Source organism: Grampus griseus (genome assembly GCF_964374135.1).
Source record: "Grampus griseus genome assembly, chromosome: 5".
Taxonomy (NCBI): domain Eukaryota; kingdom Metazoa; phylum Chordata; class Mammalia; order Artiodactyla; family Delphinidae; genus Grampus; species Grampus griseus.
This window is the reverse complement of record NC_138998.1, coordinates 14,991,381-15,063,469: the sequence shown is the minus strand read 5'-3', so window position 1 is coordinate 15,063,469 and position 72,089 is coordinate 14,991,381.

Here is a 72,089-nt window from a genome sequence, read left to right as displayed (position 1 = left end):
AATGAAACTTAAAAACTTTTGCAAAGCAAAGGAAACCATAAACAAGATGAAAAGACAATCCTCAGAATGGGAGAAAATATTTGCAAATTAAACAACTGACAAAGGATTAATTTCCTAAATACACAAGCAGCTCAGTATCAAAAAAACAAACAACCCAATCCAAAAATGGGCTGAAGACCTAAACAGACATTTCTCCAAAGAAGACATACAGATTGCCAACAGACACATGAAAGGATGCTCAACATCACTAATCATTAGAGAAATGCAAATCAAAACCACAATGAGGTATCACCTCACACCAGTCAGAATGGCCATCATCAAAAAAATCTACAAACAATAAATGCTGGTGAGGGTGTGCAGAAAAGGGAACCCTCTTGCATGGTTGGTGGGAATGTAAATTGATACAGCCACTATGGAGAACAGTATGGACATTGTTAAAAACTAAAAATAGAACTACCATATGACCCAGCAATCCCACTACTGGGCACATACCCTAAGAAAACCATAATTCAAATAGAGACATGGGGACTTCCCTGGTGACACAGTGGTTACGAATACACCTGGCAATGTGGGGACACGGATTTGAGCCCTGTTCCAGGAAGATCCCACATGCCGCAGAGCAACTAAGCCCATATGCCACAACTACTGAGCCTGTGATCTAGGGCCTGTAAGTCACAACTACTGAGCCCGTTTTCCACAACTACTGAAGCCCGTGCACCTAGAGCCTGTGCTTCGCATCAAAGAGAAGCCACCGCAATGAGAAGACCACACAGTGTAATAAAGAGTAGCCCCCAGTCGCCACAAGTTAAGAAAGCCCGCGTGCAGCAACAGAGACCCAACGCAGCCAAAAAAAAAAAAAAAAGAATGAGAGACATGTACCACAATGTTCATTGTAGCACTATTACAATAGCCAGGACACAGAAGCAATCTAAGTGTCCACAAACAGATGAATGGATAAAGAAGATGTGGCACATATATACAATGGAATATTACTCGGGCAGAAAAAGGAATGAAGTTGAGTTATTTGTAGTGAGGTGGATGGACCTAGAGTCTGTCATATAGACTGAAGTAGGTCAGAAAGAGAAAAACAAATACTGTATGCTAACACATATATATGGAATCTAAAAAAAAAATGGTTCTCATGAACCTAGGGGCAGGACAGGAATAAAGGACAGATGTAGAGAATGGACTTGAGGACACAGGGAGGGGGAAGGGTAAGCTGGGAGGAAGTGAGAGAGTAGCATTGACATATATACACTACAAAATGTAAAACAGCTAGTGGGAAGCAGCTGCATAGCACAGAGAGATAAACTCAGTACTTTGAGACCACCTAGAGGGGTGGGATAGGGAGGGTGGGAGGGAGACGCAAGAGGGAGGGGGTATGGGGACATATGTATACGTATAGCTGATTCACTTTGTTATACAGCAGAAACTAACACAGCATTGTAAAGCAATTATACTCTAATAAAGATGTTAAAAACAAAAAAAAAGTGCATTTATAAATATGATTCTTTTAGAACACATACACATTGATCTCATTTCTAAAGTGGTGGTAATTATGATACAGTTGCTGGAAATATGATATAATATGAATCCTAAAAGCATTGTTGCTCAAGGGCTCAGAAAAATTATTTAATATCCTTGATTTTCTAACTATTTTTTTCTCTTTTTTCTCTAACTCTATTTTAATGCAGAATTTTGGGGAAATAAAACACAAACATTTTACTGATAAGCTAACCATATTTTAAATATATCCCTGAAAAGTGGTATGAGAGTGAGTCATGGTAGAACTGGCAAGCTATCTTGTCATCTTATTCGCTTTTCTTGAGCAGATTCATTAATATACAAAAATTGGAATCACACCAAGGCTTTTTCCACAGGGATAATATTCTAATCATTATCTCCCTAATTTTTTGTTGTTATATGGATTCACTCTATAGCAACAGTGATGGTCGCTCAATTTAATTTTTTTTTTTTTTTTTTTTTGCAGTATGCGGGCCTATCACCGCTGTGGCCTCTCCCGTTGCGGAGCACAGGCTCTGGACGCGCAGGCTCAGTGGCCATTGCTCACGGGCCCAGCTGCTCCGTGGCATGTGGGATCTTCCCGGACCGGGGCACGAACCCGCGTCCCCTGCATTGGCAGGCAGATTCTCAACCACTGCGCCACCAGGAAAGCCCCTCAATTTCATTTTTTAGTTTATGAAATGGCTGACTTGGCAGCTTAGTCTGGAAACAGGAGAGTTTTCCTCTCTGTAAAGTTTCTTGGCATATTCAAGAATTGAACTCAAGCCTTTAACTGTATTAATACCAACCACAGCGTGATAACAGTAGGTGGCTGGAATAGGTTACCCTGAGGAGGCCAGGGCTATACTTAATGATTCCTATCAAGATTCTTCAACCAATGGAATACATAAAACTTGATACCTATCAGAATTTTTACAAAACAGTAAGCCTCGATCTTCTCATCTCCCGTATGTAAGTGTTACTTATCTTTATTAGTAATATAAAAGCAAGCTAACTTCTTCCTATTTTTTCTAGGATTTCATATCTCTTGTAGCTTAGGAGGACATTGTTTAGTTGATGAGAAAGATAAAAAATAAAACAAAAACTGAGAGCAAGAGTAATTTTGCAATGTAGCTCTCTATACTTAACCACTTCTTAAGTATTTTTTGTTTTGAGCTAGAGACGTGTTTAATTTTGGTCAGGTCAAACAAATTTAATAACTTTGATTTTTCACTGAGATCTTAAGTCTCATTAGCATAAGTAGAATGTTAGATAAAAATGTAGCTAAATCATTTGGGATCAAAGATAATCTAAGGTCTATGGTCTAAAATTATTAAAACAGGAAATTGAAGAAAATGTTAGCTATCTAGCTGAGGAAGAATTTCACTGGTTGAGAAGTAGTAAAGGAAATTATAAACAAAAAGCTCAATAGATGTGATTAAAATGTATAATTTTTCATTTAAAAGGAGACCACATATATATATTTAAAGACAAACCACCAACAAGGAAATATTTAAAACAAATAAGCAGATAAAAAGTTAACATCCTTAGTGTATGAAGTATTCTGCTATGCCTTCAGTACTATTTCAAGTACTTTACATGGTCTATCGCATAGCAATCTGTAAATATATATCAAAAGTCTTAAAAATATTAATAATTTTTGACCAAGTAATTGCATTTCTGAGGCTCTGCTCTAAGTAAATAATTCCAAATGAAGAACAAGATTTATTCTAAAAAGGTATTCATCACACCAAAAGAATAGTTAGACATGATAGCCTATATGGACAGAGCCTTTATACAGCTATGAAAATCATACTTAAGAAGGATTTTGAATTATGTGAAAAAGTTTATATGATATAAATGTCATATAGTTTGATCACAGTTATGGAAAAAAAGCATAGAAAGATTTTAGAAGGAAAAATGCAAAGTTTAAAAATACCTACCTCTAGGGACTTCCCTCCTGGCTCAGGGGTTAAGAATCCGCCTGCCAATGCAGGAGACACAGGTTCGAGCCCTGGTCCGGGAAGATCCCACATGCCGTGGAGCAACTAAGCCTGTGAGCCACAACTACTGAGCCTGTGCTCTAGAGCCCGCGAGCCACAACTACTGAGCCCACGTGCCACAACTACTGAAGCCCGCATGCCTAGAACCTGTGCTCCACAACAAGAGAAGCCACCGCAATGAGAAGCCCACGCACTGCAACGAATAGTAGCCCCTGCTTGGCGCAACTAGAGAAAGCCTGCGCACAGCAACAAAGACCCAATGCAGCCAAAAATAAATGAATAAATTTATATTAAAAAAAATAGCTACCTCTAAGTGATTTGGGGGGAAACATACTTAGAAAATTAAATATTTTAGAGAATTACATAAATTATATGACTTCCCTAAATTATACAATGTCTGCCTTGCTTTTATAATAAAAGATCCATGAAAAGTAATTTAACTCAATAACTTAATTTAGTTAAAGACTTTTGTTCAAGATTTGCACAAATATGACCTCAGAACTCTATTTTCAAATTTTTCCTAAACTGTTATAAAAAAAAAGTGGCAGCAACAACAACAAACCCATGACATTGCTACTTTTATTTTCCTCTCTTTATAGATGAATAGATGATAGAACCAAGACACAGAGAGGTTCAGAAGGCAAGATCAGTCTTCCAAGATCACAAAGCAAGCAAATGGTAGAGCTGGGATTTCCACTGAAGCCTGTACTCATCATGCTATATGTACTGCCAGTACTGGTTTGAAAGATAGTAAGACCAGAAACTAAACAGGACTTGGCAATTAGAGGACTTGTCTTCATATATCAGCTCATCTACTACTTACTAGCTGCTTGATCCTGGTTAACTTACTTGTATAAAATATCAATTTCCCAATCTAAACAATAGGCATAATAATGCTAATTTCAGAGGAATCTGGTGAATATTACATGTGAAAGGCTCTAGCCATTATAGAAGCCTGATAAATGTTAGTTGAATCTGACTATAAATTAAGTGCAATTATTGCTCTCTATCATCTTACTTGGCCATTTTACTAAAGAAGATATAAAAGTATTTTTTAAGCTAAATATTGGACATTTATATTTGAAGAGGTGATAAATGCATATGGTATCACTTAATCATCTTTAAATTATATTTACAGGTGGGGGAATCAGTATACTTTTACCCTGGCTTTGCTTTTCTTTTTTTACTTCCAGGTATTTATATTTTTATCATTTCTGTATTCAACCATAATCCTCAATTTTTTGGTTTTAGTTTCTACCGATAAAAAGAATTAATACTTGGGCTTCCCTGGTGGCACAGTGGTTAAGAACCCACCTGCCAATGCAGGGGACACGGGTTCGAGCCTTGGTCCAGGAAGATCCCACGTGCCGCGGAGCAACTAAGCCCGTGCGCCACAACTACTGAGCCCATGCTCTAGAGCCTGCAAGCCACAACTACTGAAGCCTGCACACCTAGAGCCCGTGCTCCACAATAAGAGAAGCCACAGCAATGAGAAGCCCGTGCACCACAACGAAGAGTAGCCCCCGCTCACCACAACTAGAGAAAGTTCTCACGCAGCAATGAAGACCCAATGCAGCCAAAAATAAATAAATAATTAATTAATTTTTAAAAAATGTTCTCAAGAGAAAAAAAAAAGAATTAATACTCATTGCCAGTCAGTTTGCCATGGTGGTTCCAGGCACCTCTTGGTTGGCTGAAGTTTGTCGTCTAACAGTTTAAAAAATAAATGATTTACTTTATTTTCCAGCTTTATTGAGATAGACTATAACATTGTGTTAAGTTTAAGGTATACAACAGGATGATCTGATATATGTACATATTATGATCTAACAGTCTTATGAAGAAGAATTGATGGTAAATATATTCTTTGGGTTCTTGCATTTTCAGACAATTTTTTTCTAATGGCCTTTATATTTGCACAATGGTTTGGCTAGGAATGCAATGTTTGGGTCACACTTTCTTTTGGCCTCTGAGGGAACTGCTCCAACGTTATTTAAGAGTTGAATGTTTCTTTGTAGATATCTGAAACCAGCCTGCTTCCTTTCTCATCATAGATTATATGATATTATGCCTGCAGGTTCAAAGGATTCTTTATTGTAGTATACAAAAATTTTAGTAAGATACATCTCAAAGTTTACCATTCTGTGCGCTCTCCCCCTTTTTTTGGTTTGGGATACAATATGCTCTTTCAGTCAGTAGATTCAACTCTTCTTTCTGGCAAGTTTTCTTGAAATTAACCCTAAGTATTTGTTATCTTCATTATTTCAGCCCTCTTTATTGTGAACATCAATTATGTACATATTATCCATCTTTTGCCCATCTTCCACATTCACTATTTACCTTCTAAAATATTTTGTCCATTTATATTTTATGTTATTCGCTTTTCTCAGTTCTGTTCTTTATATTACTTACTGCATTTTCACCTGCTTTCTGTATGCTTCTTGGCCTTCATTTCTATAGTATTTTTATCTTTTCTTCCTTGAGTTCTGCCAGCTCATGTTTCATCTCCTTTTGTTTTCTCACCAACCTGAGCTCTTACATATCAGTTAATGCTTTTTTTAATTTTTAAAAGATTTGTACCAATAAGTTTGACTGAATTTTTGTTTCCTGGCAATTATTTTTTCTAGTTTCCTTATCCTCTATTTTTACTATTTTTATCCTTTTATTCTTACATTATTTTTGTAATGGCTGTGTTGGTTCTTTTTTAAAATTTAATTTTTACTTTATATTGGATTATAGTTGATTTACAATGCTGTGTTAGTTTCAGGTGTACAGCAAAGTGATTCATTTATACATATACATATAGCTATTGTTTTTCAGATTCTTTTCCCATATAGGTTATTACAGAGTATTTGAGTGGAGCTCCGTGTGCTATATAGTAGGTCCTTGTTGATTATCTATTTTTATATATAGTAGTGTGTGTATGTTAATCCCAACCTCCTAATTTATCCCTCCCCAACCTTTCCCCTTTGGTAAACATAAATTAGTTTTCTAAGTATGTAACTCTATTTCTGTTTTGTAAATAAGCTCATTTGTATCATTTTTTAGATTGAACATATAAGTGATATTGGTTCTTTTTTATTTTTATTCATCTTCAAATTATGTACATTCTTCCTAGATCAGCTGTTTTCTGGAAGTTTATGTAAGGAAGGGCCAGGCCATTATTCCATAGCAGCAGAAATTTTCTGTATGCCTCAAGATCGGCATATGTGAATTCCTTGAGCATTCTTTCCCTCCTAAGATCAACGAGGATTAGCGCTGCAGGGCTGATAATAAGGCAGAGGGTCTCTGTTACAGTTGCCTCACTGCTGGTGCACGTCCTGTGCGTCTGGCGTTGTGTGGTTTATCATTCAGTCCTGCCTCCTCTGCTTCTCAGAGCTGGTTTGTGGATAGACAAGCTCTCACACCAGATCTCTCACCCTTTTCCTTATGTCATGATCAAGAGGTTGCTTGTTCTGAAATTACTTTTTTTGCGGGGGGAAGAGTGAGTTAGTTCTGACATTATTTTCTGAGAATGTGGAACATGAGGAATTTTCCTCTCACATCTTCCCTCATGCCTATTTGACCTTCACTCTTTTCGGTAGCCCTTCTGCTTATGTCCTGATTGGGGGTTTTATTTATTTTCAAGCACGGAGCTTGCATTTTGTTTCTTGTTCTACTTGCTGGTTTGGGGTGATTTCTGAGAGGGAAATAGGAAGAATCCAAATTTATTGAAACTAGAAGTCTGGCTATAAACATAAGTGATTGCTTCTTGTTTGCATTCAGAAAATAATTGTGGTAAATCATTATACATCCTGAAGATTTGGGGGAGTTTTGACTTGTTCTCGAACTGTTCCAGAAGGAAGCGGCTACACGTAACATCTATCTGCTTTTGCTTTTCACTAGTGCCTTCTACTTGTTCCTTGGATAGTAATTTCCTGGTTCGTATTCATTTATTTTCTGTCTTCTCTCACTTTCTTTTTATTCTATACGTTTAGATATAGTGCTGATTTCATGTTGATGAGTTCAAACAGAACAAATGAGAATAAAGATAAGATGGGTTGGGGAAAGCTACTGAAAATGAGGCACAAGGAAAGCAGGGGGCCTTGACTTCTGCCACTTCCAAACAAGGACAGAAGATAAATCTGAGTTTTCTTCAATGGGAGCCTTGGAGATTTGCACTCAGGTAAACTGTGCATGAATGGTCACAAAACAACTCCAATTTTGGAAGTGTAGAAACAGAAAATCTCAACATCAAGGATTGATTTTTACAAAAATGTCAAAATAATCATTGAAGGACATCAGACTGTTAGGCATTTCACATATATTTGCTATTTAGATACTCTTGGATGGGCACTACATAATGTAAACTGACCCAAACAAATTGTCTAAATCAAAACCCAGAAATGGAAGGAAATTACCTGAGTATATATATATATCTTAAATAAAACAAAAATCACACCTATTTTTAATCTTGAAATAATTATCTGAACTTCTTCATTCATCTTGAGGTGAATTTGTGGGCTATCCTGGGAAGCAGGTGATTTTGGGAAGGTCATCCTTTGCAGCCGGGGCAGACCAGGAGGAGGTGATGGCTGGAGTGTTGCTGACCTCACACGGCTGGGCAGCAAGTCCTTCCATGGAGGGAATTCTGGGTAGTGCATCTCTGTGTCCACTACAATAAGAAATCTGAACCTGCCCTGTCTTCTAGCAAGGACCCTGGCAAACTGGCAATGCTCTTAGCTGGCTTTTTACACTTTGTGATTTCTTTATCTTTGGGTATATCTTGATGCATAATCACCCTCTGGCCACCTTTTCTCCTGCTTCACTCTTTCAGAGCTCAATGTCACCAGCATGGAACAATGGACTGTTTGCTTTTTCTAGTAATTTGGTTGAATTCTGTCTTTGACAAGGAATCATATTCTCCTTACACTGGCTTAGCTGTTCTTGCTGTTACTGACAACTCCTGATATTTTCAGCACCATAACTCTTATCTTGTGTTATTGCTGATTTAATTCTCTCTTCCTGGGTTTGCTAAAATCCCTAACACCTGGTTGAGTGAAATACAGTAACTATTTATAGCATGAATAAATTATAGTGTATGGTTAATAAAAACTCCTTAACTTCCTAGAGCCATGATCAAGAGGCAGTAGAGAGTAATGTTTAAGAGCACAAAACCTGTGGCCAACTGTGATCCTGGGCAAATTTCTTACCTCTCTGTAACTCAGTTTCCTTATCTGTAAGGAGAGGATACTAACAGAATCCACTTCGTAAGTTTGATGTGAGGACTAAATAAATTAAATATGATGCATTTAGGACACTACTTGGCCTGATATGTGTTGATGTTGCTGTTATCATTATTTTGGCAGAATGGAAAGAGAAATGGAAACTACAAGTTTGGTGAGTCTTATCATGGATGTAAAATAAAAATCAATTGCTTACTGGCTCCTGCAAAATAAGAGACAGATGTCCATAAGTACATGGCACCCAATAACATCAAAGAATTAGTTTGGTCATAGATAAGTGAAAAATTTTTATAAGTAGATAAAAAATAGTTTTGGGGGATAGATTATTTGATGAACTCTTTCCAGTCATCTGTTAATTAACACAACTCACATATGACAAAGACAGTTTTAAGCAGAACTTAGTTTTCAAGTCCTTTAATCCTGCAATTTATCATCTTCTTAAATTTATCTCATGATTTCTCTCTTTTAACCTTAAAGTTATTCTAATTATGAAATATTTCAAGTGTACATAAAAATAGTGAAAATAATATAACTTCCTTCTTTTAAAATATCCATCATTATCATATCAACTTTTGCTATATTGTCTTTAGGTTTCTGTCAATCTCTGTTATTATCTCTCTCTTTCTCTCCTGTAAATTCTGCCACCTAAAGAACTTGTCTTACTTCAATGAGGCCGAACACCTTAGGACTTATATGGATCTCACTGGTACTCCTTCTTCGTCCCTAAGATTTTATGGCATCATTTTAATGATTAAGATTGCATAGCATTGTTGTTTTCCTTCCCAACCTAGCTGAAAGTTTTAATTAGCAAGTAATATTTCAAGTCTTGTTTAAAACCCCTTTGCTTCTGACTAGAACTATAAATTCCTTCACTTCGGGGAGGAGGAAGGATCCTGTTGGGTGGGGGTGTTCAGTGGTACTTGTATCTATTTCTGCCTTAAATATCTTTACCTCACTTGAATGCTAGTACATGCTCTTCACCTCTGTGATAAACTCTGATATAATAATGTAAAGAAAAGTAATAATCACCTTTGGTCACTTAAGAGATGAAAAGAAGAACTTCATGTTGCTATGGATACTGGAGTCTTGCCTCTCATCTTTAAAACACTAATATTGTAACATTCTAGCCTAAACGTCCCCTATTACAATAATGAATTAGTTAAAGATATAATTATTTCAAAGCTACAAGGCAGGAAAATGCCATGGTTCCTGCAATTCATCACATATTTGATATAAAAGCTCGACAGTCAAAGTGAAAATATTAACTTTAGATTCAATAATTTGCAAATATGCTTAGGGCTGCCTTGAAGACAAATACAAAGAACTTACTAATCAACACATTTGAAAGTTAGGCATGCTTCTTCTAAAATATATGGGCTCTTTACAGTAGAAGAAATGGGCTACATATTCACAGGTTGAGTCAATGATATATTTTTGGGGGGGGGTAATGGGGGAGGAAGAGAGGAATGCCAGAGAAAAAGTATTTGGATCAATAGATTGTAGGTCTCAGTGCAGTCGAAGAACTGAGGGAATAAGTTGCTTGAACGGGTGCTCGGAATTAAGATTTTAGAGGGATTGCTTATTTGCAGTGACAAGGTCTAGGATTCAACCATGGGAGTAAGTGGCTGAGGTTTTATAAAGGACATGACCACTGGAGAAGAGGAATTCTGAGAATTTAGTGATAAGGATGTTGGAAGAGTAATATGAACAGATTAAATCACTAAGGGATAGTGTTAGATAGAGCCAGGAACTAAAATCTTCCAAGAATGAAGGTAAATGAGATAGAGTCAGTGAAAGACTACAACAAAGTAGTATAGGCTTATCTGATATTTTATACATGAAAGAACTGAGATCCAGAATTGGGAACCGATTACCCAGGGCTATACAAGTTCTTAACGCAGCCATACAACTCAAACTCAAGCAATCTGTCTCCAAGCTAAATGTTTTACCCACCATATCACACTGCCAATCATGATAATTTCTGTGAATTCAACCCTGAATGAAGACAGGAAATATCAGGAAGCAGTAAGTTTGTTAAGTGTTGGGTGGGGTGATGATGAATTAAGTTTTTTGCAACTTGAATTTGAAGTACCTGCGGACACTATAGTGAAGAGGGCTGTTAATTAATTGGAAGTTACACATTCAAGTAGAGAGGTTTCGTAGGCAATCAGAGATCTCAGAGATACTGCTTTGTGAGCCATCAGTCTATAATGGCATTTGAAGCAATACCTTTGGACGAGATAAAACAGGGAGAGAATGGAGAGAGAGAAAAGAAGGCTAGCAAAAATTGGATACAACATATAAGAAGCAAACAGAGAAAATGGAATAATACAAGAAATTGAGAGATGAGTCTTGAGGGGATATGGGGATATATGTATACATATAGCTGATTCATTTTGTTGTACAGCAGAAACTAAGACAACATTGTAAAGCATTTATACTCCAATAAAGATGTGAAAAAAAAAAAAAAACCTAAGAAGAATTTCAAGTAGTAGAGAGTGATCAATTGCACCAAATGCCCCAAGGAGATAAAATGGGATAAGGAATGGAAAGAATACTTTGGATTTGTCACTAAGAAGGTCATGGGACCACATAATTGAGTTATTATTTAATGATGAATAATATTTAACAATGAATAATAAATGATTAAGCATTGGAATTTCAGGGATCAAGCAGAAAGTAGAAGAGATCAGTTATGATCAACACAGCTCTGCTGAATCACTGTCCATTAAGTCTATGGGAAAAGCTCTACCAGTCTTACCATCAAAGAAGTGTCACAACAAAGTGTCAAATGTTTGCAGATAATGAATTACAGAGGTATTTTCTGGAACAATTGTCCAAAAGATATTCCTTTAAATAATGGTTCAGTGGTAAGATAATTCGGGAGACTGATATCTAATTCCTCTTGGAAATGGACAATTTATTTTAGCCTATTCAAGGCTCTGAGAAGTCCTAAAGCAAAGCAACTCAATTTTGATTAGTTCAGCTTTTCCCAGTAAAGAACTTTATCATCATCATCATCATCATTATTTGCAAAGTACCTTTTAACATTCTAAGATTAGCATTCTGCAGAACACATCTGGAAGAATGCTGATTTATAGTTATCAGGCCAGAATGCACTGTTGAAAAGAAAATACTTCAAGTCATTAACTTATTTTGGGTATGAAGATTATGACTAAGAGACATAGAGTACTAGAGCAACCACTAAATTTAGTATATTTTCTTCCTAATTGTACCCAAGAACTAAACATTAATGTTTTCATTTATTATCATTGTTATCACAATTTAAATTCTTAATAAATCAGAGTTTTAGGTCAACAAGATTATAAATACTTTAGTCACTTTAAGTCACTTCAAGTCATTTTCTGCATATTAAGTTACAATAATGATTGTGTTGGAAAACTCATTAAAGTGCCTTGATTTAAGCTCACAATAACAGACTGATCAATTCAGATAAAGGAAAAATAAGCCTCGACCTGCCTAGAATTTTGATCAGTTTTTGCCATCAGGGGGAGAATACGCTCTTCATCTGAGGCTGTCTGAGACTTTCTCTGGGATTTATAGGTGGTCCCTAGTTCCTATATTAAAGAAAAAATGACATCAGAATTATTTGTGACTGACATTCATCAAGTGATGAATTGATTGGCACATTACTAATAGCATATCTAATTAAGAACATTCTTGGTGATGACAAATGACATAATTATTGAATTTAAACTGCCAAAGAGAGAAATGGCCTTAAAGCCCTTATCAAAGGGAGATGTTTTTAAACGCTTTCCTTTGGAGATTAAGACTTATTTGAACAATGGAAATTAACTTAAAACATAAGAAATTTTGTGATTATAAACTTCTGATTATACATTACTTTGTCATACACTACAGATTAGGTAGGTTGTTGTGAACATTCCTTTCTCTTCTCTTAGCAGTGTTAACAGAAATATTTTAGGGAAAATCTGGGTAATTTTTTTGTTTCTAAGAGACATGAGATAAGTAAGAAGACACAGTAAACATTACAAATGAATGGGATTTTAAAAGTGGAACCCATCTTTGAAAGAGTAAGCTCTTCTTTATTTAATCCATCAAGAAATACTTATTGAATGCTTACTATGTAAGAAATTCTGTTTGAGACCTGTAGTGTTAGAGAATACAGCAGTAAAATATTCAAAGTCCACATGCTTATGAAACTTCCATTCCAGTAAGGGAAGCAGACAAGGAAAAAAAATAGGTAATTTCTATAATAATAAATGTTGTGCAAAAAGTTCAGTAGGGTAAGTGAGGGAGGATAAAGAAAACGTTTAGGAACATCCTTCTCTGAGGAGGTGATATCTGTGCAGAGATCTGAATGGCGAGGCAGGGCAATAAGAAGTTGTAGGGAAAGAGCCTTTTTGGCAGAAGGAAACGTGTGGGAAAAGGCCCAGAGGCCCATGATCTCAGAGTATGTGAGGAGAAGTAAGAAATCCACCATGGTTGAGCTTAAGTGAGCATACAGGGGTGTGGTAAGAGGTGAGCTTGGAGAGGTAGACAGGGCCAGGTCATGATGGCCATGGTCAAGAATATGGAGTTTGTTCTAAGCTTGAGTGGAAGCCATTGATCAGTTTTAAAGCTGAGGAAAGGGTATGATCTGATTTGTATTTTTAAAAGACCCCTTTGAGTGCAGAGTGGAGACTCGACCATAGGAAAAAGCACAGAGAGAGGGGATGCATGTAGGGACCAAGATGGTAACAGTGAAGGTGATGAGAAGTGACCAGATTGGGGATCTATTTCAGAAGTACAGGTGACAGGCCTAGCTGCTGGATTTTGGTATGAGGCCCGAGGAGAGAAGAATAAACAAGGATTATGGCTCTGTCTGGGCCTGTGCAATTTGGTCCATGATGCAGAAACAGAGAAGATTAAGATGAAAGCAGGTTTACACCAAATGTTAAAAGAAAAGTGATTTCATTAACACAACTAGGGAGTCCCTAAAAATTCCTTAAGGATGTTTTTGTAAAGTTAACTCACTTTCACAAAGAAACCCCACTAGAATTTAATTATGATAAATGTCTTCACTGGAGTAACAGGTGGCAAAAATGTATATTCATGTTAGAAGCTGCTTTTTGCAAGGACTTTTTTTTTACTTTGGGAACATAAGCAAGAAAGACTAAATAGCTCATCATAAGGTATAGATTTATATCTCTTAGTATCAGAAAGGCTTCAAAGTCTTTTGTGTATATCCTTCTCAGCAAGCTAAATTGGATAGCATTTTCAGTAAATATAAAAGAGTTTACTTATACTTAAAAAAAACCAAAACTATTCTCCTCCATGGACATACAACAAATCAGCAGCTAGGGAGTGTTACCTGCCTTTAAAAATAAAAGTAGCTATATTCATGCTGAATGCTATATGAGTAAGAATAACTTGCTCACATCTCTTTTTACCAAAAACATGACAAGAACAAATTAAAGAAACAGTGACTGGAGTTAGGCACGGAGACAGAATTTTTGGCAGTAAATCAGTCTTACAAACAAGTAGATGCTAGCAAGAGCCACCTAGACTAGATTGTAAGGAAACATTTTTATATGGCAGGTTGATAAAGAAACAAACTTTATCTTCTTAGAAATCTGTTCCTGTAATTACTAATACATGAGAGAGGAGTGGGGAATAATTCAGTTTATCTGAAAATACACCCAAACTTTCTTCAGTAATGCCAACAGCTTCAGGACAAGGTTTGAGGGACATTATATTTGTTGAAATAATCTGTAAAATACTGTATGGAGATTGCTTAGTGTATAAGCAAATTTCAGCAACTCTTTTTTATGGTAAGTTTTGAATGTCCCTCTCATGATTAAACCAATAAATTGAAGTATTTGACTTAAATTGAAGTTCTGACTTAAGAGATGGACAATTTTTTGTTAGGTTTTCCAAGTCCATGCCAATGTTATTTTTTTTCTCAGTTCTATGAAGTTTGGGTATATGACTACCTCCCACAGGACATGACACAATAAAAATAAGTATCTCACTTTTCATGGGCTTACGGCTTTAAAAACAAGTAAACAAATCCTGCACGATCATAGCTTTTTGTTGAATCCATTGCATGTTATTTGTTTCCAAATTGTTTTTGTAAGTGCAACTGAATTATGAAGTGTTAAATTCTTTGAAGATTAAGAAATGGTTGGAAAGCAGAATGCAAAATTTTCTGGAATGACCACCTCAGAGACTGAAGACATAAGGTCTGTTGCTCTTCTCTAAATGTACTGCAGGCAGTAAACGTTAATCAGATCACCTTGCTTAGCTCTGGTCAAAAATGTGCAGTATACACATATTTTGAAGAAAAGAACTACAAGAAAGAGAGAAAGTAGATTTTCACTGCAAAATGTTCCCAGTAACAGGGGACACTGCCACAAATTGTGATTTCAATTTTCCGAAACGCCCACTGGCCAAGTCAGTACGGAAACAAATTTGTTTTCTATGCTGTGTGAATTCACAACTCCCATTAGACTTGTAGAAGCAATCTCGGCTCTATTACACAGTGCATGATCCCAAGAACAGTCAGCCACTCCAAACTGAATTAATATTCAAGAAAATGTTCCTATTCATCACATTATACATGTGATTTATTCCTTTAGAGCAATTCCATGTTTATTGCCTTGCTTTTATATCCATTGTAAATGTATAATAGCAAACTATTGGTTTAATTCAGCATAAATTACTGGATAAAAATCTAATTTCACTTTGATTATATAAGAGAGTAAGCCAGCTCAAGATTGTGTTTCTTTACATATAGCCATCTTTAGTGTGGTGTTAAATGCCTAATTAATTCATGCATTTTATGCAATGAATTAAACAATCTTCTTAGTTGTGTCTGTGCCTTATTACATTAAATGCTTTAATAATCAGAACTAGATTTTCAAAAGAGTGCTGTCAAATTCTCATTACAAAAATTTGTTCCCACCTGATTTTTTCAAAGCTAGCATAACGTTCTACAGATCTGAATGGCCAGGTAACTCCATCTGGGCAGCCTTCCTCAGCAAGGCTCAATGCAGTATTTAGATTGACCTTGTTGGCAGGTCTGTTGTATGGTAGCACCTCTTGGGTGAAAAGGTAGGCCAGAGGTGATTTTCTCTTTTCAAAATATAAAGAATGGTCTACCCCTGTCTTCTTTGCAAATATCATATGCAATGAGGTATTTGGCTTGAAACATGAACATTTTGATTCTCATTTGAGGCCATAAAGCTGAAAACTTGACAACCCTGATAATTACTGCCAACCAAGGAACCCTGCCATGCTTTAGAAGATGTCAAAGGGCAGGGCAGCCAGAAGACTTGAAAAAAGTAATCTTCGAGGTAGAGTCCAGGGAAGCACGAAGGTGGGTTGTATAACAATCTGCTTCTGCTTTCTGGTATTAGGGAAAGGGACCTTGCAGGAAGAAAGCCCAGAGGATGGGCATAGGAAATCACCCTGTGAGGATCTCTAAACACAACTTAGAGTGAGCCAACTCCTGATTACAGTCCTGAGGAATATCTGACTGCCTATAAAAGGCTTAACTGAACTAATTGAGGGATGTGATGGAATTAGACTGGGAAGCTGTGCACTATCCTATCTTTGAGAGTTGCCAAGGAAACTCAGAGGATTGAATAGGGTATCTATGGGGCAGGTTTTTAAAATGAGACCTGGAGGAGGTAAAGAAGGGGGAGGAGTAGAAAGAACAAACAGCTGGTATTAAACAGCAGCTAAAGGCAAGAGGACCGGAGGCTCAGCTCGTGGATAAAGCTGCCTGGGCCCTGCTACTCATGGTGAGCCTTTGGAATTTATACATGAGAGGAATTCAGCAAGTCACTGGCTGGTTTCAAGTAAATTCTGGACCAAATAATATGCAAGAGCAGGGCTGCATATGAAATACAATAAGGTAATCATACTCTATTTTATTGTTACTATTGATTGTACGTCTCCATTATTTTTCCAATCATTTTTCACGTGTATTCATAAGAATACTGCATTTGAAGCAGACAAAAAGAAAATTCCTAGAAACAGGTCCACATTTCAATCAACTAAGATAATGAAAGATAATTTAGTACATCTATTTTGCTTTATCTTTCTCCCCAAATTTGATATCAAAGTGTTTTACTGTAACAGAGTGCATATCTAGCCTTCAACAATTTCCTTTCCTCAAATTAGTACTGCCAAATCCCAAACCCAAACCCCCTTCCTCTCCCCGATTCCCCCAGAGCCATGATGTGTTTTGTGTGGAAGTGTGTATATGTTGAATATTTTTTTCTGGAGTTTAAGTCAATTAAAAAATAAATCTCACTTCTTTTAACATGGAATAATTATTCGTGACTATTTAAAAATCCAATCCATTTTCCTGAGGCTCATTTTCAAAACAGCTTTTCATAGGTGTGTAAAATTTTAATTAACTACTGTGCAACAATGCCTATTTAGAGCCTTTGTAAAAGAATTTGATTTTAGGGCTCCCCTGGTGGCGCAGTGGTTGAGAGTCCGCCTGCCGATGCAGGGGAAACGGGTTCATGCCCCGGTCCGGGAAGATCCCACATGCCGTGGAGCGGCTGGGCCCGTGAGCCATGGCTGCTGAGCCTGCGCGTCCGGAGCCTGTGCTCCACAACAGGAGAGGCAACAGCGGTGAGAGGCCCGCGTACCGCAAAAAAAAAAAAAAAAAAAAAAAGAATTTGATTTTAAGCAGCTAGTCCTGAAAAGCATGCAGCCAAATAGAAAAGTTGATGCTGGGCTTAAAATGTGGCCTCTTTGCCATCATCTCATTATTTTGAACCTACCTATGCCAATTTGGTCATACACAGTGCATGAGTTCTTTTGAACAGATACATCAATAGTATCCACTAATGAAGTTTTGAACTGGTGGAGCATTACTTATGCTACCATAACTTGGCAGCGTGCTGATAAATGTTTAACAACTATCTTTGAAAAATGTATGTGTGTGTATGCATGTGTGATGAAAGATGTGAAGAACACTTTTCACAAGTAATAATAAAATATATACTTTTCATTATGGTAGATTGCATTGAGCTAATTGAATCTCATGGAATGCCTCACTGATTTGGGCCACACTCTTGCATCTGTAGCCAGCCTAGGGTTTCAATTAACGAACGAGTAGATCCTTCATGAATATTAGTTACTACTTTTGCTTTTGTTAATGAGTATTGCAGAAGTGAAACACTGAAGACTTATGTTGGAAGCTCATTTGACCATCTATGGCATGTTACTTTGCTGAATCAGATGCGTTTTCAAATACTGGAAGAATAGTTCTTTAATTTTTTGTCCTATTTATAGTGTAATGGCTATAGATGTGAAAAACATTTAAGTTTAATCTGCATTACTAACATTTTCTGCATCATTTTCTTAAACAATAAAATAGTAAATCAAGCCCTGATTTACAGGAAATTACTGATAGAGATATGGATAACAGAAACACTTCTTATAGTAGACATCTTTGAAGAACAGTCTTCCTGATTAGAAGGCAAGTGGGCCAAGCTACAGACCACTTATTGTTTTCAGTCTCAGGATTAATGCACAAGCTAAACAATACATACATAATATCACACTGTATATGTTAAAGTATTTTAATGTGCATTACAGCTATTGTAACACTGTCGTTTAATATCACAGAGATTTATAGGTTGTTATGTGTCAACATGTTTGTAATTAACTACACATGCAAATAATGGGGTACAAGGTCCCACTTTATAAAAAGTGAAGTGCTGCATATTGTGGTGAGTAATGCAATAGTAATATGTACTTTTGTAAAAGAAAAAAATAAAATATGGAAGCATATAAAGTAAAAAAGTGAAAGTTACTACCTCCTTGCCCAGTGCTCTAATCTTATTCCTCAAAGGTAACCACTTTTAATAGCTTATGTGTAGCCTTTAAATTTTTTTCTGCCCACATAGATATTTTGATTAGATTGTATTACAGTATGCTTTACTTATTTTATTTATTTATTTATTTATTTATTTGCCTGAACCACGTGACATGCCGGATCCTAGTTTCTCAACCAGGGATCGAAGCTGTGCCCCCTGCAATGGAAGCACGAAGTCCTAACCACTGGACCACTAGGGAATTCCCAGGTTTACTTATTTTTATTAAGATAATACTACATTATTTTTATCTTTAAAGGGACATGTAATATTGTTATGCAACATGTGTTTTTTCTGTTCATATTATATTCTTCTAGGTCAGTATATATAGCCCTACTTTATATTCCATAAGAGCTGTGAAATATTCTATAGCAGTAATTATTCTCCTACTAATAGAAGTTTAATCATTGGAAGCATTCTCTTACCAATAGAAGTTTAGGCTTCTTTCAAGTTTTTAAATTTTTTATATGCCTTTGGCTTTTGCAAAAAGAATACAGCAATAAATATCTTTGTGCATATATGTGTAGTGTGCGAATTTCTATAGGAGATAGACCCTAGAAATAAAACGTGCAGGCTTCCTCAATCACTGATTTTTGTTTGTTTGTTTGTTTTACTTGAATGCATATATATTTACATATCTGGGTATCAGTAGGTTTTACATTAAAAACATAACACAAGTTTGGGATTACCAGATATAAACCACTCTACATAAAACAGACAAACAACAAGGTCCCACTTGTACAGCACAGGGAACTACACTCAACATCTTGCAATAAGCCACAAGAGAGAAGAAAAAAAAGTACACAAGGTGTGTTTGTGTTCTTAGACTTCATCCAGACAAATTCCTGTTAAAACATTTCCAAGGAACTAACCTTCTCTCTTACTACTTCTAATGTCCAACTCTTCTCAGATATTGTTTCTCAGATCCGTAAAATTTACCATCAAACATCCAGAAATGGACACACTGTAGTGAATTGACATTAACATCATTCTTCAGATATCATCCTGATATATTTCCAGACTATTCTGCTAGGGGAGGAGAAGCATCACAACACATAAAACTTTCAATCCTAAACTAGTTGGTTAGTAACTTAGTTTGTCTCAAAAGGCTTCTCAAAAAGCCCACAACTGGTAAGAGATTCCCTAAATTACTCCTCTTAAATATGGGTTTTAAATTGCAATAGAATCTATACAATAAAATGTCAGAAAAATAAACAAAAAGAAGGCAAGAAAGAGAGTGCACTGCTTTAGAGATATTAATGCACTTATGTGCCTTTATCTCTGATTATGACATTACCCAGAAGTATCAAGGATTATACAGATTGCCAACTTTTTTTAAGGCATGTTAAAGATTTCATTTTATTATTTTTTTACTGAAGTATAGTTGATCAACAATGTTGTGTTAGTTTCAGGTGTACAGCAAAGTGATTCAGTTATATATATATATATATATATATATATATATATATATATGTTCTTTATAAGATTCTTTTCCCTTATAGTCTACTACAAAACATAGGATCACATATTTCTTATCTTGCAATTCCTGATGCCATGTTGGGATCAATTCTACTTTTGTACACAAATATTTGCCAACCCACCATCCCAGGTAGTTAGCAGATATGCTTCAAGGGTTCCCCATTTGTTGAGTTCATAGAGTTCCATGTTATTTGGCTTTTGAAAACTCTGGTTCAAAAGCTTTGATTCTGGAACTCACATTTGCTATAGATGCTTTCATTAATGACTTATCTGACCATTAATTTTAATAAATAAGTGAAATGATTTTTTAAACTATGTTTATTGTTAACAAATCAGAGTAAAATGAATTCTCTTTTTTAAGTTTTTTTAAAAAAAGATTTATTATTTATTTACTTAATTTATTTTTGGCTGCATCGGGTCCTAGTTGCGGCACGCGGGATCTTTCATTGCGGTGTGCAGGCTCTTCGTTGTGATGCGCGGGCTTCTCTCTAGTTGTGGCATGTGGGTTTTCTCTTCCTCTTTAGTTGTGGCACAGGCTCCAGGGAGCATGGGCTCTGTAGTTTGCGGCACACGGCTCTCTAGTTGAGGTGCGTGAGCTCAGTAGTTGTGGCATGTCGGCTTAGTTGCCCCATGGCATGTGGGACCTTAGTTCCCTGACTAGGGATTGAACCTGCATCCCCTGCATTGTAAGGCAGACTCTTTACCACCAGACCACCAGAGAAGTCCCTAAAAGGAATTCTTATATTTCAGGGTCCATTAGCATATCTTCAGGGTGAGACTGTCAGTGTCCTACTTACTTGGGAAAAAAGAATGTGTGTCTATAAGGAATACTTTTAATTAAAGTGGAGAAAAACATTTAAAATTGTTCAAGTAGCAGAGATTATTGTTTGTTCACAGACTAGATTCTGTAATAAATTCTGTGATTTGCTGAGTTATGAACAGGTACGTGTCTATTATTCTGGTGGTAACTTTCAGAGTTGGAACACAATAGCAGAATATTAAGCCATTCAGAATTGAGGCTACTGCTGGAGTCTGGGGCAGGTGGATTCTCAAGTCTTAGAGAATTTTATACCATCTAAATGCATGACTATCTGGCCAGTTTGTTCTTATAAAACATGTACAAACATCACAAATATATGGCATATTTCTTTTCATTAGATATGTCAGCATTCTTATTTGCAATTACGATAAATGATTTGCAACATAAACTTGCTTCACATATATTCAGTGGTGTTATTCAAAGCTTAATTACATGTTTTAATTTTTTATAAGGCATTCTTTTCTGCTACCTTGAAATACTCAGACTGTTTACCCAACTAAGTAGAAACTAAGTCTGGCTGAGATATCTCTGATGCGACCTCTATTGGGTGACAAGGAGCGGGAAGTGTGTGTGTGTGTGTGTGTGTGTGTGTGTGTGTGTGTGTGTGTGTGTTTACATGAAGCTACTGTGTATCTACTCAAATTGGTGACTTTGAAAATCTGAAGATGTTACGAGCTCTAATATGACAATAAAACTCACTAGTGCACACTCTTAAGAAATGGACCAGAGTATGAGAATACAGACACCTGGCACCATATGATATGAAATATTCACTGAGGGGATAGTCTGATAAGGTTAACAGAAAGAACTTCAAGAACTCTAGAAATACAGTTCACAGGCACCTTCAACCACTGATCATGTGCTTATTTATTTTGCAATTAGGGAATCATCCTGGTTTCAACTCTTATCAAAAACTTATTAAGTTTTTGGTTAGAGGACAAAGAATGCTCATGGGATCTGGATTGAGCCTTACTGATCTCAGTTTCTATCAGTTTATAGTTTAGAGGGAGAGTCAAAAGGCTAAATTCTTGAGCCGCTTTTCTTTCCACAGCTGGATGAGCTCAAACTTCTGATCTGCAGGCCTTACATTGTATTGTCAATACAGAAATTAAAGGAAGTCACTCAGGCTCTCACTGAGCTGGGAAATCTGTACAGCCAAGCAAGGAGATAAGAGAATCACGACCTAGGAAGACCAGGGTGACTCTTCATCTTTACTGAAAGGTCATCTGTATTTGCTTTACAAGTGCAGCAGCCAGGCAGTTAGTGAGACAGAAGCTCCTGAAGTATGCTTTCTCACTGTTTAAACCATTTTATTCTTTTTGATCAAAACCATTTAGGTGCTTAATTTTGAGGACGGTAGACTGTAGGTTTTAGGAAGGTTATGAGAATATCTGATTTGCCCCCCAGATTTCTAGGCTGGCACAAAGTAGGTGTTCAATGATTACTAATGGGTGAATGAATGATGGAAAGGAACTGCATCTTTCCATGAGTGAAGTGTTGAGTAAGTATGATCATTGTGGTTGGCAGTCTCTAGACTGGCCCTACTGATCTCTGCTTCCTGGTATTCACACCCGTTTGTAATCTCCCCTCGTTGATTGTGGGCTGGATCTAGTGACCTGCTTTTAGTGAACAGAAGACAGCAAACGTGATGGGCTATCACTTCCGAGATTAGTTTATAGAAAGACTGTGACTCCTATCTTGCTTGCCCAGTCCTACCCCTCAGAGCCCTCATTCTGGGGGAAGCAAGTTAACATGTCACGAGTAGCCCAGTGGAGAGGTGCACGCGGCAAAGAGCCGATGCCTCTGGCCAGCAGCACATGAGTGGGTGTGCACGCACAGCCTCCCTGTCGAGGCTTGAGATGACCACAGTCCTGGCCAGCACCTTGATTGCACTCAATTAAAAAGTTGTGAGATAATAAGTGTTGTTTTAAGCTACCACATTGCTGGGCAATTTATTATAAAGTAATAGAAAGTCAATACAGTTGAATTGATTCGCTATATCGAATTCATTAGTTGTAAAAACTCCATTTAACTGCATAACTCCTGAAAGACATTGAGAGTCTGTTGAGAAATATAATTCTTCTATTTCAAACTTATTTTAATGGCCATATAGTTAAAAACCAAATTACTTCACTCAAAATCACAAATTACTTCAAATAGTTAAAATAGGGATATTGACTCTGAATTTCTTCATCAAGAATAAGAAGTAGAAACATCTCGATCTTCTCACTGTCATGTGAGTAACATTCAGATCAAGGTGGGTAATATACTTATTTAGACATTTATCACCTTCAGCGAACTGAACCGCACCCAGACATTCAGATGGAATCCCCATGCAGGGCGCTGTGGTGAAGGTCGCGGTTGGTGGTATCAGACTGCCTGAATCTGAGTTTAGCTTTGCTGCTTATTAACTGAATAAGTTTGGGCAAGTCACTTATCTACATTTATTCACCTACAAGGGAAAGGGAATGGGTTGTAAAAATAAGTGAAATATAACATAGGAAGGAGTTACAGAGATCCCATGCTCTGATGGTGAATGAAAAATCCACAATTTCACTTTGTCATGGAGTTTTCTCAAGCAAGTTCCATTTTTCATGGTCTTTTCAAATACTTGGTCCCTTGTTTTGATGACATTAGTGCATTTCTACATTCACAAAATAAGTGGACAAGCTGTCCACATCAGTGCCTCTTTATGACTTTAAAAAAATTATCAAAATTATGCAGGCATATAGTTCAGAGTTGCACTGTCATATGAGGTAGCTCTAGCCTTCAGTAGCTACTGAGCACTTGAAATATGGCCAGTCCTAATTCAGATGTGCTGCAAGGATAAAACACACCCTGGGTTTTAGACTTAGTATGGAAAAAGAGACTTAATGTCTCTTTAATAAATTTTTTGGTAATGATTACTAGTTGAAATATTTTGGATAGACTGGGTTAAGTAAAACATATTATTAAAGTTAATTGTACGTGTTTCCTTTTACTTTTTCTTAAATGTGGCTACTAGAAAATCTACACTTACATATGTGGCTCTCATTATATTTTATTAAAAGTACTATCATACTCTCTGAGTTTAAGAAAAATAGCAGTATGCCTCCCTCTTCTCCACTGTCTCCACAATCTTCACTTTCTCTATGCATTTTTACCTCTTTTAGGTAATTCATCTGGGTGATTTGGTAATTATGACTTCTTCTCTAAATAACACACTTTTGTTGCTACTTTTTGATTTTTCAGTCTCAGGCATTATCTCTTCACATCCAGTCCCCACTCCATTCTCCCTCAGTCCCCAAGGATTATTTCCCAACCCATAGCAGTATTTGCATCATATGAGAGCCCCATTCACAACTGTGGCAGATGGGAAACCATGACTGAATGTCTTTTCTATACAATTTTTTGTTTTCCTAGGACTAATGTGTCCTCTTGCTTTTCATTTGCCATTTTTTCTATGTACTTATTAATAGTCTAAGCCTCAGACCTTCTGCCAGTTTTCTAGATCTCTTCTTAAGATGCCAGTTGTGGGGCTTCCCTGGTGGCACAGTGGTTAAGAATCCACCTGCCAATGCAGGGGACACAGGTTCAAGCCCTGGTCCAGGAAGATCCCCCATGCCGCAGAGCAACTAAGCCCGTGAGCCACAACTACTGAGCCCGTGTGCCGCAACTAATGAAGCCTACACGCCTAGAGCCTGTGCTCTGCAACAAGAGAAGCCACCACAATGAGAAGCCCGAGTACCGCAACGAAGAGTAGCCCTCGCTTGCCGCAACTAGAGAAAGCCCGCTCAATAAAATTTTTAAAAAAGCATAGACTCTTTAAAAAAAAAAAAAAAAGATGCCAGTTGTGTCTGGTATTCTCTCAGAAGTCCCTCTCAGAGCCATCAAACTTACTCCCAACAGCACTGGGTTTTCTATCTGGTGCACAGCTGCCATCTGGGAGTCTTTCTTCTGCACCATCCTTGGGATTCCCCTCATCATGCTCCTCTGTTGGATCAACTCTTTTCTATACCAGGACTTCCTCTTTCTTGGTTTAGTTCCTCATTCTTGGTAGACTACATTTTCCAAAGTTTTTCAAGGAAAAGGAACAAGAGAGGTAAATTTTTGAGATTTGTATGTCTGAAAATGTTTTTACACTGACTGGGAGAGTTTGGCTGTGTAGAATTATATAGAACTTTCCTTGTGAATTTTGAAAGGCTTGCTTAGAATTTTCTAGCTCCAAACTGCTGCTGTTGAGAAGTCTGAAGTCATTATGAATCCACACACTTTGTGACAATATTTTTTTCTTTCTCTGGAAGCTTAAAGGATCATTGTTTTACCCCCCAGCATTCAGTCATTTCTATGTACTGTGGCTGCACTGATTTGGTTCTACTGTCAACTAATGGCCGCTGCTTCTTCCTGGGATGCCGCTACCCCCAGATCTATTTGGCTGCCTCCCTCTTCTCTTTCTCAGTGACACCTACTCTGATCACTCTCAAAATAGCACTCAGACTCCATCCCTGCACCAGTATTTCTGATCCTCCTTACCCTGCTCTGTTTTTGTTTTTTTTTCATGGCAGATACCACATTATGTCATGAGGTCTATTTCCCACTTCATTAATTTTTAGTTTAGCCTAATCTGCTGTTTAATACATCTATTTTATTTCAATTATTATATATTTATTTCTAAAAGTTATGTTTTTTCAAACATATTTGGTCATTTTTGATAGTCTCTTTCTCCTAACTTATCTTTTTTATTCCCCTTTTATATCTTTTAACATAGTAAATATATTTACTTTATATTCAGTATCTAATGATTTCAGTGTTTGAAGTCTTTGTCTGGTTCTGTTGCTTGTTGTGGCTCTTGACTCCTATTTCCTTGTGTGTGTTTGTTGGTAATTATAAATTCTTAATTTTTACAATTCTATGTAGGAATTCTGTGAGGACTGGGTGCAGAGAGAATGAGCATTTAATTCTGCTAGGGTCCTGAGTGTACTACATCATCTGTTCAATGCTATTTAACGAGATACTTCTTGGAATATTTCGGGACCACAGAGACATGTGATTCTAGGCCTGTGTGGGCTGGTTTGTCCTTGCTAAATCCCACAGATTTTTTTTTTTTTCTGTTAACTAAAACAGAGATTAGACAGTTTTCTTCTTAGTCCACCATTGCTAAAATGGTTTTCATACAGATCAATTTGTTTTTATACACATAGTACTCCCAAAGTCCCAGCTTTATGGAGGGTGGGTTCAGATGTTTTATCTGGCTCTGCACAGGTGCCTGAGGCTCCAGGCTACCTGCACGAATCCCATCGATGTCCTCAGGTAATGCTGCACACTCAGTCTTTCATACCTGCTGGGGCTTCCTGCTTCTATTTTGCTCCTGGCTGCAGGGGATAGACTGAACTTTCTTCAGACACTAGTCCATCAATTAAAAAAATATTCTGTATGGCATTTTTAACACTTCACACGTAAAGAATTTTAGGATTATTAGTGTACCATAATAATGGAAACAAAACACTGGAAAGAGAAATATAAGACATTTCTTAAAAGCAATGAATATTTATCATACATATATAATATAAAGCATAATGTACATAATATCCACGCTCCCACCAACCAGCTTAAGAACTAGAATGTTTTCAATATATTTGAAGCTCCCTGTTTGCCTTCCATGATTAAATAACTCTCCCTCCCTAATAGAGGTATCAGTTATCCTGAATTTTGTGGTGACATTTGTTTTTCTTAAGAATTTCTATACTACTGTGAGTATCCCTTAAAAATAATGTTTACTTTTGCTTGTCTTCAAACTTTACATAAAAATCATAATGGTAAAATTTATCTGCAACTCACTTTTTTTTTTATTTGTTGAAGATTGTTTGTGAGATTCTATAAAAAGCTTTTTACTTCCTCAAAAATAAACTAACCATTTATTCACAGAAATGTCATGTCAATGATAAAGCACCATAAAAAAAATAATTACTAGAGGCCTTGGGAATTTCTGTGTTTTCCTTTTATTGGAAATGAAAGTTCAGTTGAAAAGTTTAATATTGACTAACTCTTTCCCTAATTAGAAAAAAAATATTTATCATGATAACATGGAAAGAAATGCAAATTCCTCTGTTGCAGGAGTTTTATATTATGTTTGTTATTCTTCTTCCTACAAACCCGATGCCAACCACACAATTCCAGATGAGTTAAATAATGTTTAACTTAGTTTTAAGTTTATAAAACTAAGCAGGAATTGAAGTAATAAATAACACCATCAAGCTGCTTGTTTATTTCTACACACACACACACACACATACACACGCACACACACACACACAAAATGTTAAACTGTTAAGAATTTTGAACGGGATAAAATGTGTTTGCTTTCTAAACAGGCTTAGCAATCTAACATTTCCTTTCTTTGTTTACTTCTGTTTTGGGGGAAAGGCTGAAAAAATTCCTTAAAGAATTATACATCTTAGAAAATCCACCCTCCCCCCATTCCCAGTCTATTATCAGATATCCGTGAGTTAATTTCAGGGATGATAAGAGCCAAATGCAGAGAACACAATCAAGAGGGAAACATTACTGGGAAAAATGCCGTCATTTCACCAGAAGAGAGAGTGTGAATTCTCAACATTCTGGAGAATTTCTATTGCATCTTCTATACACTAGTGAGTGAATAAGACTCAAGCAAAAACAGAAAGGGAGTGCTAATTCCTTTTTTGTTCTGCTATAGGTAAATGTCATGCCTTTTCAAATATGTAAGTGACTAAGCTCTATTTACCACTCATCAGACCAGGAGAAAAGGATTTTCATGAAAAACAGAGGCCAGATGTCATAAACTACGATGAGGTATAGTTTGCCTTAAACAAAGTAGGTACTTAATAAATGGTTTTTTGCTTTAATTAAATTTCGAGTGTCCATTCATATTTTCACCTACAATTGCCTCTTAAACATACATCCTAATACAAATTCTGTACCATAAACATTAAAACATACTTTATAATTCTCCCTAAATGCCATTTAATAAGGGTCCTATCTTTACAGAGCTTCCTTAGCAACAAATTTATCCATGAGGATTTCTGGGGTATTGGTCATACTTTCAATAGTTGGAAGTTATAATATTTTCCTGTGGATGTTATCATCTTGACAGTGCTTCTGAAACACACAGTATCCATATTATTTAGCACTACTGTATATTGCCTTCTATTTTTCTGTTTTTATTTGTTCATGCTTTCACTTTTCAGTCAGATACTCAGTTTTCCTCTGCTTTCTAACTTATATGCATTAGCTGCTTTCACTCAAATATTGTTGGTCACCCTATCACCCCTCCCCATATTTACTGAGCACCTACTATATGTCAGACATTGTTTTGAGGGCTCAGGGTACAAGAGTAAGAAAGAATATATCTTTGACTTAGTATTTACTAGTGATTGGGGTCTGCAAAGTTACATATTAACATGAATACAACTGTCCAACTGAAATACCCATGGGTTCTACCTGGCAGAGAAAGTAACCCTAAATTTTATGGTTTCATTGCCCTATAGGATATAATCAGTTTTGTGTCTAACACAGTAAATTCATTTCAGCATGCCTTTTCTGAATGATTTATTCTACAAATTCTTCTTGGAAAAAGCTTTATCATCTTTACTATTTTCTTATTAATGAGGTAAAAATTTAATGCTAATTCAGGATTGGTATGAGAGTCTTGATTTTGACTTTCTGAAAAGTATAATTTGACCTGAGGATGAAAGAGAAAACTTTTCTGAAAAAGGAAGGTTTGAGTTCAAATCTAAATGACAAGAAGGAGACAGCCATGTGAACAACTGGGACACAATCCTCTAGGGAGACAGAACAGGATGTCTCAAAGCCTGAAGCAGGAATTAGTGTGGAGGGTTAAAGGCTCAGAGACCTGTATGGAGCAGAAAAGCAGAGGAGTAGGAGATGAGTTCAGAGGACTAGTCATGCGGCAATTATGTAGGGCTCTGGGGACTATGAATAATGACTTCAGTAAATGCCTCCTAAAATTATATTATCTAGGAAATCTCAGTTCATATGTGCTTGCTTTCACACCTAAGGTAAGTTCTTCAATCCCTTAAAAAAATTGAGGTGGGGAGAAAAACGTAAGGATTTGCACAAACAAAAGAAAGAGAAAAATAGAAAAAATATTTCCAATTAAGAAAATGCATTGAATCACGCCCTCTGAGATAATGCTTTCATTTAAATTGAAGACTCAGGTGGGTGCAAATATTCCTATAGGTCCCCTTTTCTTCCTTACTTTTCTCAGTAAAGAAGAGAAACTCCAGAGGCCAAATTATCAGAGACCCATGGAGGAGAAAATAAAAGCAGGGTTCTGTGACCAATTCTGTCCCTGATTGATTGTGTTTTTAATGGTGTTTTAGCTTCCTCATCTCTACACTGAGCATGAAATTGCCTAGAGATCTGTGTGGTTCCTCTGTGGAAAGGTTTAAGACAGATAAATTAGCTGTAAATCATCTTGAATTTCTAAGAGAAATAGCCCAGGCTCTGTGGATTAGGGTTTGTCTTTTTCCACCTTGCTTTGCCTCACACAGTGAGGGGAAAAACAAAGACAAAAAAGGGCAACTCTAGTTCCTTATTCTTCCCTCCTTGTGACCAGAGGGTCCTGTGCTGTTAACATTTCACTTCTTAATTTACGAAAGGTCATAATATTGTGTCTGTTCTATATGGTTTTCTTTCAGTCATTTGTCTTATTCTGCTAAGAAAGAAAATGCAAAGAACTAACGTAAGATGATGGGGTATTTTTACTTGTTTTTCACTCGCCTGCTTATTCTCATTTCCTTATTATTGGGTCCTGATCTTTTGGCGAAGTTTATTTTCAGTTTCTATTTTGTTTTCCCAGTATTGTGGAAAGGTCTCAACTGTCACCCAGATGGCAGAAAGCCACCAGAAAATCCAAACTGGGGAAATCCTAGAGTTGAAAAGAAGACTTTTTTTTTTTTTAAGAAAACATTACCAAAGTAAACATGCCCAGGGATACTCTTGTTTGCTGGTAAGGAGATCTGTAGAAAATTCTGAGATAAGGGATGGCAAAAATAAGAAAATACAGGCATAATTAATTATCAGAATATCAGCTGATGTTACAGATGTGTCAAAGCCCAGCTTCTGGATGACATACATATTAGCAAACTATTCTATGCCTTACGTGCCTTTAATTTTATTTTCAAGAATTCCCATGACAATGTTCAGATATCCACAACTACACTGACACATTTCATGCCAAAACTGGTTTAGGAATTCTGCAGATCAAAGGAGGAGGGGATGTTGCAGCGGAGAACAGGCACTTCTAAAACATCTCACAAGGGTAAGTTCAGAACTGCATGGTCTTTTGAATACTGTCTGGGTGTTGACAAGAAGATTCAAATAGATTCTGTAAACAGTGCAGCCTTGGGAACGGCACACATCTTGAGAAGTAATTTGAGTGGCGTATATTTAAGACAATCCATTCATATTTGAGCAAAACCAAGCAATTTATATTTCCTGGATGTCAGCTTGAATGGGAGGCTGGAAGAATGGTGATGCGTCACTCTCATTTTAGATAAAAAATCTTGGGTAATCATGTAACTACACATCAATTTATGTCACAGAAATACGCCACATAAGAAAATAGGACCTCCATATGCTGCTGTTGATGGTATAAATTGTTACAAACTTTCATGGAGGACAATTTGGAATTTACATCCAAAAACTTAAAAATATTTATGATCTTGGACTCACCAATTTCTCAAGAAAATAGGAAGATAGATGTTCAGGATTATATTACTTATTTATTATGTTGCCATTGTATTTACAACAATGAAAATCGGGAAAGAGCCTATCAAACCAGAAATAGAGGAATGATAAATGTGTCACATTCACACTGTAGAATACTTTGAAGCATATACAAATGATAATAAATATTTGTAATTATCAACACGGAAATATATTTTTAAATTTTAAATGATAAAATCAGGCTACAGAATTTTCTCGATACATACGTAAGGCTTATTAAGCTATAACCCCTAAATTAATCCAGGAGCAGTATCCCTCTTATAGACTCCGGACCCAGAATGGAATACAATCTTCATTCATGTCTCTCTCTATTTTTAAAGAGATACAAATACTAGGACCACAGCAACTGTTATTAACATATGGTATCCCCAAATCTCAGGAGTCTCCTGCTCTTCTATTAAGCAGAATTTTCTCACTCGTGCAACCTATTCCTACATCTTCCCAACCTCTACCACAAAATGCACAGTCTCTCACAGTTTACTCATGACACTTCCTGTCTCCTGGTGTCTAGCACCTAAGGGGAGAAGTTCCTTTGGTTCTGAATACTCCCATCAGACCAATTCTAGCTTTTGTGCCTTGTTCATTTTTTAAAACCCTATTTAGATCAAAAGAGGGACAAGAATAGGTCTATACCTGATCAGTCTCCTAAAAAGACAGGGCTGGGGCTTCATAATCAATAATGGAACATATTTTTCTTTCTGGGAGCATAGCAAATATTTGTTTGCAGTTATTTAACTGAAGTTTTTAATGGCCAAGATATGCCTTCACTAAAATAAGTGCTAAGAAATAAAATGGTACATCAACAAATTTAAGAGTATGGAAATTATCTCAAGCATCTTTTCTGACCACAGCAGCATGAAACTAGAAGTTAACCACAGAAAAAGAAATGAGAAAAAAACGATTACATGGAGACTAACAACATGCTACTAGAAATAAAATGGTAGTGTTTAAAAATAAACTCTTCAGAAAAATATATGGACGCTTTCCACATATGAAATTTAGGAAAACTAAGCATGGATTTAAAGCCATGAAAGGAACAAAATATTGTCTTCCCTGCTAACATAGGTCCTTAGTTATCCTACAGATCTCACGTGCCATCCCAGGAAATATTTAAGCCCATTTCAATGTTGATACGTCATTGAATTGCTTCTATAAACATAAAGCCCAAATATTACAATGCTTTGTTCCAGTTGAGTTCTAATATGTATGAAAATTAAACTCTGCTACAGCACATGAAGATTTCAAAAAATATTTATGACCGGATCAGTCTGTTGAGAATAACGAAACATGTGAAATGTGCAAATTACCTATCCTCTGGTTAAAAACTGCATGTGCCTTTAAATTTATTGGAGGATTTAGGCTACAAACAAATGTAGGTTTTCAACATATCTGATCCATAGTAGAGTCTAAAATTTTTATTCTGTTTTTTTCCCCATAGGTCGCTGTGTTCAAGGTATAGTGCATATGTTTAAGAAATTATGAAATAAAATTATTGACTGTAAACTGATTTCAAGCTTTATTTAGTTTGCAGTGGAACTGTGGTGTGATTTGCAGCTCAACAAACTCGAGGAATTCTCTGACTCCTTTATTACAAGCCAGATACTTTGAACTCTCTTCCTTGTAAATAAAATGGTGTTCCAATACCTCTAGTTTAGGGTTATTATTGGGATTAAATGATATAACATGGGGAAGGGGTCTAATACAGTGTATAACACTTAGTAGACCCTCAATAAATGCTGGTACCGTGTCGTTTTTTATCATCAACTTCAGTTAAGTTATTCCAACAAATATGATCACTTAAAATATATGCAGGGGAAAAAGACTCATTTGGATAAGCTTGAAGATTCAAGCCTCAAGTGCAGCAATAAATCAGAGTTTGAGAGGGTTATTCAGGATTCTAGCAATTTCATGGATCTCTGAAGGCAACAGATTCCAGGATGGAGAACCCACCATATGAAGAGTGTACTCTCCCTCTAGGGTCCCCTGCACAAACAAAGGTTTGCATACAAATGAGATAACTCACATTTTTTGAGCAATCTTCACCATTTTCCTACAAATCTAACTCTATTCTAAAACAAACACTTTTTAAAAATACACTCTGAGAAAATGACCCTAACTGAGAATACACATACACACACTTACACACACTCCTGAAGGTGGAAAAGTTTAACAGTGAAAATTTGGAAATAAATCATGTCTGAAGAATTATGAACATAACTGAGTGATCCACAAATTATAGGAGATACCATATTGTCATTAAAGATTCAAAAAATGTGGAATATCTTGATATACAGAAAATCATTCATCAATGAGATGTGAAAAAGTAAAACACATAATAGCATGTTTACTCTGGTTATAAAAATTTCAGAAGATAGCCATATTCACATTAAAAATAATTTTAATGTGAAAATGTAATAATGAGTTAGTGGCATTTCAAATTTGTGGACATTTTCTGTGGATATATCAAGTAAAATATTCTTAAATATTCCCTTATTCACATGGAAGCAATCCTCTCCTCATTCAGACTAGTTACTCTGAACAATTTTTTTTCCTCAACCTAATTGTTAGATTCTCGAGAGAAAGTACCCTCTTTTATTCTATGATACAGTCACCCACAGTGCTTACTAGCTCCAGTCCTGGTATAAAGTAAGAACTCAGTGAAAGCTCATTAAATAAAAATTTAAATATAATCTATTTGTTAACCTTAAAACCTTTTCTAGACTTTTTTGTTCAATATCATAAACATTTTTTAAACTTTTAATTTTTATTTTTATAATATACAAACAGAAAAGTACTCAAATGTGTTCAGCCTGATGAATGTGGTAGATGTAATTATTGCTTAGCAAATATGCACTAATTCTCCCCTTTTTTCCCCCACAACCTTCATGGGAGAAGGATGCTCCCCAGCCTTTGATGTTGGGCCTGGCCATGTGACAGGCTTTGGTCAATGAGATGTTTGTAGACATGCTGTGAGAAGAAACTTGCAATAGGCCTACACAGCTGGGTTTGACTTTTGCATTTTTCCCATTACATGAGAAAAGTGTAACTTGGGTAGCCACTGGTTCCTAGCAATGAAAGACACATGAAACAGACCTGGTCCAACCCTCTTCTGGAGCCAACTTGGACCCAGCTGAACCTCACCTAAATCAAGCACTAATCCATAGATCCACGAGAAGGAAATAAATGATTATTGTTTGGTGACACTGAGTTTGGGAGTAGCTTGTTACACAGCTTTATTATGACAATTACTGATTGATGCAATTGATGTTGCACTGAATCTATAACAATTTAAAAATAATGATATCTGTGTTGAGTCTTCCAATTCATAATTGTGATTTATCCTTCTGTTCACTTAGGTCTTCTTTAATTATTCTCAATACTTTGTAGTTTTCTGAATGATTATCTTAAAAATCATTGATTATGCTTAGATTTTTTTTATGTTCTTGAAAATGGCATATTTGAAAAAACTCTAATTGAATATTTTTGACTGGAATATAAAAATTATACTATCCAGCAATCTTGCTAAAATTTTTTAGAGTCTAATCCTTTATTTGTAGGTTATTTAGGATTTTCTATGTACAATCATGTTGTCTATAAATAACGAGAACTTTATTTTCTCCTTTGCAACCTTTATATCTTTCATTTCTTTTTCTTGTCTTTTTGCATTGACTGGACCTTCGACAGAATGTTTAATAGAGGTGGAAATAGTAGGTACCTTTTATTTATTCATGATCTGTCACCGGTTGGGTACCCTCAGAAACAGATCTTGAGATGGAGATTAGTGTGCAGAAAATGTGTTAGGAGTGGTCTTGGGATCTACCCATGTGGATGGAACGGAGTCATAAGGACTGGACTGAGAAAGAAGTTGGGCTATGACGTGATCTCAGACAGTGCCTCAGCCAACCCATGAGGAGCTCTGAAGCAAGGTATCTCTTTCAAGTTCCTCCAAGTAGGGGACGAGTACCAGGGTTCATATCTCTGTATTAACCAGTGATTGGTTGAGGACTCCCCAGGTGAGGAAAGTGATGTGACTTTGGATGAGGTGACTCTCTTCCGTCAGTACAATTTCTAAAGGAGGTGGACAGCTAAGGGCTCTCTGCTGGAAGTACTCCCAGAGGCTGTAACAGAATGTGTAATTGTCCTTTTCCCATTATTTCTGAATTTCAGCTGAAGGCCCCAGTTGAGCCTAAGGAATGGCAAATCACATATTTTAAAGAATGACATTTCCATGAGGGCTGGCTAAATGTTACATAGGCTGTTTGAAGTAGTTTGTGTCTACTACTTCAAACAGCCTATGTAAGAGAATGAGAGAAATTTAAAGAGAAAAGTTTTCTATATCATATTCTTCACTCCCTTAAGACAAAACAAGGGACTTTCTAAAGAGATTAGTTTTTATTGTTGATGTTTTGTTTGTCTGTGCTGGTTTTTATTTTTTTCAAGGGCAGAGAACGGAATTTTACTCCCCAGATGGATGCTTATTCAATGGCATAAATGTATTGTTATGCCTTATGCTACCCTTGCTGAACTTCAGAGCATTTGGAAAGGTATATTGACATAGAGACTGGTACCTGCATTTGGTCTGGGGAATTTTGAAGTCTGAGGTAGGTTAGAGCTGTCCGTTATAGCAGGAGGAGCAAAGAAGGCAGTTTTGGTATGAGTAGCATGAATGCAAATTTCTAGGGGTCAAGTGAATCCATTGAAAATAGCCACTTCAGCCATCTAGGCAGGATCCTGTAGAAGGAGCTGGTTTGTGGAGTGTAAAGGTCTTAGGTGAAGGAGTCTGCAGGTTCACCACGGAGATGAGGGTGGAGGGTGCAGAGCTGAGAGGGGTCATGAGAAGTCAGCAGGAAAGGTCATCACCTGTGTTAGCAGATGGTGCCCTGCAGAGGTCCTAGAGGGAGCCTCCAGACAAACCTAAACTGTTCTCTAGGAAAGAGCCTACATTTAGAACCTGCCATAACTGAGGACACAAGTGGCTTATAATAGCACTAGACAAGTAAGGCTTTGACCTTTTCCTTTAACTCTCTCTGCACCAACTATTCTCACCTTCCAACTCTCTTGCACCCCCATGACCCTGGCAGTGCCAGTACCAGATCAAATAGGAGAGGAAGAATAAGAGGCCAACAAACTTTCTCAAGCCACAGATCTGACCTGAGATGATGGAGTGGGGGCATAAGAGAGTAGGGGTGTCATTGTGGGAGTAGATACTGAATTAGATACGGTATTAAAATTTTGATTTAGTGTTAAACTGTAGTTTTTCTAAACAATTACTGAATCTATTCACGACATTGCCAAGAGGTAGAAAAGGGTGATCTAACTTACTGCTTAAAAACAATGAGAGAAAAATACAGCCCTGATTCTCCACTAAAATCAGACAATAACAACAAAGTAATAATTAGTAAAATTAATCACAAACCTTTTTTCAGGGTTTTACCTTTTATGAAACACTTCCATGTGGTCTAACTTATATACATTATATTCTTGGTCTTCCTCAATACAACAACGATCAATATTGCTTTTCTTTCCACTACAGGATACTGAAGTAATCTGTAGCCTCTTCTAGAATGTTCTTCCTTCTATTTTAGCCTAGGTAATTCTTGCTATTTCAGAGCCCAGGTCAAATGTCTTTGCCTCAAGGAAGCCATCTCTGTCACCCTCCAAGTCAAATTTACTCATACTATGCTTTCATAGCACCCACTGTTTCCACTTCATAATACTTTTCACAGTTTTCCTTTAAAAATTATGTAATTAATTAGTTTACACCTAGTGTTAGCTTCATGACGGCAGGGCCCTAGCGGATCTTACTCAGTATTGATTTTCTGGTACCTACCACAGAGCCTTCCTCATAGCAGGGGCTCAACAGATATTAGCTGAATAAAAAGAGAAATAATGGAGGACAGAACCAATATGTCTTGAGATTCCTTGTTCCTAAGAAGAGTTTCTTTGGATTCTGTGGTTGGTAAAGTTGCAGGCCAAAATGTCTTCATGATAGTGGACATTTGTGGCTGCATTTGATGTTTTACTATGGCCTATTAAGAGACACTGAACTGGGCTTCCCTGGTGGCACAGTGGTTGAGAGTTCGCCTGCCGATGCAGGGGACACGGGTTCGTGCCCCGGTCCGGGAAGATCCCACATGCCGCGGAGCGGCTGGGCCCGTGAGCCATGGCCGCTGAGCCTGCGCGTCCGGAGCCTGTGCTCCGCAACGGGAGAGGCCACAACAGTGAGAGGCCCGTGTACCGCAAAAAAAAAAAAAAAAAGATAATAATAATAATAAAAAAAAGAGACACTGAACTGGGTTGGGAGGATCACCACTTACCATGAGGTGGGTACAGGAAGGAGGGAGAATGTAGATGACTGAGGAGGGTGGGTCACAGGTGGACTTGTTATTTTATTTTATTTTTTGTTAGACAGCATCTCTATTCATTAGTAAGTCCCTTCCACCTTTATCCTTATAAAGATAATGGGATAACGATATATATTTTTTTAAAGCAGGTTCTTTGGTCCCTTTGAAGGAAAGTGTTATGTAAGTCCATGGTGTTATTTTTGCCTAATCAAAGGGGAAGGTGTCAGGCTAACATGAAGGACAATGCTTTTGATAATTTTTTAAAAGGTTTTGCATGCTACCTTTTATTCTGCAGTCAATTAGACATCCTCTTTTTTTAAACATAGAGCTGAGAAGCTGATATTTGTCTTTTTAATGACATTTTCTTATTATGAAAAAATGAGCATATTTTCTAATGAATTATTAGAAAAGATCAACCACCTATCCATAAAAACTTTTAAGACCATTATATCCCCTCCCTCCTGGCATTTGACAACATTTAAATTAGCTTGGTAATATTTTAAAATTCTACTCAGTTTAGAGTGTTTCCAAAAATACATAAATAAAGGTTTACCCTGAGGCTTCCAATTAGGCTAAAGCAAGTTTCATTTCACTGAAATGTTACTTCTTCTTTGACTTTTGAATATGATGATTGTTAAAAAATCTTTCTAGAGTCACATTATCATCCACTCATTTTCCTTTCTAAACAAGTTGGCTTTTTAATCTTCATTTGTTGATGGCTACTTTTGAACTGATCAACTAAGTGGTACCATAGAATACAAGAAGGAAGGCAGTTAACTGAATTAAATTTCAGGATACGTAGAGCAAATCATTATGTCGTACATGTCAATTATATCATAAATTATTTCAGGAAGCCTCCTAGAAGTTTAAAATATAAATGTGGTCAATGCCATGTGTGTAAACGAAATGCAGCACCTTAAAGAAAGAATTAAATTATTTATTTTTATTGACAATGACATTGATCCTAGTGGCCAATAATTACATGACCAATAATTATAAATTATGATATAATATTCATTTATTTAATCATGAATAAGTTTATAAGCCAAAACATATGAGAAGTAAGTTTATGAATAAAGGGAATACTTTCCCTCCGTTAACCTGGTTTAATTATAATTATGGGCCAAGTCTTTCTTGTGAAGGTAATCAAGGCACACTACCAGACCTGTCAGAATTCCAGAGATGTACCTGGCTTAGATTCAGGCTGTAAAGTTTGGTCTCAACCATGAATTTTCACAATGAGCAGAACAGGGATCAGCGTCATATTAACTTAAATATTAAAGGTATTATGACTTTATAATGTGTTCCCCAAGCTGCTAATACTTAATGGATGGATTAAAGTCATTATTTAGGAAAAAACTGATCTTGTGACTAATATTTAATTTCCCACTCAAGGATATGGTATTGCTCCTTATTTATTCAAGGCATTTATTTTTATCTCTAATGGAGTTTTTGGCTTGAGCCTAAGCCAGGTACACTTTTGGAAGTCTGACCGTTTTGGTGGTACCTGGGAAATTAATGGGCAGTCTCCCTGAGGCTTAACTGCATGAGAGAATGAGACTTCTGCTACAAGAGAAATGATTCTCAGAGAAGAGGGTGTCAGGCAACTAGTGAAATCAGTAACAAATCCTTGGACATAAATGAGGAACAGGCACGACTGAGAGGTCTGCACAGAGCACAGAATTTATCTCCTGTTCCAGCCATGTTCCTTCCCTTCCCTCAATTCTTTATTCACATCTCCCAGAGGAGACACTCTGAAATTAAAAAGGGAAAATACTGTGTTCCTAGAAACTGCTCCAGTCATCAGATCACAAGCATATTTCTTTGGCACTCCTCTAATAGATTATAATCCCAAATGGAAGAGGGGTCCTCTCTAGTCTTCACCACAGAACACAGTGCACCACTGAACAGAGGACTCAGTGGGTAAGTAAGACTTGAATCAATGGACAACGAAGTTGCTGGGCAACTCAGCGGAGGTGGCAGCTGTGCCTGGCAGGAGGGACAGAAGGACATTTGGGGAAGTGTTATACCCACCAAAGAAAGCCAGAGTACCCAAAGGAATGGTGGAGTTCAACAGAAGTGCAGTAACAGAAGAAGGGGCACCTGGAGGAAATGGAAGTGGGAATCTAGGACACTCACCTAAGGAAGCAGTTCCTGGAGGAAAACTGCTCGACTGCTGGTACTGGGAAGTGCTGAGGCGCTTTCATTTAGCCTTTGGGGTAAGGGAAGAGCATCTCCAAAAGGAGGCAGAGCAGGAAGGGAAACTGCCATATGGTTGCTGGCTTCTCAGCTCCTGTGACACATTTGCTGGGGACTTCTGGATGGAGTGGGTGGAAGGAGGGGGACATTTTGCAGGAGAAAGAAATTCTGAAAGAGCAGGTGGGACAAGTGCCTGTGAGTGTGGCTTATTGATGTTGGTGAAATATAATGTTAATTTGGGGGTTGGCATCTTCTGGGGAAATAGGCCTTGGTACTCTAAGCAACTTTCTTCATAAAGTCTCAAATATCACGTAGGTTGGTTGGTTTGATTTTTGATAGCTACAGTAAGTTGGATTTTTTTTTTCTGGTTTTGTATTGTAATTATAGTCCAAAACAAACAAAAATTTGAAAAAAAATGATTGCAGCAAATTACAATAAAAAATAAAGAGGAGTCAAAAATTAATGTAAAGGTGAAAACTGAGTAGGAAATGAAAAGAGAATTATATTTTTTAAAAAACACAACAAAACTATGAGGTTTCACTATACGTTAACTACCACAATTGGATGTAAAATAAGTTTTGAATATTCTGGTAGTCAAAGCAAAGAGAAAATTATGATAGGTTGTATAATACTTTTACATTTTTAGGTGATATTACCTTCATTTTAAATTACTGTTTAACTCTTTTTAAGTGTTTTCTCTTACAAGCAACATACAAACACATCTCGTTTAAAGAATTCAAACAATACAAAATGTGTACAATAAAGTAAGAATTCTACTTTCCTTCTCAGAAATACTTTTAACATATGATATATGTCCTTGCATTCTTTATTCTACATATTTTTTGGCTGTCAATACATAAAAGTGAAGTCCTAGAGAGATCTGTATGAGAAGGCTTCCCTGTAGGGGTTCTAATTTGAGTGAGCCTTGTCCTTGAGGGTTGTAGTTCATATGTATGAAAAAAGAAAAGGAAGATGATGACTAAAATGCTAATATTTTCTTTGCATATAGAAGAATAATGAGTTAGAATTTTTCAAAGGTCCCTGTATATTTCAAATGTCCTACATTAACTAGATATTACATTTTAAATTTAAAAAACCCAAAGTGTCAATTTAAATAAATAATACCAGTCAGTCTCTAAGGGCACAGATGCAAAAAGACTTTAAGGCACAGGCTTAAATTTTAGGCCAGTTGGCAATGTTTGGATGGTAAAAAATCTGTTAGAAGTTTGCATAAATTGCTTGGCAGTACTACTATGCTGCATACAGCTAGTTTTTCCTTGAGTTTTATGAATAACCTGATTTCTTAATAGTCAATTCACAGTCCCAGTTTAGGATTTATTTTTTTTCTCCATACTCAGATTTAGTTCCACACAAATAGATTATTCAAGCACTGAGGGCCCAAAAATCAACTTAGAAGTCATGGAACTGGAGATATTCTTTTATAAGTCTCCATTAACTCTGTATAGATCATATAATATCATCTATATCCATTTGTTAAAGTTAAATTCTTTACAACATATGTTTGCTGAGCATCTACTATGTGCTAGACACTTTGCTAGACACCGACAATATCTAGCAAAAATAAATAAACATATCTTGTTTCAAGCCTGGTGATAAAAATCAGTTGGATGAGTGAAGGTTAATACTTTGAGGGGCTCTGGCATAGACAGAAGCAAAAAAAACTGAAGAAAGGGAGCTAACATGAATTCTAGTAAGGTAAAATTGCCTGTAGCCTGGTTTATTTCTCTTTCTTAGTAACTAATATTATAGATTCTTCATTACAGGACTGGTAAAAATATTTGAAAATTAACAAGGTAGCCTTTATAATTTTCCAATGTGTTTGAAGTCCTAAATGTTATGCTTTATAGCTAGGCTTTGGATGTAGATTTTTCCTCTGTTAGTAACTGTTCTCTAGACTTTGAATCAAAATTTTCTCTAACAGTTTCTTTTTTTTTTTTTTCTTTTTACTGATGAGCCTAAATTTGAAGCATAATTTCACCACCAAAGCCTTCTAGGCTCCATTCCACACCGCGATATAAGCTAAGGTCTTTCCGACAGCTCCATATTGTGGGTTGATATTTGTATAGCTCAAGTTTGCTGCACAGGTTCACAACCAAGCTGTGATTTGCATGCAATTCAAGTAGGGAGCTCGCTCCTTTGAAAAGAATTAAGATCCAGCTGAGAATTAGCTGATAAATACAAAAGATTTGCTTAACCAAGTAAAGTACTTAAAGGGCGGCGATTACTTGTAAGAGTTTTATCCTTTTGTTTAATATTCATGAGGACTGATCCATGCAAGAGTTCTCTTAGGAGCTCCCCAAAATACTAATTACATGAAAGTAGGGATATTGTATCTGCTGCAGCTATTTTTTGGTAGATTACTTTGTAAAGAAGTTAACCCAGAATGAATGTTCTAACGCCTACTCAGAGTTCTAGCAAATGCAGTTCTTTTCCAGAAATCTGAGCTCTGAGGAAAGCATTTTCTAGACTTGCAAAGCACAATGGCTTGAAGAAATCCAATGAAACTCACTTTGTTTTGGGAAATATTTGCCGAGTTGCATTGCACTAGAACTATAAGATTTATTTGAGTTATAACAGGCTTGAACACCTGAAGAAATCCTTAGAGTAGATCTCTTTTGCGAAGTTCTAAGAAATGTGTTGGGTTTTCTTTATTCTTTTAGTTTCATTAACTTTACAGTGTAAATGTGCTGATTCACTTCTGTCTTGGCAAGGGCTTGATGAAACGTTTGTACTAATGTCATGTAAAATTGTGAACTTGTTCATCGTCTGTGTATTTTAAGCTTTACATCCAAATAACCTTTAACTTTGAAAAGTTGAGGTGGTAGTGAAAATTAATAACTTGTAGCCTCTTGTTTAAGTTCTGAGATTTAATAAGTAGGAAAGATAAGGAATTACCCTTTACACCATCGTGACTGACTATTCTCAGTCACTATTGAAAGCAGGACATATAGAAACAGAGGAAGGAAATAAACTTCTAAATAAGAGCTAATGGGGACTATGGAAATTTGTAGGATGCAGAATGTTTAACTGAGGTTCACTGGTTTCAGATTAATTCCTTCCCCTGTAAGTGATAAATAATTTGAATTTATGGATGAACACTGATATAAGTTTAGATATTACAGATGAAGATAGTATGATTTCCTAGATACATGAGGAGGTTTTCTGTAGCGAGCTGACCACCGGTCTGAAAGTGTGGTAAATTACTTTCAGGAAAATAGGGTCACTGGCCCATCGCAACATTTGAGCAAGCAATTTTAGGGGCCATGTTGTGAAAAGAAAGAAAAATATTCAGAATTAAAATTTAGGATCTAGGATGTAATTTAATTGCCAGTCTGGCCTGGCAACTTGTTAATGGGCTCAGTGGGGATGTTTTAAGAATATGGATGAGAAAAGGGTGGTGTCTAGGGAACAGAAAGAAAATACCAGATGAGGTACAAGGAACCCAGGATTCAGTAACAGTAATGGAAGCTTAATCTTAAGAACTCATTAAGAATCTTATCAAAGTTCCTATTAACAGGCTTTGGAGACTGCCCAAACTCTTACACAGAAAGGAGGAAGGATAGATATGAATTACAATTGACATTAAATAACTGATTTAAACATGTGTTGGCTGATACCTGTAATTACTACTTTAGATATTTTCTGTTGGTTACTTATTTTTTTAAAGCATGTATTCAACCATGATAAGTTAAATTCCATATGTGAGGTCATATGGGGAGGACCTATGATACCACAGCGTCATTTATTACTGTGGCTTTTCTCTAGCGCTTTTATGTGATCTAAATTCTGTGGCATGTTGGCAACAGTTCATGCCTGCTCTCACAGAGTGTGTGCCTGTGATGTTTGAGAGATAATGTGGTTTCAGGTTGTGAAATCTTACTTTCATCATGAATTTATGCTTTTCACCCACACCCACACACCCCTATCTCCAGTCATCCCAAACTGGGGACTGTTTCTCCAGGAACTGCTGACTTTTGTTTATAGTTTCCGTTGACTTCAAGTATCTTTGATAATTCATTTTCACAAAGTTTCAATCTGAATCAGAGGCTCAGACAAAGAAAGACTCTACTGCCTAGAGACTAGGAATGCTAAAGAGAGTTCTGAGTCTGGCCTGAGGGAAAAAGAAATTTTAGGGGCAAGAGAAAGCGAGGGGGCAAATAACAGGTACTGTCTGAAGGGGACTACCCCCGAGGGATCAGGCCTAACAAATGTAATCAAACGTAAGTTTCCATCATTCACAGGATATGTACATGTGAATTTTCTCCTAGGGGTTTTCCTCTCCCTACTTTTTTTGTTACCTTTCTTACATGGCCTTTGTAGGCACTGCTGTGACTGCCGCATTATTGTTCTATGCTGAACTAAACAAGTAACACAATTTCCATGTTGATGTTTAGCTCATACCCTTCATTCCATCACTCTGTAGAATAGTCATGTAATTGAACAGAGTGTGTATACCTCTCTTATTTCCCCTCCTCACATCTTCCTTCCAGTGTCCCAAACTCCTCCAGCTCTTGAACCACTTTAAATCTTTCTCTAGCCCTTTCCTGATATAGGTCACTACCAATGCCAGCAACTCAACAAAATAATGCTTTCACTATATATCACTGCTTTGTTTAAAAGCCTACTGACACTCCCTCTTACTTATAAGATTTGGTCTATTTTTCTTTTTTAAAATGCAGCCCTCCTGTGCTTACTAAAACATCTTTCTAGTCCTCTCTCCTACGACTTCTGTGGTTCTCTGACCTAGCTGATAATTAAAACCCCCTGGCAAACTTTTTAAAAGAGCAGTTCCCCAGGGCCTGACCTCTAGAGCTTGGTTTAAGTGGCCTGGGGTGTGGCCTGAAGGACAAGTATTTTTCTCTTGCTTTTAACTTATGTATTTCTAATTTGGAGCCAGGCTTGAGAACCACTTATCCAAGCTAGTGGTCCCAGATCAGTAGCATATGCATCACCTGGGAACTTGTTAGAAGTGCAAATTATTGGACCCCACCCCAGATCTCGTGAATCAGAAACTCTGGGGGTGAAACCAGCAACCAGTATTTTAACAAGATCCTGACATACTTCAAAGCTGTGCTGTCCAATATGGTAGCCACTAGCTACCTGCAGCTATTGAGCACTTGAAAAGTGGCTAGTCCAAACTGAGATGGCCTATAATGCCAAGTACACAATAAATTTAAGACCTAGTGCAAAAATAGGATGTAAAAGTGACATAAATGATATATAATTTTTTTTTTTTTTCTTTTTTGCGGTACGCGGGCCTCTCACTGTTGTGGCCTCTCCCGTTGCGGAGCACAGGCTCCGGACGCACAGGGCCAGCGGCCATGGCTCACGGGCGCAGCCGCTCCGCGGCATGTGGGATCCTCCCGGACCGGGGCACAAACCCGTGTCCCCTGCATCGGCAGGCGGACTCTCAACCACTGCACCACCAGGGAAGCCCATAAATGATATTTTAAATTAATCAAATGTTGAAATGATAATATATTGGGCAGGTTAGGTTAAATAAAATGTATCATTAAAATGAATTTTACCTATTTCATTTTTTAATGTGCCTGCTAGAGAAATTACATATATGGCTTGCATTAAATTTCTCTTGGACAACACTTATCTAAAATTTGAGAACCACTGATCTATGCCATCAATATTTTCTATACAGACTTTTTTTCACAATAGTTCAACCAAAACACAGAGTGGCTTTTTGATTCCACACCTCTGCACCTTTCATGCCTCATTCCCATCATTAGACCATCCTTCTTACCCCACCATATTTGAACGACTCTGCCCGACTCTTCCAGGCTGAGCTTTTCAGGTCTTTTTATTTCAGAAGTATCTCCTAGCCACTCTAGCCTACAACAGCTCTCTTTCTCTATTTTTGTAGTTCCCGATTCCAGAACGTAAGGGAGATTCATAAAGGGAACAATTATGATTGGAGAATTCATAGAAAGGGGGCAGCTGTGCTCAATCTTCAAGGATGGTGGAATCACTAAAAGGTGAAAGGGGAGGGTACCAGGCTGTCAGACTGAAGTAGTGAGGTCAGGAGTTCCTGGACATCAGAACCCATTCTCCCCTGCCCCCCGATTTGCATCCCCCATAGTGCAGGTCAGGGTGTGTCCCACAAGGTAGGAGCCCAACAGATATGTGGCTGGTGAAAGTGATGGACCTTAGAGGCTAGAGTGAGGGAAGGACAACTGCTAGAAAAGTGGATAAAAGCCACAGGATCCAAGAATGAGGCCTCTTTTTGAAAAAAAAAAAAATCTCTTCATGTTTCCATTTACTGAGATGGTGACAGAAAATTCAAAGGGTAATTGTAGAGTTTTGTGATGATGGGAATAGGGTGGCAGTAGAGAGCGCATTTCATTGTAGTTCAGTAATACTTTAGGGAATTTTTCTTACATGTTTCCTATGTTCTATTTTACATCAGGTACAATTGGGTGTAAGAGAGACTAGATGACATCAAAACACTACTTTCTGCTCTGGACTCTACTGCCTACACCGTGCAAGGCAAACCCATAACAGTGGAGGAGAGGTAATCCCTTCTCTATTCTATTTAAAATTCCACAATACTCTCGCCTTGCAGCATTATTCTGCTTTCTCAGCATTCTCTGTCTTGTCATTTCCCACCATCATGTAATATAAAAACAGAAAAAAGAACGATGCTGTTAGGGTTGTGAAAGGGGAGATTCTAAAGTAGAAAAATAAACACTAACCATGCTTCTCCTTATACGTAACTAGTTTGCTAACTCTCAGACCACTCTAGTACATGAATTCATTTCATTCTTTCTCTAATCATACAATTTTATAAAGTTAATGTTTAACATTTCTCAGAGAGAACCATTTAAACCACCAGACATCCCAGATGCTTTAACAGTTGCTTCAAGCACTTCAAAAAGTTCTTGCATGAAAACATGGATTTGATCTTTGTAGGCTCCTCAGGGAAACCAGCAGTACTTCCTGAATTGATCAGAACTTTCTGCCTCCAGAATCATTTAATCCTCATTACTAGGAAGAGAAATATCTACTTGCGAATACTTCCTAAGACTCAAATAGTGATGTTTTAAATTCAATCGAGATACATGAGTCCCAAGACAGTGAAGTACCTAGGTATGATACTATCAAGTTAAAAATTACCCATTTCTCATCAACACCTTGAAAAAAAAGTTAAAAAAAAAATGAACCTACTTGCAAATGAACCTATAAAATACCACCAGCCAAGCATGAGATTGGGATAAAGCATTTCATCAAAATGTCTATAGATCATTTCTTTAAGGTGTAGATAAGTATCTTGCAAGTTACCACAAGGTGCACATTTTCATAGTCACAGTGGGGAGAAATATGATAATATCTTGCTAGATGTTTTTTGTGATGAGGAAATGTGATCAATAAAAAAATCTAAAAGGGTAGATTTGAAATACGGAAATCAATTTTAAGTGACGAATGAAAGATGAAAGAATAAGTTATGTAGTTTCCAAAACCTGTGTGCTCTCTTGGTCTATTTTACTTTTTATACCTTTTTTACCCAGCTGTCATTTTGGTTTCCATTTCCCAGGAACATTCTATGGTATTGCCAAGTTGTGTTACTGACATAGGTTTTCATGATCAAGAATGGCTCTATCAATTCTCTTTTCTTTTCCAAAGATGACTGAAAGTTGTAAGTCTCTCTGTCACCCTCCACCGCCCCCCTCCCCGCAATTTTCTGTAAATAGAATTTTACTCCTTTAGAAAGTAGAAAAGCTAAGAAGTTAGAGGGTGTATCTGTATATCCTCATAATAGTCACCAGAAATAATAATAAAAACTGTACTTATAAATCTACTTCCTTATGTGAAACAACCTTTGGGCTTGCAAATTGGCTCTGGAACCCCTGGTCACAACTGGTTCGGGTAGCTGCCACTTCAGAGACTCACTGTCCTAACCAGCTTTCCTTATTCAAAGCCAAAGAATCACTAAACGCAGAAAATCTGATATCCGAACACTCTGTTCTCAGACAGTGGAGCTCACCTTCCTAGGAGTAGCTGCCCTCAGTTTGTCTAGGGGGTACCCAGTTAATCTTCTGTTGACTCTGAGATCTATTTCCCAAACTTCTCCTTCCCCGGATTGAATGGCAAGGAATAATGTTCCCCAGGCTCTTGGTAGGTTCGTTTATCCAGTTGGAGGCAAGATTGGGGTCAGGGGTAGGAAGATGGCAGTGGTGTTTTTCCTTCTTTTTTTTTCCTGATTTTCATGGCATTTATGGCAGCATCTCTTCCATAGTTCTCATTTCTGCCAGGCAGCCCCTCTTCCCGTAGTCCCAGCTCTTTCTAGTCAATGCCTGCCATGTCTACATCCCACAAAATAGCCTGGCTTGTGGGCTCTTATAATACCACTTCCTCTGATTGTCTCTCCAGGCCTAGGAATGATAGCTTCTTCCTGTTTTTGCCAAACTCTGGGTGGCCTCACCATCCCCTCACAGGTGTCTCTGTTTTTCCACCAGCTGTTGCAGGAGATACTCTAACCCCTTCTAGGTCCCCTTACTGGCCTGGTGTACCCGTCACCCTGCTACTATGAGTTCTGACTGCTGAGAGCTCAAAACTAGCCCCCTTCTCTGAGACTCGTCTGACGGGAGCTGACAGAACAGCCACAGCCAATACTGATGGTTATGAAACACTGACCCTCTTTGTCAAGGAAGGGACAATTGTGTGGTGGGGTTTATGATCCAGAGCCTTCCCTCTATCAGGCCAAGGCTGTGCATGACTTGAGCCACATCCTTGCTTGGTTCTTTCTTTTTGTCTATCCCGATTTGCTCTCTCCCTCACAAGCGCTTCTTAACGAGCACACCTTCAGAAGAATCACATGCTTGTCACCCAAATCCTTGTCCCAAGCTGTCATTTCTTGATGATCCAAACTGAGGAAGCTGCATAATTAAACCCCTCTGTTTGGAAGTCTTAAGAGTAGTTTGTGTTTTCCTGACTGTGTCCTGAATGATACAGACAGCTAAAGTAACACGCAGCATCTCACTTGCTAGAAAAAAGCACAATGATAATACATGCTTGGGTATTCTAGTACAAGAGCAAGCTCATACCCACTGCCCATTTGATTGTCTTCACCTCTCTCTGAGGTACAGCTTCCCCTCATTGTCTCCCTCTAATCTCAATGGTTTTCTTTCAATTCCTTTAATATGGTATATTTTTCCCACCCCAGATTAGTTTCCAAATGCTCTTAATTTTTCTAGAATGGGGTAAGGGATATCAGGTAAATTGTGTACACGACAACTCAACCAGGAGACAGAACTGGGTCATAAAGATTTTCTGAGACCCAGGACAGTGAGTTTTCTGTTGCCCCACATCCTTCTAATTAGGAAGCAGTGATGCAGAAAATAATTTTTAAAGAGGAAATTAACACAATCAAGTAACAAGGTATTGGAGGCTACACTGCTAACTTTCTGTTTTGTATTGAGAAGTAAATTATCTCTCCTTGATGCTCCTTTAGGGACATTAGATCTCTCTGACAGGAAGAGCAGGGGCCAACATAAAACTCGGCCTCCTAGGGTAATTCTCACTGGCATCCTTATCTTCTCCTCCAGGCAAGGGAATATACACACCAGTGTGATTCTGTGGGATCCCTGACAAGTGAGCTACTGGGTGGTGGTCATACTTCCACTGAGGATGGCAGCCAACCACTGCCTCCCTCTCCACCCCAACTTCCACCATCATTCTGCTTACTCTCAACTTCAAATGGGTGAGCTCTGCCATGCCCCTGCCCCTTCATGGTTCTTTGATCTCTGTAACTCCACTGGCTTTCACATTCACTTGCCCTTGTCATGATTCGGAGGTCTCTTCCTTTGAAACATTAAACTTCAACAACTCACCATCAAACCACAATCTCATATCTTTCCAGCTCTTACTTCATCACCCTAGCATACTCATTAGTCTCATAAAATTAAATTTACTTGTTTTTTTTCCAATTTCTCATCGATTTGTCACCTTCACTTTGATCCTGACCTCGCTTAGACTCTATGATCTATGGTGTTCAACTATAAAGAGCACAGTAATCTATGGAGTTGAACTATCCTCTTGACAATATCCTCAGCTCCCATACTCCCTTTCCATCTCTACCCTCATGGCAATATTCCAGCCTAGAAATCTACAATTTCTCTTCTCAGCTCCTATACCCAGGTAACTGAGTACTACTGAGGAAGCCAGTACTCACCATGGCACTATGAGCAGATAGAAGTCTCCTATTTCAGTTGGACAATTGCAATCATTAAGTATGAAATTACCTAAAACTTATGTATGCTCACACATCATTCCAGTCTGATGATATGTCCCTCCTGTTCAAAGTCAAATGAGCCCAGACAAGATATCCCCTCCCATGAGCTCACTGAGAACATGTACCACGTTTTATCCCTATTTTATTAATATTAGAACCTGGAACACGGTAGGTAGTCAGTAAGTGTTCTATTTAATGATTCACTCTCTTCTCTGTATTTTTCCGTAACTTGTATCATATTTATTTATGTCTACCTACCTTACTAAGCTGTGAGTTCCTTCAGGACAGGGATTGTTTCTTAGTCATATTTTATCCCTTGTACCTGGCAATGTCTACAGCATAGTAGGTATGAGTGAACAAGGTGAGAGGAAATTAATACTTTAGTGACACAGTCATCTTTGTGTATTTAAATAATATTAGCTGTGTTGATAAATGGATATCTAAATGAGGAAATTAGTAACCTAAGTCCAAGTGTACAGTTATGATAGCTCAATGAGTTCTAAGTTGCTTTATTACCAAATAAATTTAGATAATTATTTTCATCTCAAATTCAAGTCAATTCATTAAAAAAACTAATGAGATGATTTTTAGCCTGAGAATGATCTGAGAGCCCCACATTTTCTTTTGCCTGGGTTCCCTTTAACACCACTTGATAGAACTGAAGACACCTATGCACAGGTGTAAGTTCTCATTATGAAATCTACTTTATCTTCTTCTCTTTGATTATTTAGTTTAGTTGCTTATATAGTTTCCTTTAGGATACCCTGCTTGGTGTTTTTTTTTCTTTCTTATTATCATAACAGAAATCATCAAAGAATTATAACTCCTACTTCCTAATCCATTATTTCAGTCTACTTACTGCTGGCCATTGCTCAATCATGCACACATAATCACGGTGCTTAATCATGGCGCACATGCACGCACACACACACATATGATATAGAGAATAAAATTAAGATTCTGGCCCTGGACCTTCAAGATGGTGGAGGAGTAAGATGTGGACATCACCTTCCTCCCCACAAATACATCAAAAATACATCTACATGTGGAACAACTCCTACAGAACATCTACTGAACACTGGCAGAAGGCCTCAGACTTCCCAAAAGACAAGAAAATCCCCATGTACCTGGGTAGGGCAAAAGAAAAAACAGAGACAAAATAATAGGGACAGGACCTGAACCTCTGGGAGGGAGCTGTGAAGGAGGAAATGTTTCCACACACTAGGAAGCCCCTTCACTGGTAGAGACGGGATTGTGTGGGGTGGGGGGGGAAGCTTCGGAGCCGCGGAGGAGAGCGCAGCAACAGGGGTGCGGAGGGCAAAGCAGAGAGATTCCTGCACAGAGGATCAGTGCTGACCAGAACTCACCAACCCGAGAGGCTTGTCTGCTCACCCGCTGGGACGGGCGGGGCTGGGAGCTGAGGCTCGGGCTTTGGAGGTCAGATCCCAGGGAGAGGACTGAGGTTGGCGGCGTGAACACAGCCTGAAGGGGGCTAGTGCGCCACAGCTAGCTGGGAGGGAGTCTGGGAAAAACTCTGGACCTGAGAGGCAAAAGACCATTGTTTTGGGGTGCGCGAGGAGCGGGGATTCTTTCCCTGTCTGACCAGAGAAGGCGCAGCACTGCTTAAACAAGCTCCAGAGACAGGCGTGAGCTGCCACTATCAGTTCGGACATCAGAGACAGGCATGAAATGCTAACTCTGCTGCTGCAGCCACCAAGAATCCTGTGTGCGAGCACAGGTCACTATCCACACTCTTCCCCCAGGAGCCTGTACAGTTCGCCACTGCCAGGGTCCCGTGATCCGGGGACAACTTCCCCAGGAGAACACACGGCGTGCCTAAGGCTGTTGCAATGTCACACCAGCCTCTGCCTCTGCAAGCTCGCCCCGCATTCCAATTATAACTACTGTACCCTTCCCTCCCCCATGCATGAGTGAGCCAAAGCCCCCTAATCAGCGGCTGCTATAACGCTGTCGTGCTTGGGTGGGTTAGAACAGAAGCCTTAGGGCAACCTACGCAAAGAGGTGGGGCCAAAACCAAACCTGAACTCCAGGAGCTGTATGAACAAGAAGAGAAAGGGAAATCTCCCCAGCAGCCTTAGGAGCAGTGGATGAAATCCCCACAGTCAACTTGAGGTACCCTGGATCTGTGGAATACCTGAAAGACAAGAAATCAACCCAAAATTGAGACGGTGGATTTTGGAAGCAACTGTAGACTTGGGGTTTGCTGTCTGCGACTGACTTGTTTCTGACTTTTACATTTATCTTAGTATGGTTTTTAGCTCTTGTTATCATTGGTGGATTTGTTTATTGGTTTTGTTGCTCTCTTCCTTTTTTTAAATTACTTTTTTACTTTAATAATTTTTAAATTTTAATTATTTTATTATTTTTTTAATTAAAAAATTTTTTTTTTCTTTCCTTTTTTCTCCCTTTTCTGCTGAGCCATGTGGCTGACAGGGTCTTGGTGCTCCAGCCTGGTGTCAGGCATGAGCCTCTGAGGTGGGAGAGCTGACTGCAGGACATTGGTCCACCAAAGAGCTCCCAGCCCCACGTAATATCAACTGGCAAGAGCTCGCCCAGAGATCTCCATCTCAACACTAAGACACAGCTCTACCCAACAGCTAGCAAGCTCCAGTGCTGGATGCCCTATGCCAAGCACCTAGAAAGACAGGAATACAACCTCACCCATTAGCAGAGAGGCTGCCTAAAATCATAATAACTTCACAGACACCCCAAAACACACCACCAGACACAGCCCTGTGCATCAGAAAGACAAGGTCTAGTCCCATCCACCAGAAAACAGGCACCAGTCCCCTCAACCAGGAAGCCTATACAAGCCACTGAACCAACCTTACCTATGGGGGAAGACAACAAAAACAATGGGAACTATGAACCTGCAGCCTACAAAAAGGAGACCCCAAACACAGTAAGTTAAGCCAAATGAGAACACAGAGAAATATGCAGCAGATGAAGGAGCAATGTAGAAACCCACCAAACCAAACAAGTGAAGAGGAAATAGGCACTTTACCTGAAAAAGAATTCAGAGTAATGAGAGTAAACATGATACAAAACCTTGGAAATAGAATGGAGAAAATATAAGAAATGTCTAACAAGGACCTAGAAGAACTAAAGAGCAAACAAACAATGATGAAAAACACAGTTAATGAAATTAAAAATTCTCTAGAAGGAATCAATAGCAGAATAACTGAGGCAGAAGAATGGATAAGTGACCTGGAATATAAAATAGTAGAAATAATTACTACTGCAGAGCAGAATAAAGAAAAAAGAATGAAAAGAATTGAGGACAGTCTCAGAGACCTCTGGGACAACACTGAACGCACGAACATTTGAATTATAGGGGTCCCGGAAGAAAAAGAGAAAAAGAAAGGGTATGAGAAAATATTTGAAGAGATTATATTTGAAAACTTCCCTAACATGGGAAAGTAAACAGTCAATCAAGTCCAGGAAGTACAGAGAGTCCCATACAGGATAAATCTAAGGAGAAACACACCAAGACACATATTAATCAAACTATCAAAAATTAAATACAAAGAAAAAATATTACAAGCAGCAAGGGAAAGCAACAAATGGCATACAAGGGAATCCCCATAAGGTTAACAGCTGATCTTTCAGCAGAAATTCTGCAAGCCAGAAGGGAGTGGAAGGACATATTTCAACGAATGAAAGGGAAAAACCTACAACCAGGATTACTCTACCCAGCAAGGATCTCATTCAGATTGAACAGGGAAATTAAAACCTTTACAGACAAGCCAAAGCTAAGAGAATTCAGCACCACCAAACCAGCTTTACAACAAATGCTAAACGAACTTCTCTAGGCAGGAAACACAAGAGAAGGAAAAGACCTAAATAACAAACCCAAAACAATTAAGAAAATGGTAATAGGAACATACATATTGATAACTACCTTAAATGTAAATGAATTAAAAGCTCCAACCAAAAGACACAGACTGGCTGAATGGATACAAAAACAAGACCCGTATATATGTGGTCTACAACAGACCCACTTCAGACTGAGGGACACATACAGATTGAAAGTGAGTGGATGGAAAAAGATATTCCATGCAAATGGAAATCAAAAGAAAGCTGGAGTAGCAATTCTCATATAAGACAAAACAGACTTTAAAATAAAGACTACTACAAAAGACAAAGAACAACACTACATAATGATCAAGGGATCAATCCAAGAAGATTTAAAAATTATAAATATTTACACACCCAACACAGGAGCAACTCAATACATAAGGCAAATGTGAAAACCATAAAAGGGGATGTCAACAGCAGCACATTAATAGTAGGGGACTTTAACACTCCACTTTCACCAATGGACAGATCATCCAAAATGAAAATAAATAAGGAAGCATAAGTTGTAAATGACACATTAGACCAGATGGACTTAATTAATATTTATAGGACTTTCCATCCAAAAACAACAGAATACACTTTCTTCTCAAGTGCTCATGGAACATTCTCCAGAATAGATCATATCTTGGGTCACAAATCAAGCCTTGGTAAATTTAAGAAAATTGTAATCGTATCAAGCAACTTTTCCGACCATAAGGCTATGAGACTAGATATCAATCACAGGAAAAAATCTGTAAACAGTACAAACACATGGAGGCTAAACAATACGCTAGTAAAACACCAAGAGATCACTGAAGAAATCAAAGAGGAAATCAAAAAACACCTAGAAACAAATGACAATGAAAACTCAATGACCCAAAACCTAAGAGATGCTGCAAAAGCAGTTCTAAGAGGGAAGTTTATAGCAATACAATCCTACCTCAAGAAAGAAGAAAAATCTGAAATAAACAACCTAAGCTTACACCTAAAGCAATTAGAGAAAGAAGAAAAAAAAGAAACCCAAAGGTTTCTTTGGCAGAAGGAAAGAAATCATAAGATCAGATCAGAAAGAAATGAAAAAGAAATGAAGGAAACAATAGCAAAGATCAATAAAACTAAAAGCTGGTTCTTTGAGAAGATAAACAAAATAGATAAACCACTAACCAGACTCATCAAGAAAAAAAGGGAGAAGACTCAAATCAACAGGTATGAAATGAAAAAGAAGTGACAACTGACACTGCAGAAGTACAAAGGATCATGAGAGATTACTACAAGCAACTCTATGCCAATAAAATGGACAACCTGGAAGAAATGGACAAATTCTCAAAAAGGTATAATCTTCCACGACTGAACCAGGAAGAAATAGAAAACATGAACAGACCAATCACAAGTAATGAAATTGAAACGGTGATTAAAAATCTTCAACAGGGCTTCCCTGGTGGCGCAGTGGTTGAGAGTCCACCTGCCAATGCAGGGGATGCGGGTTCGTGCCCCGGTCTGGGAAGATCCCACATGCTGCGGAGCAGCTGGGTCCGTGAGCCATGGCCGTTGAGCCTGCGCGTCCAGAGCCTGTGCTCTGCAACGGGAGAGGCCACAACAGTGAGATGCCCACATACCACAAAAAAAACAAAAAAACCCACAAAAAACCTTCCAACAAACAAAAGCCGAGGACCAGATGGCTTCACAGGTGAATTCTATCAAACATTTAGAGAAGAGCTAACACCTATCCTCAAACACTTCCAAAATATAGCAGAGGGAGGAACACTCTCACACTCATTCTACAAGGCCACCATCACCCTGATACCACAACCAGACAAAGATGTCACAAAAAAAGAAAACTACAGGCCAATATCACTGATGTACCTAGATGGAAAAATCCTTAACAAAATACTAGCAAAGAGAATCCAACAGCACATTAAAAGGATCATACACCATGATCAAGTGGGGTTCATCCCAGGACTGTAAGGATTCTTCAATATATGCAAATCAATCAATGTGATACACTATATTAACAAATTGAAGGAGAAAAACCATATGATAATCTCAATAGATGAATAAAAAGCTTTCAACAAAATTCAACACCCATTTATGATAAAAACTCTGCAGAAAGCAGGAATAGAGGGAACTTACCTCAACATAATAAAGGCCATATACGACAACCCCACAGCCAACATCGGTCTCAATGGTGAAGAATTGAAACCATTTCCTCTAAAATCAGGAAGAAGACAAGGATGCACACTCTCACCACTATTATTCAACATAGTTTTGGAAGTTTTAGCCACAGCAATCAGAGAAGAAAAAGAAATAAAAGGAATCCAAATCAGAAAAGAAGAAGTAAAGCTGTCACTGTTTGCAGATGACATGAGACTACACATAGAGAGGTCTAAAGATGCTACCAGAAATCTACTAGAGCTAATCAGTAAACTTGGTAAAGTGGCAGGATACAAGATTAAGGCATAGAAATCTCTTGCATTCGTATACATTAATGATGAACATTCTGAAAGAGAAATTAAGGAAACACTCCGATTTACCATTGCAACAAAAAGAATAAAATACCTAGGAATAAACCTACCTAAGGAGACAAAAGACCTGTATGCAGAAAAGTATAAGACCCTGATGAAAGAAATTAAAGACAATACAAACAGATAGAGAGATATACTATTTTCTTGAATTGGAAGAATCAACATTGTGAAAATGACTCTACTTCCCAAAGCAATCTACAGATTCAATGCAATCCCTATCAAACTACCAATGGCATTTTTCACAGTACTAGAAGAAGAAAATTTCACAATTTGTATGGAAACACAAAAGATCCCGAATAGCCAAAGCAATCTTGAGAAAGAAAAAGGGAGCTGGAGGAATGAGGCTCCCTGACTTCAGACTATACACCAAAGCTACAGTAGTCAAAAGACAGTATGGTACTGGCACAAAAACAGAAATATAGATCAGTGGAACAGGATAGAAAGCCTAGAGATAAACATAGGCACATATGGTCACCTTATTTTTGATAAAGTAGGCAAGAATATATAATGGAGAAAAGATAACCTCTTCAGTAAGTGGTGTTGGGAAAACTGGACAGCTACATGTAAAGGAATGAAATTAGAACACTTCATAACAACATACACAAAAATAAACTCAAAATGGATTAAAGACCTAAATGTAAGGCCAGACACTATAAAACTCTTAGAGGAAAACATAGGAAGAACACTCTTTGACATAAATCACAGCAAGATCCTTTTTGACCCACCTCCTAGAGAAATGGAAATAAAAACAAAAATAAACAAATGGGACCTAATGAAACTTAAAAGCTTGCACAGCAAAGGAAACCATAAACAAGATGAAAAGACAACCCTCAGAATGGGAGAAAATATTTGCAAATGAAGCAACCGACAAAGGATTAATCTCCAAAATATACAAGCAGCTATGCAGCACAATATCAAAAAAACAAACAACCCAATCCAAAAATGGGCAGAAGACCTAAATAGACATTTCTCCAAAGAAGATATACAGATTGCCAACAAACACATGAAAGGATGCTCAACATCACTAATCATTAGAGAAATGCAAATCAAAACCACAATGAGGTATCACCTCACACCAGTCAGAATGGCCATCATCCAAAAATCTACAAACAATAAATGCTGGAGAGGGTGTGGAGAAAAGGGGACCCGCTTGCACTGTTGGTGGGAAGGTAAATTGATACAGTCACTATGGAGAACAGTATGGAGGTTCCTCAAAAAACTAAAAATAAAACAACCATACGACCCAGCAATCCCACTACTGGGCATATACCCTGAGAAAACCATAATTCAAAAAGATTCATGTACCACAATATTCATTGCAGCACTATTTACAATAGCCAGGACATGGAACAACCTACATGTCCATCGACAGATGAATGGATAAAGAAGATGTGGCACATATATACAATGGAATACTACTCAGCTATGTAAAGAAACGAAATTGAGTTATTTGTAGTGATGTTGATGGACCTAGAGACTGTCATACAGAGGGAAGTAAGTCAGATAGAGAAAAACAAATACTGTATGTTAACACATATATATGGAATCTAAAAAAAAACATGGTTCTGATGAACCTACGGCCATGACAGGAATAAAGACACGGACGTAGAGAATGGACTTGAGGACACAGGGAGGGGGAAGGGTAAGCTGGGACGAGGTGTGAGAGTAGCACTGACATATATACCCTACCAAATGTAAAACAGCTAGTGGGAAGCAGCTGCATGGCATGGTGAGAATAGCTTGGTTCTTTGTGACCACCTAGAGGGGTGGGATAGGGAAGGTGGGAGGGAGATGCAAGAGGGAGGGGCTATGGGGATATATGTATACGTACAGCTGATTGACTTTGTTAAACAGCAGAAACTAACACAACATTGTAAAGGAATTATACTCCAATAAAGATGTTTTAAAAAAAAATAAGAATGCAAAAAAAAAAAAAAAGATTCTGGCGCATTTACAATTGCCTTGTATACAAACTTTCCAGGTCTTTTCTAGATTTAAATAAGCCACAATCAAACCTCTAGATACTGCATTTGCTTATCTGAGGTCCCCACCCAGACCACTCAATAAATGTTCTTCAGGAATCTGACTTTTTTTTTTACTGCAGAATAACCTCACCTTGAACTCCTACTTTCCCACAAGCCTCTCAAGAATGTCAGCTGAGAACAGAGCTCTTTTCCTCTTGTAAGATCCAAGTTTCCGGTGACTTGTGAAACAAGGAACTATGCTCTTAGCACAAGGGCACTTGATGATTCCCCAACATAGTCCATCCTTGATTATTCAGGAGTGTAGGTATGTACTTCTGAGTTTTCTACAGTATATTATTCTAGGTTGAATTTTCCCTTTTGCCATGTACAGCTCTAGATTATCTCCCCTTATATTATTTGTGTGTGGTAAGGGTTTACAAGCTTTAAAAACATTAACCTAGTAAAAATAAATTAGACAGCAAATATGTTGCCCCCAAATCATACAGGACACTCAAAACCGAAAGTAAGGTATTTGGTGCACTTCCCAGATTCCCCTTCAGGACGGAAGCACTCATTCTCCTAATCTAGAGGTCTATGGCCTGCTGAGCTCTCACAGCAGTCTCTCTCCAGGAATTGCCCTTGAGTGAAAAAGAGCTGTTTTGCCCAATGTTATAAGTAACCCACATCCAATGACTCTTCAATGTAGGAAGTTACAAAACTGACCTCTTATCCTCTCCCGCCCCCCCCCACCCAATACACACACAATTTGGGTAGGTCATTCCAGTTTCAGAGCTCCCCACGTGATCAGCTGAGACCTCTGTTGCAACTGTTTTCAGTTTAATTTCTCCCTCTGCCAAACCCTGTTTCCTTTACACCCTTATGGGTGTTACTCCTGAGAGTATCTCCAAAAAACCACCTGGATGCAATTCTCCAGTTCTGGGTCAGTTTCTTAGGGAATCCAACCAAAGGTTGTTAATGCAAGGATAGATCCTAGAAAGGAGACTCTGATGATTTTGGAGCTGGGTCACCTACCAGTAGGCTGGCAATAAGGACCCTGTCACTGGTGATAGGCAGATTATGGGTAGCCCCTGGCCTACTGTAGTGGTGAAATTGTTAAACTGTCATAGGTGGTAAACTGGTTGGAGAACAGGAAATATCCCAGGCATTATAAAGTTGAGGGAAAAACATTAATTGTAAGAAAAGGGGAACCAAACGGCTCTTTCCAGCAATGCCTTTAAAGGGTAGCAGAATATGCCACTCCAAAATACTGTAGGAGTTCAGGACATGCCACCCTAAAATATGCCACTTTGGTATATTGTTTATTTTGAGCTGTAAGCACTTGAAAAACAGCAAATGCAGGAAGAGGCTTTCTCTGAACTCCCCTTATTTGCCTAAAGACAGATCCTCCAAAAGGGATTCAACTGTCATAGATCCCCTCCCTGGGAATTATATCCACCAGGGGAGATAGACTCATCACAGGAGAGAAGAATGGACGGTGACACTACACCCAGACAAACTTTGTCACAAAATATCATACCTGCCATCTATTCTTCTAAAGCCTCATTCACCTTTCCTAAAAATTATTTATCTTCCCTATGAGTCCCATATTCCCCACCCTTTTCCCTATTAAGATGGCATTTAAGTCTAGAATCTAAGTTGCCTTGGAAAGTTACTCATTTTTCCCTGAGTATCTACCATGTATACACGTTAAATTTCTGTTTGTTTTTCTTTTCTTAATCTGTCTTTTATTACAGGAGTCTCAGCAAAACTTCAAAAGGGTAGAGGGAAAATATTTTTTATTCCATACTCATTGGAGAACAATAATGAAAGGCTGAGGGTGATTAATCATCAATTTAGGGCAAAATATGAAAGTTTAATGGTCTCCCGGGTGGCTGGCTGTGTATATATATATACACACACACACTCACATACATATATACACACACATATATATATATACATATATACACATATATACACACATATATATATGTGTGTGTGTGTATATATATATATATATATAAATATATATATTTGCCTCCTGCTGTGAAAGGGCAGAAAACCTTGAAGAATTAATTATAAGGGTAATGGATCTCTGGACAAAGTTGAGTTCTTCACCCCTGCAAGGCAAGTCTATTGTGCTAATGTTAGAGTTTGGTTAGGCAGGAGTGAGTCCCTGAGACTTGTGATGGGGACATCTAAGTTGACACTAAAGAACATGGCCTAGGTTTTTCTGGACAGTCTGGCTCTGTATCAATGGCCCAATTCTCCCCATTGAAAATTATCATTCCCTCTTTGCTTGAGAAACAATTCAAAAGCCATTGTTTTGCAAAGAAATATGCAGCTTTCTCCCTTCCAATCTACCTACACCTTTTCTCCTGGCCACCAGACAATGAAAACTATAGTCAAGAGACAAGATGATGTGGTCTGGGAAGTGCTGGGTCTGTTAAGGGAGGAAAGGACTTAGAAAACACATACTGTCAGGAGCTAGGAGTGTAGTCTGTTGACTTGGATGTGACACAGGACATAATATGCTGGCAAGGACTCTGGGAATCAGTGCCAGTTATGTTACTTGTAGGCTTTTAGAAGCCTGGTAAAAAGGGATGGCCCTTACTAATTGAGCTAGAAATCCCAAACTGCCATGCAAACAGTGGAAAGAGAGATCAAAAGGCTTAGAGAAGTGAGCATGCTGGAGTGGATATATTACGTGAGGTCCGAATGTGTACCAGCTGCCTATGCTCTGTGGGAGGGCCCAGAGAACACACTATTTACCAATCTGATAGAAAATGTGCTGGTAGAGAACCAGCATCACTGAATAACTTAGTGTCTTTCAGCAGAAGACCAGTGCTCATGGTAGGTTTCTTCATAGCAATGGGGATGACTGGACCCCAACATAAAAAGGCAGGTGGTGGGGGCTTCCCTGGTGGCGCAGTGGTTGAGGGTCCGCCTGCCGATGCAGGGGACACGGGTTCGTGCCCTGGTCCGGGAAGATCCCACATGCCACGGTGCGGCTGGGCCCGTGAGCCGTGGCTGCTGAGCCTGTGCGTCCGGAGCCCATGCTCCGCAACGGGAGAGGCCACAACAGTGAGAGGCCCGCGTACCACACACACAAAAAAAGGCAGGTGGTGGCATCTAACAGTCAGAAACAATGTGGGTATAATCATCATAACGGAGTGGTACCAAGGGGCTTGATCAGTGCACTATGGAGTTGTTAATGGAACATGCATAACTAAAGGCAAGATAGATGGGCCAACAAGGGACCGTTCAATGTATACAGTCAAAAGAAATCAAGGTTAAATGATCAGGAGCTTGAGGAAGCTGTCCCAACGAAAGTTCATATTTACTTGCTCTGTTTTCAAACTCAGTCAGTTTTCTGACCCAGAAGTCACTGGCGAAAGTAGAGGCTGGGTCCCCATAAGGAAGGGCCCTGAAACCCTCCTGCAAGTGGACATGGTAACAATTCTTTCAGTTCTTTCTCGAAAAGGACACATGACAATTTACTTGGGTAACCTTATAATATGAGAAAGGGAAAATCCAGACATTGTAATGACTTTTAAACATGGGGTTTGAATTAATATTAATACCCAGGGATCTTAAGTTAGAGTAGGGGCATATAGGAGCCAAGTAATAAATGGAGTCTTAGCACAGGTCTGATTCACAGTAGGTCCCTTGGTTTATAACCCGCCTATTGGTGGTTTCACTGGTTCTCCAAATGTCCAGTTGGAATGGACACACAAGGTAATTGTAAGAACCCCAACACTGAGTCCTAGGCCTATGGAGTAACAACTATTTAATTGGGAAGGCCAAGTGAAAGGTGCCGACACTGCCCACATCTGCCAATTCTATAAGTTAAAAACAATACTGAGGGCTTCCCTGGTGGCGCAGTGGTTGAGAGTCCGCCTGCCGATGCAGGGGACACGGGTTCGTGCCCCGGTCCGGGAAGATCCCACATGCTGCGGAGTGGCTGGGCCTTTGAGCCATGGCCGCTGAGCCTGCGTGTCCGGAGCCTGTGCTCCGCAACGGGAGAGGCCACAGCAGTGAGAGGCCCGCGTACCGCAAAAAAAAAAAAAAAAAAAACAAAAACAATACTGAGCCCAGAAATAAAGGCGGAAATTAGTGCCACCCTAAAAACATAAAGGAATCTGTGGTGAGAAAAGATGCCACGTGGAGTTTCTGGCAAGCCGCACCAGAAAAATCACAATGAAGCCCCTGAGTGTTCTGGAACGAGACAATGCCTTTGCAGGCGAGAATTACCCACCTTCTCAAAACAGCTCCTGGCTTGCTACTGGGTCCTGATAGAGGTGGACTATCTGATCATGGGATATCAATGACCATATGGTCCATCATATTATACCAGTGCTGTCCACCATAAGCTGGGTTTTCTTGAACTACAAAGTCATAAGAGTAAGAGAGCCCTGCAATATTCCATCACGAGCAGCATTCCCTCATTAGAATGTACATCCAGGATTGCGCGCATGCAGGGCTGGGCGGCACGAATAACCTGCATTAGCAGGGGGCCCAGAGCCACTTGCCATCCACCACAGTTACATTTGTGCCTCTCTCCTCAGCTCACACCTATAGCTTTTTGATCAGCTGATACAGAAGGAAAAGGCCTTAAGTTTGATTCATGGGTGGGTAATTTCTATATTTAAGGACAAGCTGAAAGTGGACAACTGCTTCATTACAATCCCATTCAGTTGTGGTCCTGAAAGCTGGCGACCAGTGAAAATCCTCTCATGGGCAGAGCTTCAGGCACCAAACCAGGATACCTACTTTATAAGGAAAGAGAAATGGCCCAAATTAAGACTATATACAGACTTCTAATCAATGGCAGCAGTGTGGCTGCTTGATCAGAAATTGGAAAGAAGAAAAATGGAAATTTGGGGGGGGATCAGAGGTCTGAGGAATGGAAGTGAGCACAGTTTGTGAAGGTCCGTGTATAACTTGTTAATGCCTGGTAGAGAGCATTTACCGTGAAAGAGGGACTAAAGAGCTAGACAGACAGAATGACGTTGCTACTGGCTGACACGTGACAGCCAGCCTCTTTTATTAGCAACTGCAGTGCTGGCACAATAAGAGCGTGCACGGAGTATCCACGGTGTCAGGGATGGAAGCTATGCATGGATCCACCCAAGATCATGGACTCACCGTCACTATGGCTCATCTGTCTACCTACTGCTTTCAGATGTCCAACCAGCCAGCAACAAAGAACAATACTAAGACCTGATAGGGCACCGTCTCCCAAGGAGACCAACAAGTCCCTTGGTGGCCAAGTCAATTATCTGCTGGAAGAGGCAGCAATTTATCTTTACTGGAATCAGTATATATTCCAGGTATAAGTTTGAATTTTGCACTTGTAGGGCCTCAACTATCTCCAATGTTTATAGAATGTTTGATCCACAGACGTGGTATCACACCTGATGATGTATCAGACCGAGGACCACTTTAAAGCAAAAGAGGCTTGGCAGTAGACTTATAACAATAAAATACACTGTTCCTATAACAGACCATACCACTGAAAACCTACCAGACTTGCAGAGTGACAGAACTACCTTTTGAAGGTATAGCTGAAACCTAAGCTTGGAGATAATACCCTGCAAAGATGGGGGTACCATCCTCTAGGATATAGGACACACCCTAAATTAGTGATCATTATACAGTGCTGTGTCCCCAGGAGATAGAAGATGTGAAAGTAAGGAGTAAGGCCCCTTTTACTATCGGTCCTACAGAGTCACTTGAAGAATCTGTGCCTCTGACTCTACGATGACAAGCTTTGCAGGTCTAGAGGTTCTGCTCTCAGAAGATGAATGCTTTTACCAAAAGACTTTTCATTTCTATGTGTTTTTTAGTCAACCAGCACTTTAGGTTCCATGTGCCAAAAAGGCCAGGAACGGAGTTACCATCCTGGCTGAGATAATGGACCCTGATGATTACGAGTATGCAGCACTGCCATTACATGGCATGGAATGGAATACTTTTGGCAGTCAGGTGATCCACTGGGGTGTTTCTTGTTACTCCTTACCCAATTCTGACAGTAAACCGTCAAGTACTGACCCCACAGTTTGAGAAGCGCATGGTGACCAGAGGACCAGAACTTTTAGGAATGAGGGCTTGGATTACCTTATTAGGTAAGCCAGCTAGAGCAGGGGATATGCTATTTGAGATGGAAGGGAACCTAGAAGGGATAGTAAAGAAAGGAGATGAGTATCAGTTGTGTTCCCAACACCAGCTTCAGTGGTGAGGGCTGTAGTTGCTCCCACTAATCTCCCTCTTATACATCAACCCAGAATCCTAGAAAAGATGATTGTAGATGGTGAACTTACACGAAACAAGAGGATCTGAATTTTGCAAGTTCTGGACTCTACTGGATGCTGTAGTCTGCCACCCAGATCCCCATGTCAGGACCAAGGCCCTCATTTCCCTAGCTGCTGTGAGTGTGGTTGATACTGGTATATAGGTGAGTTCTTCTCTAGGAATTGCCTCAACAGAAGGGGAACTGCCTTGCCCAACGTTAGGTCCCCTCCCCCATGGATGCCCACATCTAGTGACTGCTCCACGTCGGGGAGCAGGGGTGGTGGTAGAAAAGTCAATTTGGGTCATCTCTGAAGAGCCAAACAAGATTCAAGGCTCCCTGTGGGATGTGCTGAGGCTCCCACACAGCCTTCTTCAACTTCTCCCTCTACTCAGCTCTGCTTCTGTTATTCCCTGCAGATGCTAATCCCAAGGGTACTCTCAAATAAAACTCCTGCATGAAAATCTGTCTCAATCTGTTTCTTGGGGATCCTAACCTAAGATACTGGACTCATGTTACAAACTTGTTTAAGAGCTAGTTTAACTTTCTGGCTCACTTCTCTCTGTATGACAGAGTCTAGGTCCATCCACACCTCTACAAATGACCCAGTTTCGTTCCTTTTTATGGCTGAGTAATATTCCATTTTGTATATGTACCACATCTTCTTTATCCAGAAAGATGGTACAGATAAACCTATTTGCAGGGCAGGAATAGAGATGTAGATATAGAGAATGGACATGTGGATACAGCAGGGGAAGGGGAGGGTGGGATGAATTGGGAGATTAGGTTTGACATAAATACACTACCATGTGTAAAATAGATAGCTAGTAGGAACCTGCTGTATAGCACAGGGAGATCAGCTTGGTGCTCTGTGACGATCTAGATGGGAGTGTGTGGGGGGACTGGAGGGAGGTCCAAGAGGGAGGGAATGTATGTATACATATAGCTGATTCACTTCATTAGACAGCAGAAACTAACAACACTGTAAAGCAATTATACTCCAATTAAAAATAAATAAATAAATAAAACTAAAAAAAAAAGAACTAGTTTAAGACTCTTGGTCTATATCACCAGTTGTTTTCCAATTTACAAGGGCACCTGTAGCATTCAATAGTTTTTATTGTTTGCATTTCAGGACAGTGTTTAAAATCCCAGGCTTTATACCATCTTAAAGATGGTTTTTACTATGTGGTAGGAGTGGTGGAACTGAGGACACATGCTGTGAAATCCTCTCCCAACAAGGCTGGCATGGGTTCTCCTCACACCCATGCAAGACAGAAGAATGGGTAAATATAGCTCCTGATACCTCAGTTCACTAAAAACATTAAAAATATTTTTACAACTTTTAGACACAGACCCTAATAACTAGAAATTAGTACAAATGCAGCAATAAAAATGCAAGTACTTCCAGATTGAAGCACAATAATGATGAAGACATAAAAAATGCTTTTTCAGGGCCTTCCCTGGTGGCGCAGTGGTTGAGAGTCCGTCTGGCGATGCAGGGGATACGGGTTCGTGCCCCGGTCCGGGATGATCCCACATGCCGCGGAGCGGCTGGGCCCGTGAGCCATGGCCGCTGAGCCTGCGCGTCCGGAGCCTGTGCTCCGCAACGGGAGAGGCCACGACAGTGAGAGGCCCGCATAAGGCAAAAAAAAAAAAAAAAATTCTTAGTACTGATTTTGAACTGTGTAGAACATTTGCTTGAGGAACAAACCTTTTCAGGGATCAAAGAGTGAAGATGCTACCAAAGAGTGAAGGTAGAGAGGTTAGGTGGCCAAGGCCCAGTGGCATAGCTCCTAAATACATTTGTACTCTAGTTTTACTAGTTCTTTGTCTCGAGTGAAGATGAGCAGCAATCGCAACTGTAAGAAATCCATCAATGAGCAGGTTTCTTGCCTTCCCTTGTGGGAGGGGTGAGAGCGGATGAGAAAGCACACAAAACAAACCTCTCTGGCTCATTTCCTACTGATTTCTAACTTCAATTGTGGGGCAGGGTTTGCCCTGCCCCAAGTTCCATCTGCCCCCAGGCACTCAAGTAGGCTTCATAACTGCTCTACTTTTCTCTACTCTCTACTCATATTCCTCAAACACAGAAGAATAAAATATAACTATGATCAGTGGCCCGCAATTCAAATGAGCCTAGCCTAATTACTTGGAAATACACCTTCCTTTTCTTTTGGGGCTAACATTAATTTGAACCTGGTCAAACCAGGTCAGGAAACATTTTAAAAAAATAATAAAGCCCTACCTGAAATAACTAATTATTGTATATACAAGAGAAGTTGAGCCTTTTTTTTTAACCATTTCATGGAAATTCTGACACTCATTTTAAGGATTAAAATAAATAGGGAATTGTGCCAGTCCCATTTGTTGCTGTTTCCTCGTGCTAGGAACAACTGTAGGTTCTGAGGAGAGTTCATGCTGTTTCTATATCCACGTTGCTAAGGTGATATGGGGGGCTGAAAACACACTGGCAACTCACTGTTAATTTGTTTACAAAAGAATATGAATGAGTTTCACCTCCTACAGTCAGGAGCACTTCAGCTTCTGCCTAACTCTTTGAATCCAACTGTAGGGTGCAAGGTCATTACCAACCAAACCGCTCACAAATTAAGTAAAAACTCCTTCAGTTGTTAAGATACAATTATTCTCAATTCTCAGTACAATCTGTTAAACAGTCCCAATTAACTATTTAGAGCGTAAAGTGAAAAACAGAATCAACGTGAAACTAAGCGAAAAAAAAAGATCTTTCAATTCCAAAATGAAATGTGCCTTGCTCAGAGCAAGCACCTTAACCCCCAGTAAATCAAAATGGTTTAGCAGAACAGCTGGCTTGCTGGCTTCTGGGTGTGTGTGAATGTGTAGAGGAGTACATTGTCATTTGTTCAAATAATCAGTTATTATTTCATACAGTTGTGTCCTTTTGAACATAGGAGTGCTGAATGGGGCAGAGAGGGTGGTAACCGCCTGGGTTAACCTAAGTACGTAATACCAGAGAAACACAGTAAGGGACTAGAATACCGGCCACTGTTTTCCTGCTAATGGGATCTGTTTTATTGCTTTGCACAGTTCCTCTCAAAGCCTAGGCTTGTCTTTGTTCATAACTGCATCAGAAACAAGGCTAATCATGGATCACTGATTCTGCTTTAGGAGACAGATGGCAAAAAGAATCTTACCATGATGTAAGAAACAAAAATCATACCATGATATAGGAGAATATTATTATAAGAGGCAATATAGTGAAGTGGTTATGAACATAAACTCCAGTGCCCAACTGCCTAGATGCACCACTTTCTACGACATGATCTAGGGGCAAATGACAACTCTTATGTCCTGTTTCATCCTCTGCAAAACAGGAACAATAGAAGTAACTACATTATAAATGAGCAGATTAAGTGGAGGATGTAAGTTAATGTAAGTTAAGTGGAGAGTAAATATTATGTAAGTTAAGTGGAGAGTAAATATTATGACAGTATTTGTTATTTTTGATACAGAGAGTAAATATTATGTAAGTTAAGTGGAGAGTAAATATTATGACAGTATTTGTTATTTTTAATACAGATGTAACAGTTTAAATTCTTCAATTAGTATATAGAGAAAATTACCAAGCACTTTAAATTCCAGAGCCAGTAAGTTTTTTTCTTAATATGAGGAAAGTGCATTTTATATGGTTTTGACACAAATTTCTACCAAGACGTTTTGTTTCCCAACTCTTTAATCCGATGCTCTAACTATAGATTGACTTCTCAAACTACTTGATTTGCTAGAAGCTGAGTTGTATTGCCCACAGTAGATTAAAAACCTAGGAAAATCCACTAGGATTTTCACCTGCCTAGGATGACCACTTCACCTGCTCTTGCATTTAAGCTATTTTAATTGAGGAAAGCAATACAGATTTTATAGAATCTAAGAGATGAAAGAAATCTTAAAAGGCAAAACTCTACCCAATATAGGTGCCCTCGCTCACTCGTGTATTTATTCTGCTAATTTTTTAGTATTCCTTAAGGGCAAGGACCAAGCCTTATTTTAATTCTATATATCTTGCCATTGATATAGTGCCTGCACTGAGGCAATGCTTATTTGGAATGGAATATATTTATTCCTCCATTAAGCACATATTGAGTATCTAATAAATGCCAACATGTGGATAAGCTATGGTGTTATAAAGATAAATAGAACAGAGTCTCTGCTCTTAAAGTGCTCACCATGTCAGCATATTGTATAAAGTAACTAAATAGTACGTATTAAGTGCTAGACCAGGTGGATGGACAGGGTGTGGCAGCTTGTACATGAACTGCAGTGCTCTCCTTAAACTTTGGGAAGTGGGAAGGACACCCCTGGTCTCACACTTACTCTCCAACAGCCTGGCCTGTACCCTAGCAATGGCCAGCTCTGTAGAATTGCAGTGGGTAATTCCTAAGCATGACTTGACACGTAATGGGAGACTATGAGGATTTTGACAAGTCCCAGTTTCTCAGAGTTTTGAAATTTCCATCTAATGTTGGTAAGAGTCAAGGAATGGCTTCCCCATGTTTGGCAGGCTTGAAAGCCTGAGACTGTGGGCCTCAGAGAACTGTCCTTCAGCATCGGCCTTCACCTCTCCTAAGTGGTCCTTGAGGGTATGCTTAGTACCAGGAAGCTCACTCATGGGTAAGGCAGCCCTTTCTACCATCAAAAGATTCTTACGTTAAACCTTTATCTTCCTCCTTGTAACTATCAATCATCAACACTGATTCTGCCATCTAAACAAGATATAAAATTAAGCCCTCTACAATATAACATATATTACACATATTCAAACAAGAGAGAATGCCCCAATTATTATACCCCTTCATCTTTTATTAGATTAAATATTCCCAATTCTTTCAAACTTTCCTCATTGTAATTTCCATAGACTTCATCATTCCCTTTTCTCTTTGAGGCACTCTATTGGTCAGTGATCCTCTTAAAATTATGGAACTTGGGACTGGACACTCTGTAGGGCTCCACACAGTACTGAAATAGGTTCATAGGAGGCCCAGGTTGCATCTTACAGAACAGAACACAGAAGGTTTGCAGAAAGATAATTGAAGCACTTTGAAAACTGTGAAGTCCCTTACAAATGCACAGTATAACTAATACTTTGTAGATTTTCTCTGGTGTTCTTGAAATCACATACATCAAAGGAGTTAAATGACTTTGTTCAGAGCCAGTGGCTCAGCAATACCTGTAATAAGGGAAAGTAACCTTAGTTATTTCTTAACTAAGACTCTTGTAGCATAAAGAGGTGTTGGGAAATTAATTTGACAGGCTAAATTAATGTGCATAACTTTAACAATTAACCCTGATTTATTCTGGAGAAGCTAAGCAAGTATTGATTCATTTCTCCAGCCTTCTATGAGTAATCACATTCAAAGTAAACAACATCAATTATTAAGAATCTGCTTTTGCATGGTAACTAACTTTATACTGCAAGAGTAAATGTCAAAACGCATTGGAAGAGAAGGCTTGAATTGAATTTTTGATAACTTTAAGAAAATCTCACCAAAAGCTAACTTATTTACAGTACATGTCTTAGTTTCTTCTTATATTACTTTTCAGAGAATTGTCACCCACATTTTAGTGCTAGAAGGAAACTCAAGGATCATCTGGCCCAATTCAAGAAAATATGTGGAGTTAAAGATGTTATAATTGTGAAAGTGGGATATTTAGTAATCAAACTAATTTTATATCACTGGTAAATTATTTTTTAGTTGGAACAATTAACACTTAGACATTAATACTTAATACTCAGCCATTATACAATCTAATCGTGACTAAATTGTGGTTAAGGACCAATCCTAGTCGATCTTTACTACAGAGAAGAGAGCAAGGGAACAGTGATAGGTTAATTGTCCATTTCCTCGTTCTGATATTTGCAGTTAAGGGTCAGTTCTACTGGCCACTAAAAACATAGCAAAATGATTTGTTGATGTAAAATAGGGTCGCAGTGTTGGGTGATAAATGTGGGGTTTTAATTTCTTTTTGTTTGTACTTTTCTGTATCATCTAATTTTTTTTGCATTGAATATATTTTTAATTTGAAAAATCACATGCGTTAATATTTTAGGGAAACATATTTTGTTTCTGATCCTGTGATATAAATAGAAAATTAGGAGGTTACAAATGATTCATTATTAAAAGTCTAAGTAGATTATAATTTATTTAAGGACACTTTTTATTTTGGTATTTGGCCCTGTGGCCTGGTAAGAGTTGCACTCAAGGTACTCAGGTGTTAGCGCCTATGACGAAACCAGAGCCTTTGCACTGATTTTTCCCTCCCAGATTCAAGTCCTTCCCAGCCCCATTTTTCATCTCCATTTACAAATCAAAGAGGTAGAGAAGGGGCAGCAGGCTGCATGCAGGGTTGGTGGCTGCTGTGCAGAGTTATTTTCCAAGATGATGAGAGAGTAAATACAGATGGCTATATACAGAAACATTTGCAACAGTATTGTGGAGGAATTTTAGCTGATTTAATTATTGGTTTTTTCCCCTATCTATATATTCTAATTTTTCCATATGGTAATACTATTTAATCTAAAAGTCAGTGAGAATTCTGTAAGATATGATTGGGAGCAGCAGTTCTATATACTGCTTATAAATGGCTTTTTAAATAGCTTAATTTTTATTATCTGCAATGTAGGAAGGATGCAAAATTTTAGAAGAGGTTGACTTAGTGATTTGCCTGTGATTACACAGCAAGGAGATGGAAGGACTTTAAAATAATTTTCATTAAATAAATACCTTTCCCTGACATGTTTATTTATTTTTAATCTTTTGCATACAGTCTTAAAAAAGATGACGCAATGCCATAAGAAATGAAAAGAGAAAGGCTGGAACCACTTAGCATTTAAGAATAAAACACATTATACACTGTATTTTTTCATCAAAAACCAACATTTGCTCATTTTTTTCTCTAGTAAACATCCAATGCTAAATTGCTCTGCAAGAACTGAATTTGGAACAGTAAGATTTGAGGGATTAAAAACGTATTTTGCAAATTTATATTATAAACAGGAACAAAGCCGATACTGGCAAATGCTCAGGGCCAGAAAACACAGAGGAATTACAATGACTTTTGGAAGAAATGAAATCGGGTGGCTTGAAGAACATTCCTTTTTCTGGTTTTGATATGTAAGCTGATCTAAAGTTTTTTAAATAGATTAAGTTGAGGCTATTTACATTTATCGATATGATGAATGTTTTGTCCTTTGTAACAGAATTATGTTTACTATGTGACTTTCATTAAGTAGTCTCTTTTCTTTGTTTTTTAAGCTTATTTTATATTGTAACTTTTTTGTGTTTAAGAAGACATATGTAAAACTATTATTACCCTATTTTAATCCTTTATTTAATGCTTAGTCCCCTTCCTAGTCAACTTTAGATAATTCCCTTTTATTTCTACGTATTATCTTTGCAGCACTCAATGAGTATATACTATTTTCTTCTTTTTTCCCATTTTTATTTCTCAAATTTTGTTTTTTGTGGGGGGTTTGTTTTGTATGTTACTTTGACAGAGCAAAGAATGTTTATATACTAAGTTTTCTCTCTCATTCTCACCTGTTACAGTCTTAGATCTACAATTAGTTGACCCTTGAACCACATGGATTTGAATTGCGGGGGGTTCACTTAGACGTGTTATTTTTTCCCTCTAAATTATACTACAGTACTACACCACCCAGAGATGGGTGAACCTGTGGATGTGGACCTGGCTTCGGAGGGCTGACTGTGAAGTTATACACAGATAGTCGGCACACCTAACACCTGCATTGGTCAGGGGTCAATTGTATATTTAATCCTCATTACTAGTTCTTTGTCTGGTTTCCTTAATCATCTCTTTGTTAAATGAAGTTCATCTCTTAGTAGGTTCCCCAGGAAAGACTCGTGGGTAGTGTTAATATTTGAAGAACAGCTTGGCTGTGTATAAAATCCTTTACTTACCCCTTCTTTCTTTAAGTTTATGGAGTGTTG